Source organism: Macaca thibetana, chromosome 11 (genome assembly GCF_024542745.1).
Source record: "Macaca thibetana thibetana isolate TM-01 chromosome 11, ASM2454274v1, whole genome shotgun sequence".
In the NCBI taxonomy this organism is placed as follows: domain Eukaryota; kingdom Metazoa; phylum Chordata; class Mammalia; order Primates; family Cercopithecidae; genus Macaca; species Macaca thibetana.
Window position 1 is genome coordinate 122,877,770 of NC_065588.1, and position 72,089 is coordinate 122,949,858.

Below are 72,089 nucleotides of genomic sequence, written 5' to 3' on the forward strand. Positions count from 1 at the left end.
TTTGTTGCACAGATTATTTTATTGCCCAGGTATTAAGCCTAGTAGCCATTAGTTATTTTTCCTGATCCCCTCCCTCTCCCAACCCTTCACCCTCTGAAAGACACAAACATTTTAATAAGCAGGTTCTTATTGAGACAAATATGTATGTATGCATGTATGTGCATATGTGTATATATGTATATGTGCATATGTGTGTGTACTCACACACACATGCACACACACACACACCCTTCTTTGCAATTCTGCAAACTTAGTTCTGGATTCATAAAGCCTGTTACTTTCTCTTTATGTTGCTCTTATTCAGTTCATCCTCCTCCCTGAAATTACAGATGTTAGAGATGGAAAGTGATGAATACAGTTCACCATAGTCTTTTATTTTACAGATGGGGAAACTGAGGCCAGGAGTAACCAGTCATATTGCTTCCATGCTGGGAACTCTCCAATGACATCTCACACAATACAGGGTCAACTTCGAGTCCCCCACCATAGACCACAAGGCCTTGCAAGTTCTAACCTTGCCCAATCTCTTTTATGCTCCCTCGGTCCAAGTGCCTCTGTGATGATTAATGGAGTCCTTCTTGGCTTCCTCCAAAGGGGCAGAACTGCTCTGGAAGGTTCCTCATGGCATTGGCAATGATCTTATTCTGTGCTTCTTAAAGAGGTTAAATTGATTTGCTTTTGTTATATAATTAATGGTTAAGAATAAAATTCTGAACATTTTCAAGGAAACTTTTAATCCTAAAGCAGGTTTTGTGTGCCTAAGCTTTGGTATGTTTTCCCACTCAACACTCAGAAATAAGTAGGGAACTTTCTAAAATAAGTAACAGTGTTATTCTTTGTCCCCCCAGGACTTATATTTTATCTATAAATTCATTTGTATTTTAGTTTAGTTTATTTAGGTAGAATTAAAGTAGTAGTTTTAACTTAGTTTTCCCAATGAAATTAGATTTTAGATACATGAGAAAAAGATTAGTAAATCAAAGACCATTTAATTTCCATTGATAGAGGTGGTCATTATTGTCATCTACCCTCTCAGCCAACTTTGTCTTTATTTAATGGGTGTTGAATGAAATCTCTCAAATGTACAGGAAAGTCTTTTGATACTCATATCTTGTCTAATGAAACAATGCATTTGATCTTGGGTTCCCACAATGGCCTGGCTTGCATCTTAAATCCGGATTTACTGTACTCAGTGAAGAAGAATACATTCATTCACCCTCTGGGGCTTTTCTCTGACCATTGTTTCTTGAGTTTATATTTTCCTGCCCACCCAGCAGAAAAGGCTACAGCAACTACCCATCCTCTAAAGCACTGAATGCGTTTTCTCTGCCAGTCCCTGGATCGTGATAGATGGTCACACTCTAGCCCTGCTCACCTGTGTATCCAGATCCTGCAGCTTCTCATTGCAGGATATCCCGTTCTGTCACGCACACAGCTCAGCCCCCTTCTCCTGGGCTTCCCCAGCCCCATCACTGAGAGCCTGGCAAAAACAAACAAACAAAAAAACAACAAACAGAAAACACCAAAAACAAACAAAATCAAAAGTAATAAAACATACAGGCACAATAATATTTGTGATATTTGTGAGAGCATCATTAACGTAGAAAACTAGGGAAAAAAACTATGCAAATGCAGTTGGGACTACCAGTATTTTCTCAAGGAGTCTACAGAGCCCAGGGTCCCAGGAACAATCCCTTACTCAAAAGAGAGGAAGAAAGCTGCAAGACTGATGGGCCATAAGAGTTTTGTTTGAAACCCTGTTTTTCATTTTTGGGGGTACATACCTAGGAGTGGAATTGCTGGGCCATGTGGTAACTCTATGTTTAGCTTATTGAGGAACCAACAGGATTCAATGTGATCAGGAGAGGATTCACTGACAACAAACAAACAGAAAAAAAAACACAAAGGAAGACAGACAGACAATAAACAACCCGTGGACAGTGGGGCTCTGATGCACTGTCTCCCCCAGACACGCAGGGATCAGGCAGAAATGAAGTTCTCTGCTCAAAATGCCCTTTCTGTCTTCAACGCCATGCAGTCTCAATAGCAGAGGCAGCATCCTTACAGGGGCAAAATTTGCTGGTGGGGTTGGTAGGGAGCACAAAATAATACAAGCCTGGATGCAGTATATAAACAGATATGCAATATGTCTGTAGCATAAACATTTCATGGAGGGAGGGAAATGATTAGGAAATAGTCTTAAAAGTCTCCTCAGCGTAAGAGAGGTCAATAATGAAAAACAAAGTTGAAACACTGCCTTGCACAACAGTCACACACAAACACACATATACGCATGCAATCGTAAGACAGAATAACAGCAAAAACATCTAGTTATAATAAAGCAACTCGATAGACAGATCATACATGAAAAGCCTGAAAAAGCAAGTCAGCAGTAATAAAAGAAAATGTGAAAATTAAACATTTGAGAAATAAATCAACAGCATTAGTAACAAAAAGAATCAAAATAAAATTACAAATTACTTTTTTTCACTGATCAAACTGAAAAATATTTTTAAAGGTTGTGTTTTCATTGTTGGCAGAAAATGTTGAAGTATGCACCTAGCAGGATTACTAGGAGGTCAAAAAATTACTGTAGGCTTTATGGAGGGTGATTTGACAATTGCCTTAGAAGTGAACATACCAGTTACCTCAATACTTTCTCTCCTATGTATTTATCTCAAGCAAATAAACTAAAAAATTGGAGGCTTCGCTGAGATAGAAATTTCTATCTCAGAAAAAGTTCAAGCAGAAATAGGTGGCTGACTAGTGAGAATTTCGGTGACACTTTCTCATAAAGATAATGGTAGGATGAAATGCAGCATCACACCCGAAATGTTATGAATTAACTGTATGGTGTAGAAACAGAACTATATTAGAACTATGAAGATGTTCTAAGTCCTAATTATAGTAGCAATGATAATAAAATAAATGGCTCATATTTATTGAGCTCTCAGTGTGTGCTAAGCACTGTTTTAAGCATATTTACATGTTAACTCATTAATACTACAAAATGCCCCCGTAATGTGCGTCTTACAATTCTCATTCACCATGAGCAATAAAAGACACAGAGTTTCCAAGCACCCTGCTGCAAGGCAAACAGTGCATAAGTCACAGAACCAAGGTCTTAACCAGGCCACTGTGTCCACAGTCTTACCTCCTACTTTACATTGCCTTTCATGAACTGGCTTCCCTTGAAGTCAGTACCTGAATGTTGTTTTTCTTTAACTCTGCTCTAGTAACTCACCAGATCTGTATGCCCTTCCCAAGTTACAAAACATTTTCAGCCACAGTTACACTATTTCATTTTCTCAATAAGCCTTTTGAAGGGTGAGATAGCAATATTACCCATTTGTGTGGAAACTAAAGTGCAGAGGGGTTGTTTTGTCTTAGAGAGTTCACAATGAAGCATGAGAGACACTCCTGCTATAACCTTCAATGGCTCACAACTGAATACAGGCTGATAAGCTCAACTTGGACCTACCTGAGCTGCCCTTTGATGACAGATGCATTATATTGCATCTGCAATATTTCTCAGTCAGAAAGACGATACGATTCTACGTGTCCAGCTTGTCTTGTGCACACCCCTTTTCTACTGTTTGAGTTCTCGAATGCAAAATGTTTGCTTCATTATTGTTTCAAGGATCTATCACAACATAATAAACAACTCCAAATTAGGAGCTTAAAGCAATCATTTATTTGCTCACCACTTTTGCAGCAGGAGTGCAGACAAGCTAGGACAAGAGGGGCTTTCTCTGCTCCACGGTGTTTGGATCCTTGGCTGGGATGTCACAAATCGTGGTGGCTCGACTGGGATCACACACCTCAGGCCTCCGTGGTCACTGGCAGCCGGGTTACTTGGGTCATCCCTATCCACATGACTTGTGTGAGCTTCCTCATGGCATGGCAGCCACAGAATGGCTCGAGTTTCTACACGGTGCCTGGCTTTCCCCAGAGAGAAAGCAAAAGCTGTTGGACCTCTTATAGACTGTGACTGGAATCATCATAGTGACCCGTTACCACCGTCTCTTGTTCAAGGTAAGTTACAGCGCTAGCCCAGATACAAGGGGAAGAGAAATTGACTCCCTTTCTTGATGGTTTGAGTGTAATGTGCGTAGAAAGAGGAACAATATTTATGATAACCGTCTCTGGAAACTATCATAACAACTAGATCTCTTATTTAAAAATTAATATAAGCATTTGATTAAAAAATTCAAATCGTGTAGATATATCTACTGCATCCAATGCTAAGAGATCTTTGGGATTTATGCACTGTGCATTTGATTGCTTATAGAGAGAGAAGATGTGGGTTTTTTGGGTTTTTTTTTTTTTTGCCCAAATAGAAACATACTGTACATGCTCTTCCACACTTTACTTTTATATGGGGGCAGGATATAGGTCTGATTAATTTTTGCATATCTGCCATAGTGCCCAGTCTATTTGTGGAAATGTGTTTTTTATTAATGTTTTCCAAAGGTATTAAAACGGGGGGCACAAACTCCAGTGCCCATAGCAGCCTCACAAGTGACATAAATGAGTGTCAGAAACCAGGCTAAGGCAACTGGGAGTGGTGGGGACTGTGGTGTCCTGAAGATCTAATGCTGCCTCTAATGCAAGCAGCTGCTACTCTGCTCCTGGCCTTTGCTGCTATGCAGAAACACAGGCCCAGCATTGCCCATCTTCTAAACTTTTAAGAGTAGCCTGAAATCCAGGACCCTGCTATAAAACCCCCTGAACTTTGACTGTTGAAAACCAATTTTAAAAGCAATGATGCGTAGGCCAAGAAAACATACCTATAGGCTGTATTCAGCCTTGAGCCCACCAGTTTACACCTTCTGCAATGTTCTCATTGAGGAACCCCAATGGGTACCATGACTCTCTCCTTCTAAGCTCTCTTTCCTAGATTTCATCTTCCCACATATGGGCAATGTTAGAGGCACTTCTGCCTCATTTTATAAAATTTGCCCATTTTCTACCAGGCCTTAAAGAGAAGAAGAGATGGAGTTAAGTGAGAAAAATATGGCTATGTGAGGAGTAAGTGAATATTACAAAAGTAAGTATCCTCTGGGCTTGAAGAAAGAACGAAGCAGACAATTATTCAAGTGACTCCTCCGTCTAAACTGGCCTTGGGTAAGAAAATCTGCCCATAGGCTGCTCTGTATTTTTCTTCTCTGGGTGGCCTAGCAGCTTACCTGGCCCAGGTGATGACTTGCAGGGACCACACTTTAGCTGGGCAAAGCACAGCTTTTCCGGGTTGCTATGCACAATTTCAGACTAACCTTCAAAGTCTTCCCAGGATGATTCATCTTGAAACAATTTCAGACGCCATTTATTATTTCTAGGAGCTTCAGAATGCCTTCAGATCCATTGATGGGAACACTGACTCCAGAACACAGTCATCTGAGGTGTCTTTAAACAGAAAATTTCATTGTTACCTCAGTTAGGACACACTTTTTCAGAAAGCACGATCTGTTGCCAAGAATAACAGGATTTCACATTGCAGAGTGAATTCAGAGGATCCACATATAGGAGCCTTCGGATGTCTGATTATTGGGCCATCCTGTCTGGCTGCATAAGATGCATCCATGATATTTATTTGGTGCCCAGAATATTCCAGGATTGTCCTAGTTGCCTATACGTATTTGTTCTAATTTTATTGGTGTGTAAAGGAGCCGTTGCCATCTTTCTACTTGCAGATGAGATTGAAAGTTGTTTCAGCTCAGATCCGAACTAAACACTTTTTATGAACCAAAAGTTCCCACCCATGGGGCTTAAGAGTTGCATTGACTTAATTACTTTTAGCCTAATGAAAACCGTGTCATTTTCTACTGGATTGATCGATTCTGTATTCTTTAAAAATTGTTTTTGGTGCGACACAACTATCTGAACTATGTCTAGCTCTGTTTATACTCTAACTTGGAGGAATTCTGGGAGCCACATCATAGCTAAAGGTGTGAATCTTCACTAATCAAAATGGGCGGAATTTTCTGTAAAGATGTAAACTGGCTTGAATGTGTCCAGTTATTGCTCCTGAATCCTAACTGCAGTGAGTGGAGGGCAGGGCAGTGTACTACGTAAGAGGGTGGGCCTTGAAAACTAGATATCCCTGGGTGCTAGCCCTATGTCGAAACTCTTTCTTGTGCAGATTTGGACAAATATTTATTTCTGCACTTTAGTTTCCTGATCTGTAAAATGAATATGATAATAATTATGTTTGCTTATAGTGTAAACCTCTTCAATGACTAGAAGCAGTGAGAGACTTAGTATAAGTACTCAACACATGCTAAATGTCTCAGAAGTCATCTTAGAACATTAGTGTAATGTAATTTTTATAGTTTGATTTTAAATTCACAAATAGTCATTGTATATATTTATGGCATACAATGTGATGTTTTGATACCTGTATACATGGCAGAATGATCCAATTGGCAACTTAGCATATCATCACCTCAAATATGTATCATTTCTTTGTTATATGAACATTATGTGTTTTTGAACTAAGTGAAACGGAGACTGTTTGGAAAGCCATAGAAAGTAGCCACCTTCTTTTTATCCTCATACCAAAGAAAAGCCAGCCACTTGCTAACCAGCCCACTTATTTCACCTTATAGTAAATTGAATCTGGAACCCTGAATCATTCTATGACATTTTCCAAAATCTAGTGAAAGGCTGGGCACCGTGGGTCACAACTGTAATCTCAGCACTTCGGGACGTCAAGGCACCTGAGGTCAGGAGTTCGAGACCAGCCTGGCCAACATGGTGAAACCCTGTCTCTACTAAAAATACAAAAATGAGCTGGGCATAGTGGTGCGTGCCTGTAATCCCAGCTACTCGGGAGGCTGAGGCAGGAGAATAGTATGGACCCGGGAGGCAGAGGTCGCGGTGAGCTGAGATCCCGCCATTGCACTCCAGCCTGGGTGACTACAGTGAAACACCATCTCAAAATAATAATAATAATAATAATTAAAATCTAGTGAGAAAGGAAACTCAAGGAAGTCCTGGCTTCACGATTTTGCTTTGTTATTCCTAAACACTGCCTCACCCGCTCTAGTGTGGGAGCTGAGTTGTCAAGGGGAAAGCCAATGAAATTGCTCTAAGTTGTCATCTCTCCAGGCATTGTTCTGTAAGAACTGTCACCGCTAACAGAAGAGGCCACCGTCCTGCAGTGGGAATACCAGGGCACTGTCAAGATACCCAACTTTGACTTCACATGCCACCCAGAGAGACAACTGCTCACTTTCAGAGCAGGAGCAGGAGGCCAGCGGAGAGCGTGAGTGTAACATCTGCACAGCGAGAAGTCCAGGAGAAGCAAAAATGAGATCCAGGCTGGAGCGGCTGTGCTGGAGTAACTGTTCCGGCGCGTGTTGGGGAGGGTCCTCCAAAAAGACTTTTACCCCAACTGAATGGGAAATAATAGAAAATAGAAGCAAGAGACTGTCACTTTATAATAGGTTCTGTTATGACCTCCTACAACAATATGTTAGAAATTAGATACAGATAGATATATAGTTAGATAACTAGATAAAGAGACAGATTTGAGGTAGATATACTTATGGATATAGATATCAATATCACAGATAAACATGTTCTTTATTTTTATATTGTCAATGTTTTTGTTGCTGGAAAAAGGGGTCCCTATGATCCAGACCTCAAGAGCGGGTTCCTTGGCCTCACACAGAAAGGGATTCATGGCGAGTCATGATCGGCAAGGAATGTGTGTTGCAAGTTTAAAGATGGAGTTAATTTTAAAATGGTGACACCTGGCTCTCTTAGGCTCCTGCTTTTCTAACGTTTCTATGTATAAACCTAATCTTCCTTGCTAGATCACAACCTCCAATGATCTGTTTTTCATCTGCAGTTGTCCCAAGCGCCAGCTTATTCTGCGAGTGTCTCATGGTCATGGAAAACTGATAAAGCAGAGCATGAGAGACTCAATGGATAAGAAATTATAAAGAATCACTAAGTTTGCATGGGTGCTTTGATTGTGACCTACCGAGGAAGGGAGTGGAGAGGGTGTGTGGGAGGGAGGACAGCAGACATACAGACACGGCTTCATTTGCCTCCCACTGGGAATTGTGCCTGAGACTTATGGAGAGACTGGCTGTTGGCAGAAGCTGAAAGAGTTGATTTAACAAATGGTTCTATGAAGCCTGATGCACTTGCTGAATTGTTTTGGGGTCACTGTTGCATTAGGATAGGGGCTTTTTTCCTTTTTTTTTTTTTTTGGTCAAATGTTGTGTTTCATGTTTCAACCGAGACTTTGGGAAACCATGACTACTTGAAACCCTGAAGGACTGCAGTGTTCAGAGAGGGAGGGAATAAAACCCTCTGGAAACCTCTGGAATTAGTGGCTGGGAACTAGCCCTCAGGTTGTTCTATGGACAGCCGATGTCCTGGACAGAGCCAGAGCCTAAGAACATGGGAGGTTTTTTCGTTGTCATTTTTGTTTCTGTTCTGAGACAGGGTCTCGCTCTGACACCCAGGCTGGAGTGCAATGGCATGATCTCGGCTCATTGCAATCTCTACCTCCTAGGTTTCAGTGATTCTCATGCCTCAGCCTCCTGAGTAGCTGGGATTACAGGCGCCCACCACCACGCCCGGCTAATTTTTATTTTTTATAAAAATGGGGTTTCACCATGTTAGCTAGGCTGGTCTCAAACCCCTGACCTCAAGTGATCCACCTGCCTTGGCCTCCCAAAGTGCTGGGATTACAGAGCCACTGTGCCCAGCCGGCATGGGCTGTTTTTAAATGTCTGTGTTTCCACAATGAACCGGTGAGACTTTGAAGGCCTTATATGACCAGGACTGGACACAAGTCAACCAGAATAATTTGCAGACACGCGAGCTGTTTGTATGCAGTGGATCAATAGCAACCTGTTACAGTTTTCCATCTTTCTTTCAGGAAATGTCCTATCTCCAATACTACTGTGAAATTCTAGAGCATAAGAAGAGAATAAAGTCTTGATGTAAGGTTTGGTTGGCAGGCAGAGCTCCACCCCACCACCTCCTTGGTGACAGAGACCCATTCGTGAGAAGGGTACTATCTCTTCCCTGGTGTTAGTGTTACCTAGTGTAATGCCTACATGACAAAACTGAATTTCTACCCAATCCTAACTCTGTTACTCTTTAAGGATGCCTGCAATAAAATGTTCCCTTGGTAACCAGACCAGCTGAAACTGGTTACAGTCAAGAAAGCCAACCAAATGACTTCCAGAAGACCTCAGGCTTCATTATCATCTCATTTCCATTCTAAAAATACCTAGAGCAACGGGAAATATTGGGCACTTCATCAGGCGACTTCAGGTGTATTTCTAGAGATTGTCCAGGTGAGTCAAAGAGCAAATGCCATGAAGTAGCCTCAGCCCTTCGGGTCATGAGCAACCATTTTTGAAATAATATTACATAGTTGTCAGAGTTTGAGCTGGGCAAGGGATCAGCCTTTTCTCCAACTTCACAATCAGATTAAGAGGAAACAAAGCGTTAGGACAAATTCTGCTATACACGTATTTGATAATTAACACGTATTATCGATCAGGAACACAGCGGTCCATACATTCTGTAAACTGTACGATACCCAGATCCTGTATCCTTGTAAGTGATCCAACCACACATTCTGTGATGGTCTCTCAGGTTGCAATAACAAAATGACACAGCCTGGATGGATTAAACAACAGAAAGGTATTTCTCACAGTTGTGGAGGCTGGAGGTCAAAGACGAAGGTGTGGTGCTGGCTGGCTCAGTTTCTTCTGAGGTCCCTCTCCTTAGCGTGCAGATGCTGCCTTCGCAGTGTCCCTGCTTGGTCTTTTTTCAGTGTGCACATCTCTCATGTCTCTTCCTCTTCTCCTAGGAACACAAATCAAACTGGATTAGGCTCAATTTTTACGATCTCAGTTAATCTTCATTAGTCCTTTAAAGGCCCTATATCCAAGTACAGCCACATTGGAGGTTCAGACTTCAAAACATGAGGCTTGGCCTGGTGGCTCATGTCTCTAATCCCAGCATTTTGGGAGGCCAAGGCAGGTGGATCACCTGAGGTCAGGAGTTCGAGACCAGCCTGGCCAACATAGTGAAACCCCGTTTCTACTAAAAATACAAAAATTAGCTGGGTGTGGCGACACATGCCTGCAATCCTAGCTACTTGGGAGGCTAAGGCCAGAGACTCGCTTGAACCTGGGAGGTGGAGGTTCCAATGAAGGGAGACCGCCTTGCTGCACTCCAGCCTGGGCAACAGAGCAAAACTCCATCTCAAACAACAACAACAAAACAAAGACTTCAACACATGAGTCGTGGGGAACACAATTCAGTCCCTAACACATGCCCTAAAAGAGCCCCATGAGACAGCTATGACAACGTTCTAAAAGAAGAAATCTGTCACAGTTGGCATCTGGCAACCAGAATTTGCCATCTCAGTGACTGGATGGAGTGTGGTTTAGGCATTTGACTTCATGTGTACTCCCTACAAGTACAGAGTATGTGGCTTATGAGACCGTGAGACCTTGTTTTGCAGGTGTGGGGAATGACTGATTCAGTTTATTCCATCTGCCTTTCTCGTCAATGAAAGCCCATTTTGCTTTCATTGTTGCTAGAGAACACACCATCCATGTTGCTAGAGAACACACCACTAAACTTTCCAAGGAAAAAGCACTTCTAGACAAATTACACTAGCTAGTGAGACCTCCAGTGTTGAGCAGACATAGAAAATGACAGCTGACAGGCTTTAGTGAGAACTTCTGGAGTGTGCACTTTCTGATTAGGCATTTGCTAATCAATGCAGGAATGTGAGTGTTTGATTACTGAAACTGCTACCCCTAGGAGGTGAATTAAAACTAATTACCTTCATAAAAGCAGAGAGTATAAGGATGGTTGCCGGGGCTGCAGGGAGAGGAAAATAGGGAGATATTAGTCAAAGGGTGCAAAATCTCACTTATGCAGGATAAGTAAGTTCTGGAGATCTATGTACTGCATTGTGACCATAGGTAATAATGCTGTATTATAGACTAGAAATTTGCTAAGGATTGAAATATTAAATGCTCTCACTAAACACATACACACACACACACACACACAATGGTAATTATGTGAGATGGGATATGTTAAACAGCTCGATTGTTGTAATTACTCCACAATGTATATGTATATCCAAACATCATATTGTACACCTTAATTGTCTACAATTTTATTTATCAGTTGTAACTGGATAAAGATGGAAATTTAAATAAAATATATACTCTTTTATATCACATTGACAGAACTAAAGAAGAAAGGAGATTTCCAACATCATGACGTGAATTGTTTTCTGATGATGTCTAAATCTCCTCGCAATTCTAACATCAGTTCCACTTTCCTTGAGAAAAGTAAACCAGAATCTTTGTTTGGCTGTAATGTTTCTGACAGTCTGAAAAAGAAGGGACTATCTTATTAGTAGCATCCAGAATTTTAGTTTTGCATATTAAGAAAGGCACTGAACACCCTAATCTCTCTTTTTATGTGGATTATGGACCCAGGGAATTTGATACCTATTCTGAGAATTTATGTAAAATCGAGTAATTTCAGTTAGGTCTTTAAATTGAACGATAGTGTCAACACTAGCTCTTTCCCCCTAGTAAAATAAACAAAGGAATATTTAAAGAAGGAGGATGCTTTTGTGGTAGGAGTTTTCAAGAAATTACTTTAGGCAGGCCGGGCGCGGTGGCTCACGCCTGTAATCCCAGCACTTTGGGAGGCCGAGACGGGCGGATCACGAGGTCAGGAGATCGAGACCATCCTGGCTAACACGGTGAAACCCCGTCTCTACTAAAAAAATACAAAAAACTAGCCAGGCGAGGTGGCGGGCGCCTGTAGTCCCAGCTACTCCGGAGGCTGGGGCAGGAGAATGGCCTAAACCCGGGAGGCGGGGCTTGCAGTGAGCTGAGATCCGGCCACTGCACTCCAGCCTGGGCCACACAGCCAGACTCCGTCTCAAAAAAAAAAAAAAAAAAAAAAAAAGAAAGAAATTACTTTAGGCAAATAGAGAGAAAAAGGGGTCCTTGGGAAATTTTCATTTTTAAAGAGAGAAAAAGGGGTCCTTGGGAAATTTTCATTTTTAAAGACGTTTCTTGTCTAGCTGGAAAGCCGCAGCTCTTACAGCCAAACAGGCAACCTTTGATATGCAAATACCATCCATTAGAAACTAGGTCCACCCAAACATGGGGAATCCCTCTGCCTTCTAGCCCTTGCCCCACGTGTTCCTGGCAACGTGGCCACCCCACCCATCCCCAAGTGTGTGGAACATCATGGCGGCCTGCATTTGCATATTAAAAGACTAGGGTGGGAGCATCAGTGTTTTCCAGCGCCACGTAAATGACGTACGTGGTCAAATCAATCTCCTAAGCAAATCAGATTATCACCTCCTCCAGCCTCTACATATACCTGGTGGGTATCCATCCCACTTGGGGTTTCCTCTTTTGGCTTTGGAGACCCCCTGTCTGTCTCTGAACAGAGGAGCTTCTTCCTTTTGTCTTCTCCCTTCCTTCTTGCCTATTAACCTCTCTGCTCCATAAAACTACTCCACGTGAGTCTGTGTTGTTTTTTTCTAATTTGACTTGAGATGAAGAACCTGGTGTTCCTCCACGAATCGGAGCTGTATCATTTTCACCGGCTGGTAACAAGAATAGAGAGCCATCCACAGCCACAAGACGCAGAACCTCTTCTGGCAAAACGGTCCTGCCTCACCCAGAGGTAATTAGTGGCTATCAGGGCAGACAATTGTTATTGATGTTGTTCATGTCCCAACTCATTTGTTGGGCTCACAGAACCAAATTTTCTTTATATTTAGTTATTTTTATTACCTGGGAATTTTAATGAGGTTTTTCCTTCTGACCAATTAGAGCATCAAAAACCCACCGTCTTCCCTGCTGCTGTCATTAGGAACCAGTAGGCACATGACTGGGGCTTCTCCAGTCCTCTTCACTCCATCCCTCTGAACATGGTGGCCACAGTTAAGTGTTGGGATTTTGAATAGGTTGAGCTGATTATTATGAATTTTCAAGAGGTGGAGCTGATTATTAGTGTGAGTTCTGGGTCTCCTAAGAAATTATCAGATAAAGATACTACATTTTTTCCTCAGGTATCAGTAACATATGGATCATAGAAGCCTGAGATGGTGAGTGGAATCTGAAAATGAAATCTAACATTTACCAAAGACACAGAGAAGGAGAAAGAGACTGGATTCATTATTCCGGCCCCTGAGTCTAGTCTGTCAGTTCTACTCTTGGGCTTCGTAGTTCTATTCATCAGTGAATTCTTCTGCTTTGTTGAAAGCAGATTGAGCAGGGCTTCCAGAAACCTGCACCCTAAGGAGCATCAGCTGGTACAGAGAACCTGGCCCAACCCACCGCTGTGTTTGACTGTGAATGAGAGGAGGCACACGGAGAGGGCAGCCCACTAGGCAGGTGTGTCTCACATCACTGAGGAGCCCTTTTCATTCAAAGATGATCAGCTTATAAAACACCAGTGATGGGAGGTCCCAGGCAGGTCCCCCAGGACCTACAGCAGGGGCCAGCCAAGAATGGCCAGCCGTCTCTCTACTGGGTCAGAAAGAAATAACGAAAGGGGCTGAACTTGGCCGTGTGAGCTGTCAGCATGGACGCCAGACCAGACCAAAATCCAGATTCCCACGGCTGCTCCCTATAGCAGTGGAAACCCCAAACACAGAGAAGACAAAGCAACAGAGCAACTTCCTTACCCAGACCACCGGCAGCCCCATCCTTCTCCATCCCTCAGGTTGCTTGGTTACTGGACATTGGCTTTGACTATGCTCTATTCGAGAAAGTTAGAATGAAAATTAGGGTAAATGGTGAAGGAATTCAAGGAAAAGAAAATGCACCCACCATGTTTACATTACAATACCAAGCTGGACCAGACATTTTCTCATTCAAGGATGAACGTGTTACTGGGGGGTCCTTGTTCCCAGAGCGCCCAACATGGTGGCGGCCACTTCCAAGATGGCGGCAAGCCTTGTGTTCTCTGACCTGGGGTTCTTGGCCTCACAGATTCCAAGGAATGGAATCTTGGGCCGTGCAGTGAGTGTTACAGCTCTATGAGAAGCCGTGGGTCATGGAAGAGAACCATGAAACCCACTAACTAGTGTTTAGTTCGATTAGGACGAACCCGGGCACTTGGCCGTGCGGGAACAATGGCGAGCCTTTACCCCGACTGGGAGCGGCAATGGGCACCTCGCTGGATCAGGAACACAGCGGACACCCTGCTGGATCCAGAGGGATGAAAGTCAGCCGCGGGTATGCAATGCCGGCCAGCAGCAGTGGTGGACAGCGAGCAAAAGCTCCGTTCGAGCCATAACAAACACAGACCAGAAAAGTGCAGTTGCAAGATTTAATAGAGTGAAAACAGAGCTCCCATACAAAGGGAGGGGACCCCAAGGGGGTCGCGGTTGCCAGCTGGAATGCCTGGGTTTATGTCCGGATCATTGTCCCTCCTGCTGTGCTCTCAGGCAGTAGACAGTTGGCTATTTCTTTACCTCCTGTTTTTGCCTAATTCGCATTTTAGGGAAGTCTCTTTACTATCTGATTGGTCGGGTGTGAGCTAAGTTGTAAGCCCCGTGTTTAAAGGTGGAAGGGTCACCTTCCCAGCTAGGCTTAGGGATTCTTAGTCGGCCTAGGAAATCCAGCTAGTCCTGTCTCTCAGATGGATGTGGGCCGTCAGAAACTTTCACCAACATGATAGGAAGGAAAATATGCAGCCTTAAGATGCAACGGGAGATGTTTTAACAAGGATTTTTACTAAAGGAAACTTCTTTTTTCCTTTTGTGTAAAATTTCTGTGAACCCAGAAAATCTGAGACAGGTCTCAGTTAATTTACACAGTTTATTTTGCCAAGGTTGAAGACAGGCTGGTGACAGCCTCAGGAGGCCCTGATGACCTGTACCCAAGGTGGTCCGGGCACAGCTTGGTTTTACACATTTTAGGGAGACATGAGCTGTCAATCAACATATGTAAGAAGTACATTAGATCCATCCAGAAAGACAGAGACAACTCAAAGCAAGCTTCCCCCTCCCCCACTGAGAGCTTTCAGGTCACAGGTAGGTGAGAGACAAATGGTTGCATTCTTTTGGGTTTCTGAGAAGTTTTTCCAAAGGAGGCAATCAGATATGCATCTATTTCTGTGAGCAGAGGGGTGACTTTGAATAGAATGGGAGGCAGGTTTGCCTTAAGCAGTTCCCAGCTTGAAAAGGCCCAAGATATTTTCCTTTAGCATTGCTTAGACAGCCCAGACTCTATACCTACAAATAGGCTGGCCCTGTGGGGAGAGGTAAGAGAGTTTTCATTCTTTTCACTGAGGCACCTGAGCAGCTTAGCTGTAAATATCATCTTTGGCCCACATCTATTTTGGAACTGTAGGAATTAAGGAGAAGAACCTGGGAAAAAATTTAAGAAGCTGAAAACAGTAAGTTGAGTGACAGTACTCCATTTCTCCAGCCTCCTGTGTGTATTACTAAAGCAAAAGGTTGAGGTAGATGAAAGCATTCACTCTGGCCCAGAAACTCTCGTTCTTGTGACAGTGAATAAGTCTCATGAGATCTATAGAGAGAGTTTTATAAAGGGGGGTTCCCCTGCACATGCTTTCTCTTGCCTGCTGCCATGTAAGACATGCCTTTCGCCTTCTGCCATGATTGTGAGGCCTCCCCAGCCACGTGGAACTGTGAGTCCATTATCCTCTTTTTCTTTAAAAATTACCCAGTCTTGGGTATGTCTTTATTAGCAGCATGAGAAGAGACTAATACATCCTCTCCACCTCCTCTGCTGGCTGATTTTTCACCAATATCCTGTCTTGAAGGCTTCACAAAGCATAAAATCGATTCTTCCAAAGGCATGGGTTATATATACCATATAGTTAAGAGAAAAGAGAAGGTAGGGAGGAGAGTGTTTTCTCAAAAATTAGCACATCTCAGAAAACACGTGTAAGAAATGGATACAGAGATACCCAGAACATCTGCAGTGAAGCTTGTTTAGAAAGTTAATCAGGAAAGTTCTCCATGGAAAGAATTTCTGGAGTCAGGCAGGCATTTTTTTTTTCCTCCCTATAATTGTGCCTCTTATTCCAGAGACAAATGGAATTTTTCTTTGGGGTTCTAAGGCCGAGGTGAACTCCATGCCTTAGGATCAGGCATTGCCATTAACGTCAGCAGCAAAGACGGATTTCTTATTAATGCTTCCATAAATATTTAAAATTCAGAAATCAGACAACTAAGACGACCCTTAAAAAATCTCCATGCTGTCAAGCTAGCACTTAGACATTTTTCCTCTTTGGTTACCATCGTGAAAAAAAAAAAAAAATCTCAAAATAGCTACACCGGCGGAGTGCGATGGCTCACGCCTGTAATCCCAGCACTCAAAATATCAATAATTAACATTGAAAATGGATTCCAGAAGTCAACTTCTGATTATTAAGGTGGCTTATTTAGCTGGCTTATTTCATCCTGGTGTACCCTTTCTCCCATTTTTTTTTCTTCTTTTTTCTTTTCCTGCTCTCTTCAAGGCCGGCCACAATGCTCAGTCATAATCGGGAACTGTTTTTTGTGTGTGTAAGTTAATCCTTTTCTGTGCAACTGCACTTAAGTCCTTGGCAGCTAATTAGCAATTCAGATGCAGACCACCTCTAACGAGCTCAGCATGGAACAGGTGCTCCATGAATATGAACTGTTATTACATACATATGCATGCTTTAAGAAATAGCCAGCTCTTGACCTGCATGGTGCCTCACGCCTGTAATCCCAGCACTTGGGAGGCCTCAGGCTGTGGGGATCGCCTGAGGTTGGGAGTTTGAGACCAGCCTAGCCAACATGTTGAAATCCAGTCTCTACTAAAAATGCAAAAAAAAAAAAAAAAAAAAAAAAAAAAAAAGAAAAAAATAGCCAGGTGTGGTGGTGCATGCCTGTAGTCCCAGCTACTTAGGAGGCTAGAGCAGGAGAATCACTTGAACCCGGGAGGTGGAGGTTGCAGTGAGCTGAGATCACAGACTGGGTAACAGAAAAATAAATGAATAAATAAAAATAAATGAATAAATAAATAAAAAAGAAATAGCCAGTTTTAGTAAGAAAGTGGAACTTGTTCTTTCCCTGAAATCATTGTTGGTTATTCTCTGATGAAGAAATGTTGAAATTCAAAACATGGTTCACAGAAATCATAGTAAAACAAATACAACTGCAATTCACCCCACTCAAATGGACGTTTGAGGAGTTGAGAATAATGCTGATGAGTTTCACAGGGCAAATTGTGAGCTCACATATTCTAAAATGTCCAGTATGTTAGTTATTTGTTTCTGACGTTGGCTTGAAAGTAATAATGCCTCATTTTCAGTATTTCTCTATATTCCGTTTGCCACATGCACTGCCTTTCTCAAGAGGCTGTGTAGTGTAGTGCAGTGACTTTCCAGATCTGCCATTTACTGTCTGAGGGATCCTGGATAAAGCATACAGATCTTCTAAGCCTGGATTTAAGAACTAGAGCAGCACCGGCCAGGCTCGGTGGCTCACGCCTGTAATCCCAGCACTTTGAGAGGCTGAGATGGGCGGATCACAAGGTTGATAGATTGAGACCATCCTGCCTAACATGATGAAACCCTGTCTCTACTAAAAATACAAAAATTAGCCGGGCGTGGTGGCTTGTGCCTGTAGTCCCAGCTACTCCGGAGGCTGAGGCAGGAGAATTGCTTGAACAGGGAGGTGGAGGTTGCCATGAGCTGAGATTGCACCATTGCACTCCAGCCTGGGTGACAGAGTGAGACTCCGTCTCAAAAATAAATAAATAAAATAAAGAACTAGAACAGCACCTATTCGCAGGGTGAAACACACAAAGCACGGTGCCTATCCAGAGCCCACAGTTATGAGGCCCTGTTACTATTCTTCATGATAGTCGTCTCACCAGCTTATCTTTTAACCATGCTCAGAAACAAGTTGCCAGCTCTTTAGCGTGGCGGCAGTACCCTCCGTGCTAACACCTGCCCATTTATCCATGAGTAGGTGTGACTCTTCTATTTTCCTAGTTACTCCTTTGAATCCCCAAATTTGGTACCATTCAGGTACTGCCTGTGGCCATGCCATTCCATGCCTTGTCTGGAAGCCACTCCTACTGCTGTCTTTGGGATACTGTTACTCATCTTACAAGGCCTCAATCAAGAATCTTAGGATGTCGTTGGTGCCTACCTGCCCAGGGCAGAGACCACTAACCCCTTCTGAGAGCTGCCACAATGCTGCTTTCTAACATGTCTACGCTAGCTCCTCACAGTGTGCTCTGATGGTTGGGTGACAGCTCTGTTCCTCATAGTGAATGGGTGCCATCTGCAAGGGGTATGCACATTCCCTTCTTGTCCTTGGATCCTTAGCAATCAGCAGTATCTGCCTGCCTCTGGTAGAAACTCAGAGGCTTATTGAGTGGACTTACATTGACATCTAATATTCTCCAACTTTCTGTTTGATCCTACTCCAAGGCTTTTTCCTCTTTTTTCTTGGCAGTGTTAGAAATGCTTGTTTCCTGATGTTGCAAAGAAGTAGCATTTGAACATAAATAGAGTTTTCTTAGCAAGACTGTTTTTTTTACTTTCTGCAGAAGGAGTACACTCGCCAGCAATTTTGCCACGAGAGGACACTGAACCAGGAGACAGGGTCATTTATAACCTGACGCGTCCACCCTGCTGCTGTGTCCATTTTCCATTGGCTGGAACGGGACCTCACATTCTGTGTTTGTCCCGATTGGCTAGTAACTTACAACTTTTTAAAAGAGGCAAAGGCAGAGGAGAACAAAGGAGGGCGGAAGTAACTTGTGGAATGCTGAGAAAGGTAAAAACACCTCCAAATAAGGCAGAGGAACAGGCTACGACCTAATGCTTGCTTGGTCCAGTGTAAGTATGCGAGGGGAAATATTTAGGCTAAATTGTGGGAGCTAAGAACGTAAAGTACACTGATTTCTTTATTACGGCTGGCAGATATTTAAGAATGTTAGCACAGATCTTTGAATAAAGTTTGCTTCTAAGAGAAGTTACTATTTATTCCTAGTTAGATGGGGAGGAAAGTCTCTTTGAAGAGGAACCTCTACTTTAGTTTTTACAGCAGCGTGCACCCCATCCTTCCTCTGACCCCATGGAGGAACCTGGCCCAACCTGGACAGTCTTAGCTGCCTATTCCCCCAGGATAGATTCGGGATAGGCATGGAAACCGGTCCAGGCCTGAGACTCTCTCTAGATTTTTAAAGTTTAAAATTGGAGTGAAAGCCTTGCCACCAGAGACAAAGGCTGGAGAGAGAGATGGGTGCTGTTTAACCTTGTGGAGAAGACTTTGCTGTGGGAACAGAGGAGTCTAAACCAAGACCAGACAAGCTGAGATCAGCAGGAAGGAAGAGGAAGGCACTGGCTTCGTTCTAGTCCTTGGGACTCAGGTCCCTGCCTTCCCCACCTCCACCCCCAACACCCAGCCTCCCAGAAACAGCCCCAGACAACTTCTGCTCTTGGTTGGTTCCTGCTGCAATTCTGTCCTTAAGATGAAAAAGAAAAATCCTAAATGATAGGATAAAACTCAGCCAACAACTTTCAGTGTTAACAATCTTCAAGGCATTGTTCTTTATTACTATTTTCTTTATACTTCCTCCAGATCATGTATTTACTAAATCTCTCCTCCCCTGAGCCCCACTGCACATAAAAGCTGAACCTATGATGTGGATCCAGCAGCAGTCTTTTCAATGCAGGGTAATTTTCTGTTCACCAAGTTGACCCCCTTGTCACAATCTGAAGCCTGAAAGTAAAATGTAAAAAGTATTTGAAACTGACTTGTAGGAAGCTGAGGGAGACATTAATATACATCAGACTTCTTAATATCTTCAAAATGTTTTAAGGGGGATTTTCTGTGTAATAAGCCCAAGGGATTATGTTTTTATTGTAAAGAAGAATTAGATGAATGAAAGCATTTACACGAATGCTTTGAACTTTAAACAACATGTGTTCAGTAAGCTGAAGTCGTATCATAGTTGTATTTCTTAAAGAAAGTGATTCACACAGTATTTTGTAAGTATTGGTTAATAGGAGGAATGGAAACACAAGAAAATCACTAGTAATAGGTACACTGAAGATGCACTTTATGGGATATCATTAAAATGCAATTATTCTGTCTCCCTGAGCCCTTAAATTTTCTCCAATGAGTTAATCCTTCCTGTAAATGGATGAAAATTTCAGCTAGCCCAGGACTTTCCACCCCCTCTCTTAGGGTCAGTAGTAGTCCCGTGTTCCCCTAAAAGTTGCAAACAGTCTAAATTAGAATAATCGATTCAAAATATCACGGAAAATTTCAAATACAATTCTACATTAAATTATTTCCTTTCCCAGCTCAAGCTGGAAGACTTAGGTGGGAAATGGTGGGAAAAGTTGCTCTTCTCTCTCCCCTCTCTTCTTTCCAGGGTTTCTAATCTTTCCAGGGTTGGGGAGGGGAAGGGGAAGGAAAGGGAAGAAAGGACACAAACGAGATACGAGAGATTGTGACATACTGTCTCAGTGGCTTGAGGTCTCTGGTCTGCTGGAAGTTTCAGTCTGATTCATTCTCCGGGCTCCCGGAAGGTACCCTGTCGGGCACTCAGATGGCGATGCCCCTGAGCTATGCATAGTGTGCTTCTGCAGATCCCTCCTGAACCTCCACAACTGCTTTTCTTTGTTCATCCACCCCACTCTGACTCTGCCCAGGCCGCATTGCCCTCCAAGGGTGCCCTTTCAATGGCTCCAGTCCGGTTCTCAGCATGGCTAGAGGACCACAGAGTTCTGATTGCCTGGCTTAACTCCCAGCCTTGTCTATTTTTTATGCATAATTATCAATAGCAAACATGCTCATATTCAAACACATCTCTCTTTGGACAATAAATGCCAAATGTCACAGTCAGCTCGGGACTTACCCATTTCTGGTGCACAGGACATGAAGCTTCGTTCCTCCAGTGCCTTCTGAGAGCCCAGGTCCCTTCTAGGATTAGAAGCACCTCCCAGCTCTGATATCCAACAGGAAACAGCCCTTTCTGAGCCTCACACATTCTAAGCAGGACTCAGATCCCAGACCACAGTGCCCATGAGTTTCAAGATTGCCTTTAAACACAAAGATGTCTTTTCACCAAGCTCTGTCCAAAGACATTTTTTCTTGCTCACTTCTCTTGACACTTCTCTGTTCTAGAAAAGGGTGAGATCCTTTAAGCATTAAAGAACCACTTTTCAAAGGCTTTGTTTGAAAATCTGCCTTTTGATTTTGTACCTGATTTTGGAATTCTTGATGCTTTAAAAAACACTTAGATGTTAATACCTTGCCTCACATGGTTTTGTAGCATGAAAGGATAATTAAAGCACCAGCATTAAAACTCAATCCTTAGCAAGGTGTTGTCCATGATCTCCTTAATCTTCACAACAAGATCATCTAGGATTGTCTGCTGAGGTCAGCAGTGGAACCCAATGGAGTCAACCCTGCAGGCAAGAAGGAACACGTGTGGCTTCTCCAGTATGCCGGATTCATGATAAGGACTGGACAGCTTCTTACCTATCTGTGTGTTGTTTTCTCTTTCATTAAATGTTTGGTCTAACTCAGTGACTTTCAACACTTTGAGAGGCATAGTTATTACTTAAAAGGATTATATATACAAATACATGCATACTCTATAATTTACAGTTGATTTAAAGGAATTTCAAGAGGAATTTTGACCTCAAATAATTTTCCTCACATAAACTAAATGTGGAAATGAGATATGTATTTAACATATAATTACATTTTGCCAGATGTATGAAATCTTCTGTGAAAATATTCTAAAATAAATGAAATGCCATCCCTTCATTTGTACTAAAATGTATTTTAGTCTGATGAGAGTGACGATTATACAGACTGATGATTCAAAGGACTATGATTTTTACAATTATAATTTTAAAAGCAAATATCTATCAAGCTATGATAATACATCAATCTTCTAACTTATTTGTCTATATGAGCTCACTTTTTAATAACTAGTTTTTGCTTTATTCTACAGTTTGCGGACAACTCCAAACTCCACACTTGTGTTTTCTCTTCTGCCTTTGTTATTCTTTAAATATCTACATTAACAGAGGCTATTTCTCCCCAAAGATACCATTTTTCCCAATAGCACATGCAGGTGGACCCTCACCTGGCACACACAGGCCCTCCTGGCCCTCCAGCACTGGTACCTGGGCTCTACCATTTGACTGCACCCATGTCTGTCTGTGCTGGGGCTCTGTCCTGGTCGTGTCACCCCTGAGGTGTCCTTAGGGCACAGGGATGCCAAAGAGCCCCGTGTGATCTGTCAACTCTGAGTAAACTCAAGAGGCTCCTTGGGGTTCTGAGCTGAGGGCCAAGGCAGCCCATGTCTGAGCTTCATTACAAAGAAAAGTGGCAATCAATGGGCAATGGCCATTAGTAGTTTTTGGAAGGTGGATCTAGGGGGACAAACCCAGAAAGGGACGAAGCACATGGTCCATCCCTGCCTTAGATGGCTGCTTTTCTATCCGGCTGCACTGTCTCACTGGCCAGGTGGCTGAGGAGGCCATTGGAGGACCACAAAGCTGCAAGTGGCTTTCCTGGGGCCTGCAGGGAATAGCTGGAGGACGCTTGGAAGGGCACCCACATTGGGTCTCACAGGAGTCTGCACCCTGCAGGTCACGCTGGCATTAGCCCCTCATCCTCTGCAGTTCATCTCATCCCGGCGAAGACAGCTGGCTGGCCTCAGAGGGTGAGACACAGCTTGAGGGTAAAAACGTTTTTACAAGACATGGACACAAAAGTGGCCTTTACTTCTGGAGAAGCTTTGAAAACTTCCCATTTACACGAAAAGGTGTACTTTCTGTGTGCCACCAAGAAACCTAAACTGAGTAAGAGGACTGTTTCACTTTAATCAAGTTCCAGAATGAGGGTGCCCAGCTCTGAGAAGCACTGTCGCAGGAGGAGATTCGAGGGTGCATGCAAAGCAATGTTTCTAGAAAATACCAAAGGAAACAGACATAACTCCAATGTGGACTCCTGCTTCCCAAAGCTGCTGCTCCATCCCCAGGGCAGAGGCCACATCGTCCAGCTGGCTGCCGGAACCTCGTCATGCTCCTGGAGTGTGTGCAGCAGGTGTCAGCTGGAGTTCCACGCTCTGCCTGGAGGTTTTGGATGCTTTCTTCAGGATCCTCTCCATTTGTTCTGTGGATTCTTGAAGGCCACCTGGGCTGGGGACCACTTGTCCTGGCCACACTGCTTCTGCTCCTTAATCTTTTTGCTCATTCCATCACTTCCTTGAGTTTCACCTTGTCTTGGTCTTTCTTTTTCTTCTTCTGCTTGGTGATGCTGAGCTCTGCGATGCTTTTAAGCTTCAAGGGTCCTTTTTGGGTCTGCTTGTGGGCCACCATGACATCGGCCTGCAGTTCTCTGGGTAGACTATGTATTAACTCACTTAATCCTCCTAACAACATTATGGGGTAAGTGCTATTATGCTCTCTATTTGTATAGGTGAGAAAACAGTACTACAGAAAGTGAGCACCTTGCCCAAAGTTATGCAGAAAGTGAAAAAAAAAAGAATTCTAACCCAGACAAGTAATTTCTGTAAGCAAATGCAGCTAATAGAGATACCAACCAGGTGTTCAAAGGGTTCTAGTTACTTCTGGAAGTGAGGTGAGGCTGTGTAATAGCTAAGAGGTAAACCTGGTTCTCCAGGGTAGAGACAAGAGGCAACAAGAGAAGGGATTCTGCAAAGAAACCAGCAATAGGTGGGGAACACGCAGATGGAGAGCAGCCATGAGTTTACCTAGGTTGAATTTGGAAAATCTGTGCATAGAAAGATGCAAGGCCCACTGGGCTCGGTGGCCCTCACCTGTAATCCCAGCATTTTGGGAGGCCGAGGCAGGCGGATCACATGAGCCCAGGAGTTTGAGACCAGCCTGGGCAACATGGTGAGAACCCATATCTACAAAAGCTACAAAAATTAGCTGGGCATGGTGGCATGCACCTATGGTTCCAGCTACTTGGGAGGCTGAGGTGGAAGAATTGCTTGAACCCAGGAGGTGGAGGTTGCAGAGGGCCATGATCATGCCACCGTACTCTAGCCTGAGCAATAGAGTGAGACCCTGTCTCAAGAGAAAGGGAGAAAGAGAAAGAGGAAAGAAGAAAGAAAGAAAGAAAGAAAGAAAGAAAGAAAGAAAGAAAGAAAGAAAGAAAGAAAGAAAGAAAGAAAGAAAGAAAGAAAGAGAGAGAAAGAAAGAGAGAGAGAGGGAGGAGGGAGGGAAGGAATGAGAAAGAAGGAAAAAAGAAAGGAAGGAAGGAAAGAAAGAAAAGAAAGAGAAAGAGAGAAAGAAGAAAGAAGAAAGAGAAAGAAGAAACAAAGAAAAGAAAGAAAGAAAGAAAGAAGGAAAGAAAGGTGGAAGGGAGGGAGGGAAGGAAGGAAGGAGAAAGAAGGAAAAAAGAAGGAAGGAAGGAAAGAAAGAAGGAAGGAAGGAAGGAAAGAAGGAAGGAAGGAAGGAAAGAAGGAAAGAAGGAAAGAAAGAAGGAAAGAAAGAAAGAGAAAAGAAAAGAAAGAAGAAAGAAAGAAAGAGAAAGAAGAAAGAAAGAAAGAAAGAAAAGAAAGAAAGAAAGAAAGAAAGAAAGAAAGAAAGAAAGAAAGAAAGAAAGAAAGAAAGAAAGAAAGAAAGAGAATCACGCAGCTCCTTTATTCTCCAGACATTCAGTGAGCACTTAGTGTGTCATATGCCGGAGTTCAGGTTGAGGATCCTGGGCAATGACACAGACAAGACAGAGTCTCCTCCTTCATTGAACTTGTATGAGTGGGGCAGACAACAAACAAATCATCCAGATCATTTCAGATAGCGATGAGTGTTTGGAGAGCACTAAGCAGAATGATCTGAGGTTGCAACGGGCATTGCAATGCCTGCTGGGCTCCTTACCCCTCAGGACCTTTCCACCAGCTGCTCTCGAAGGCTGAAAAACCTTTGCCCTGTTGCTGCAGGGCCAGATTCTTTTCATGCAGGATTCCTTTAGTGAAACTGTCACCTTGTCAAAGAGGTCTGATGCCGACTGAAAGTTCTCTGTTACTGGATGTGCAGAGAGAAACCCATTGTGGCTGTAGGGATGGACGAAGGAGAAGGGCACGAAGTGGACAGCAGAAGCAGGAGCTGTCACACAGGCCCGGCCCATCGTGGTGGAGAGTTTCGATTTCATTCTAAGCAAAACGGGAAGTCATGTTGCTTTTAAGCACAAGAACAACATGATTTAATTTATGCTTTAAATTAACCACTTTGCCTGCCCAGTTTCTCAACTAGATAGTCAGATAGATATATAGATATATAGGTTGGTAGGTAGGCAGGTAGATAGATAGATAGACAGAAAGACAGACAGACAGATGATATGTAGGTAGATAGGTAAATAGATAGAGAGATGAATAGGTAGGAAGGCAGATAGATACATACCTATATATAGACAGGTATATAGGTAGGCAGGTAGAGAGATGTATAGGTAGATAGATGTATAGGTAGGTATGTAGGTAGGTAGGTAGATAGATAGATGTATAGGTAGGCAGATAGACAGATAGATAGATAGATAGATAGATAGATAGATAGATAGATAGATAGATAGATAGATAGGCAGATAGACAGATAGATAGATAGACAGATAGATAGATAGATAGATAGATAGATAGATAGATAGATAGATAGATAGATAGATAGATAGATAGATAGGTGTATGCACAGTTGCATGAACAGATGGACAGAGGGATGGAGGGATAGATAGATAGATAGATAGATAGATAGATAGATAGATAGATAGATAGATAGATAGATAGACAGACAGATAGATAGATAGATAATTTATGGATATAGATACCTATCTGTCTCTCTCTAGCTAGAGATAAAATAGACAAGTGGTGTGATGCATCAGTAGCATTGAAAGACACCTCGAATGTGGCCTTACTTCGAGGTGATGGAATTTCTTTTTAAGCTCAGCTTCTACTTCCCTTCTGAGGAAGTTCATACCAGGGAGCTGCTACAACAGATGCGACTTTAAACTCTAATATCCCAATAATGCAAACACACTGATCAACTCAGCAGGATTTAAGGTGAGATCTCTCCTCAAGAAGAATTATGAGAAACATTTTAAATTCTTTAGCCATCAATTTCACTGCCAGTCAAACCCCCTCCTCGGAGGTGGAAAAAATGCCCAGCAGGTAAGTTTTGAAGTGGTGAAACTGCACTATTTCTGTATTTACGAGCAAACCACATTTGAAAGCATTTTTTTTTTTTTTTTTTTTTTTTTTGGCTCCAAAATCCTTTTTTGGCTCTGTCCACCACGGAGGACATAACAGGATTTTTAAAGTGGAGAACCAAAAAACTTACATAGATGGAGAAATACAGATTTAGATACAGATGTAAAATATATAAAGTAGATATATCTGTAGAATACACAAACACAAATATGAATGAAGGTATAAATATAGAAAAGGTATGAATGTAGATATACAAGACAGATATAGGAGAGATAGGCAGGTAAATTGATAGATGATAGATGATAGAAGATAGATAGATAGATAGATAGATAGATAGATAGATAGATAGATAGATATGAATGCATAGAAGAGACATAAATGTAGATATAGAATGGATGTCATTTTTGTGCTTACGAGCCCAGCCATTCACCTGCCCCTTTATCTGCCCCCAAAAGAGCAATACTGGGGAGTATACAAATATTATAAATAAAGCAGATAAAAGTAGAAGGATGTTAAAGTCTCAGAGACAATCACCAACTGCTAAAAGATTCTCAATGGAAAAAAATATCTTAAAACAAAAAGCTGTGTTTTGCATTAAATTAACTGGTTTAATTAGCCTGAAAGATTTACAAACCTCACCCACCTGTCTTAGAAAGAATACTCCATAGAGATACTTGGTTACTACCTGGCTCCAACTCATTTTCCTGGGTCAGAAATTGATTTCTAATTTTAAGAATTGACTTCTCTATTGCAAGGTCCATGTCACATTAATTTATGCTGCAACTTGTAGAGATTTCTTCTCCGTGGCACATCAGCCATTTGGACTCTTTTTTTCAGAGAGGAGCCTGCAAACCAAGAAAGATATGCGTAAGTGTTCCTGGCATTTTACACCAATTATCTTGCAAACATTTTGCTGTGTGTGTTCTGGGTGTGTTGTTATCTGCTTGGATAGTTTAAAAAGTATTAGTAGAAAGCATATGTATTTCTAACAAGGACCCAAATGTCAAGCCTTGAGGTAAATGTGTACAAAATTGTGTATTTTTAAGGCACTATCATACTTATTAAGTATAGATCTGTGGCTTGCTGGAAAAAAAAGTTCATAGATATCCAGTTCTCTAAATTGTCCTCATAGGAATGTCCACTGGATGAGTACAGAATGTTCTAAAGTATAGAAATTAGACGACAAAACTTGATAGAGAACCTCAGATTAAGAGAATACTCAGAAAATGCAAAGGGGAAGAAAGCGCTATTAGAAGTGATGTGAGGCAGGCTTTAAAGGGAAATTTTTCTGGAAGAAAATCCATGCTCTGGAAGTCAGAGGGTGTAACTGAAGATGAAATAGTCATTTGGAGAAAATCAGGATTAGAGAATGCTATTGTTTGTTTAGACAATATTTATCTATTTATTTTTCCTATTGATTTGATTGAATTAAGGAGATAAATATTGATTTTTTTACATGCATTCTGTCAGTGTAGACACGGACGCTTAAAGAGACAAGGTCTTGCTTAAAGTCTCACAGATAGTAAGAGGCGGAGAAGAAATCTCACCTTGATTTGTTTGATCTCCATGCCTAGGTCTCATCCGCTGAGCAGTACCTCCTCCCGATTCAGCACATCCCTGGTGCCGACTTTTTGCATGTGTTCACTTTGAGGCTGCATTGTGGGCCTGCAAGAAATGTAAAGGTGTAGTGTCTGCTCTTCAGCATCTTACAGTCAGGTTTGGGGTCAAAAGCCCAGAAAGGTACAGACCCTGAAAACAGGTATCAAATAATGCCAAAGTGAGATTCCAAAACAGGGTTTTTATGAGCACACCATAGAATGTCTTAATATTCAGGGCTTTAGGAAATGAATCATATGCATAAACGTCTTAGTCTAAAATAAACTCCTTTTCAGACCCAAGAATAAAGACTTTGCTATTTCTGTCAATAGAAATTAATCCATATCTGTCTGAGAATTCAGAAGCTGGTGAAGCATTGAATTTGCAATAATAGGGAGCTCTTATAAATCACCAACTGTCATTAATCACCACTAATTCTTTGCTATTTATGTCTTTATTTCAAAGGGTGAATGCATTTTAAAGTAGTATAATGTGTTTTATTCTATATCTAGAATATGATTTTTATGCTTCCCTTAAGATATCTTTACTTTTCAGGCCGGGCACGGTGGCTCAAGCCTGTAATCCCAGCACTTTGGGAGGCCGAGACGGGCGGATCACCAGGTCAGGAGATCGAGACCATCCTGGCTAACATGGTGAAACCCCGTCTCTACTAAAAAATACAAAAAACTTAGCCGGGCGAGGTGGCGGGCGCCTGTAGTCCCAGCTACTCCGGAGGCTGAGGCAGGAGAATGGCGGGAACCCGGGAGGCGGAGCTTGCAGTGAGCTGAGATTCGGCCACTGTACTCCAGCCTGGGCGACAGAGCGAGACTCCATCTCAAAAAAAAAAAAAAAAAAAAAAAAAGATATCTTTACTTTTCACATTAACTGTATAAAACTGATAGCTCATCAGATCTAGTAAATTATTTTATGTATAATTTTATACATAAAATGTATAATTATTTTATGTATTTTGTGTATAAAATGGTATCTAGTAGGTGTTTCATCCATGTCTGTTGAAGAAATTTATTCAACAAAGTTTTCTTGTTCACCCTCTACGTACTAGGCACTCTTATACACATTGGAGATACGGCAAAAAATAAATAACAAAGTTCCTGAGAGTTGATAATATGGTGGAAGGGGCTATAAACAATGAATTATCAGGTTGTGATGACTGTGCCGATGTCTATAAAACAAGGCAAGGACAATAGAGAGTGAGGGCAGTGCTTGCACTTGATTTGGTTGACACACGGAACGCCTGTCTCCCAGGTGATGTTTGCACACCTGAAGAACATGAGTGAGAAAGGCGTGGGTCATCTGGGGAAAGTAACTTTCTGCAGAGGGAATAGCAAGTGAAAAAGTCCTAAGGAAGGAGGATGCTTAGTGTGCTTGAGGAGCAGAAAAGAGGCCAGCAAAGGAAGAAAGAGGGAAGGAAGAATGAAGGAGACGCCGATTGCAACCTTGTACATTTGTATAGAATGCTATGGTCGGTTTGCTCCTGAAGCCTCTCTTCAGGAGTGAGGAGGGAGAGTGATGGCACATCTGAAAAACCTTTCCTACATCCCTTGGGATGTCTTTACCCCTTCTGGCTTTTGAATTATATCACTTAGGACACATTGATTGCAAGACATGGCACACCTAACAAACAGGTTAATGATAGTTATGGTTACTGGGTACTTAAGAGTAAATGCAAAGTCAGGTCAATGCAAGTTGCGTCCACAGATCTCTGGCGTCATCAGGAAATCAGACTTTCCTTTTCAGTCGGGGTATTTTGGGATCCTGGCTTTCTACTCATTCTTGTCTCTTCAGGGCCAAAGGTGGCTGCCGAAATTCCAGATATCATGTCCACGCATGAAAACTTCCAATCTATAGTGAGAGCAGCACAAAAATATTTTCGTTGTGCAGTTCTCTCTCTCTCTTTTTCTGGACATGGTCTCGCTCTCCGACCCAGGATGGAGTGTGCAATGATGCAAGCATAGCTCATGACAACCTCAAACTCCAGGGCTCAAGCAATCTTCCTGCCTTAGTTTCCCAAGTAGCTGGGACCACAGGCATGCACCACCATGCCCACTTAACTGTTTTGGTGTTTCTTCTGTAGAGACAGGGGCCTCACTATGTTGCCCAGGATGGTATCAAACTCCTGAGCTCAAGCGATCCTTCTGCCTCTGGCTCCCGAAGTGCGGGGGTTACAGACAGGAGCCACCATGACCAGTCATCTCTCTCTTTTTAAAGAGAGACAACTGTTTCCCAGAAGTAGCTGGCAGACCTTCTTTTATTCTTTTATTACTTTTTGGTAAGTCAGCCAAGAGAAAAATGGCAAATAAAATGGTATTCCACTGATCAGTTTATTGCAGTTATAATTTATTGCGTTAACCCATAATTCAGGCCCTTACATTGTGTCTAGTACTTTTCGAATCACTTTATATGTCATGTTATTTATTTCACACTATGGCACCTTTAGGTAGGAGATATTATTATCCCAATTTTGCAGGTGACAAAACTGAAACACAAGGAGTTTAAATAGCTTACTCATAACAGAAGAAAGTAGATAAAACTCAGGACGTCTGTCTCCAGATGAGGGTGCCACAGAGGGTATCAACTCCCTTTAGGAACAGAGTTCAGTGATCAATGGGATAGAAGCATCTACATTCATTTCATAGAGGCCACATTTCCAAGAAAAAATAACATATAAGGCAATATGTTAGCCCAAATACTCAGTAGAAAAGGAGAAAACCTTATTCTTTATAACATTAACATTACAAGATATTAATTAACTTTGCTAAAATACTTTGGAAAATTATTAGGCAGTACCTACTAAAGCTGAATATATGTACACCTGACAGCCAACATTTCATCCTTACATATTTGCCAACATGAATGAGAACATATGTTCACTAAAAGACACGTTCTAAAGTTGGTTTATTATTTAGTTATAAGTCATTGCAAAATCAAATGCTTTGAAAACTGCAATTTTCTTGCTGAGAAAAAGAAATTAGGCAGTGGAATACTGAAAAACTTTTAAAAATAATGTATGTCCGTTTGTCATTGTATTCAGGTACCAAACTGTATGTAGTGTGCCTTCTAAGGACCAATTTAATCTCCATGGGTTATACTAAAAGTTGAAAGCAAAGCAAACACAAATCAAAATTTTAATTTATAATCTTTACCAGTGGAAACTGTATATTTCACTGTCCATTATGTTGCCCTATTCAGTGGAAGATACTCAGATCGAATTACTTTACTGTTAGAGTAAGATTAATTAGTACAATGAATTTATCCACACTTAGCAGTGTTACTTTTCAGAAATCTTTCACTTTTTGTTGCAGCTGTTTGAGGCTTTAGTAAATTCAAATTCGAGCTGTTAAATCAAGGCTCTCAGACTCCTGCTGCCTGGCCAGTGGAGAAGTCAAGTTTCACATATGGCTTTGGGGTTTCTCTCTGTCATCCTGGTCAACGTGTTCTCTCATTTATCTGAAGTCTGGGACCTCAACACAGACATCTGGGTGAAGGCCTTGACAGCAGGGCTGGTGCAAAATGAATTGTCATATCACACCCAACGTTCTCAACCGTTAGAAACTGTAAGTAAGAAAAACACCTCAAACGCAAGTATTGCATTTTTACATTCTCTTCTCAGATTTCAAGTGAAGTGTCTTTTTATATTCTGTGTAGTTAGTTGATCATTTCTCAGCTGCTTTAACCATTAATATTTAAAATTTCATCTCACCCATGTGAGTAGAAGAAGTTCAAGGCAGAATCACATTTTTACACTTTGATATTCTTATACAGAGATATGTGGGACAGAAAATTGTGCACCCACAAACAGGTCTCTGAATCCTTTCTGATACCCTGACCTCTTTTGTTACCTGAATTGGGGAAACCTATTATGCCTTCTTATCAAATGTTGAATAATTACTCTCAACACAGGGTCAGCAAAACTGTGATTTCTTTCAGTCTGAGGAGCTTGTACATTGGCTTAGGAAAAGTCCATCAGGGAAATGGGGACACATATGCCTAGACCACATTTACGTTAGAAATCCAGTTGGCTTTTTGTAAGCAAACATGAAGTAATCTAAAAATGGACACACCCAAAGTAATAGACTATCTCTCTTGACTCCTGACCCCGTAAAAATAGGTCTTTATGCGTATCTTTGTTTTTAGAAAACATTAAAGATTGAATAATTCAAGGCACTATGCTTGGTGCTGAAGAAGGTCTAAGGAGGTCTACACCACAGAGGCTGCATCCACTCCTCAGCCTTCCTGAGCCACATCATTGTCATCTCTACAGCATCCACCTCTCTTGGCTCTTGTAAGGATTGAGACATGCCACCAGGCTTCCTGTAAGCACTGAACAACTGTGAGGCTTTGATGGTGTCCCATTGCCATACTAAGGGGCAAGTTTTCTGGACTTGCCTAGACCTTATAGTGAATAAGTACTTTTACTTCACTGAACAAAGTTTAGAGATGCTTTTACATCATTGAACAAAGTTTAGAGATTTGGAGATTATTCGTTTTTAATTTCTATGGATCTGCTTATACTTCTGTTTTGCAAATTGAAACATCATGGAAGATTTTTTGGAACTTAGGCTGAGAGTTGTACATGGCTTCAAAGTTGCTGTGGGATTCTATTTCCATGGGGCTGTCTGTCTATAGAATGGTCATGCACTTCCCAGAGCCTGCTTCAGTACCTGCTGTACTATGGCCAGTCTGCCAAATTGTTGACCAACAGATGGCTTTTGATGGCAGATAAACTTCTATTTAGCAAGTGTTCCTTTTGCCCTTAAACTTTTCCACCTGTTGTTTGCACCAGCAACTCCCATGGCAAATGTGAAAAAGCAAAGAATAAGGAATATTACAAGATGGGACTAACATCAAAATGTGCGTTTTCATCAAACATGATCAAGAACCTACTGATAATTGAAGGTATCTAAAACCAAAGGAGTCCCTTAGATAAGATGTTGCAAATCATTCCAAAGGGGTGGTGGGAAGGGGACATGGGATTTGAGGGGAGGTACAAAAGAGAACTTGTCTATAAACTTATTTAATCCTTAATAAAAATGTACACTTTAGATATTATTATTAGTATTCTACAGATAAGGGACCAACCTTCAGGAGTTTATGTATGTTGCCCAAGGTCATGTTGCTAGTTAGGAGGTAATCTCAGGGCAGGGACTCTGCCTTGTCGTTGCTGAAGCCTTAGTTCTGAGAACAGCCTGGACTACAGTTCAGTGTTTCATATTTTTTAACTAATTAATAATAAATATATTAGGTAGGGAAGTGGACCCTTTAAAACAGGTTTTCTCCACTGTATTAGTCTGTTCTCACACTGCTATGAAGAACTCCCTGAGACTGAGTAATTTATAAAGAAAAGAGGTTTAATTGACTTACAGTTCTGCATGGCTAGGGAGACCTCAGGAAACTTACAATTATGGCATAAGGCACCTATTTATAGGGTGTCAGGAGAGAGAATGAGTGCAAGCAGAGGAAATGCCAGACGCTTATAAAACTATCAGATCTCATGAGACTCACTCACTGTCATGAGAACAGCATGGGGAAAGCACTCCAATTATCCAATTATCTCCACCTGGTCCCACCATTGACAAGTGGGGATTATTACAATTCAAGGTGAGATTTAGGTGGGGACACAGAGCCAAATCATATCATCCACCTTGATATGATTGACATTTTGCATCAGATGATTCATCATCCTGGGAGGCCATCCTGTACACTGGAGAATGATTGACAGCATCTCGACCTCTACTCACTAGACTCCAGTAGCATCCTGTCCAGTTATAGCAACTAAAGATGTTTCCACACATTTTCAAATGTCCCTGCTGTGGTAGGAGGAGGCAAAATTAGTACTTGAGAATCACTGCATTAATTCAGGAGATTCTTTAAAATGTTCACTGCGATATTATACAGGCTTCTCAGAGCCAGTATCTCATGGCCTGAGTGTTGACTTTCACAGTGAAACCTGCTTTAAAACACTGCACAAAGCCTAGCGTGTAGAGGGCAGAGTGGCTGGGTGTGGCTCTGTGATGCATTCCAGGGTAACCAAGTGGGCCTCAGCAGGGATGTGTCTAGATTAGAGTTGCTGTTGAATTTTACCATCTTATGAAGTATTTCGTGAGGGAACTCACAGTGTGTCCAGTCCCACAAACATGCCAGAGAAAGGCTGCATTCATTCAGGTTGATTATAATGAATAACAATTTATTTTGGAATACCAAGTAAATGAGTGTATGTGTTGTTGCTGTTTTTTTTTTTTTTTTTAAGACCAACTTTTGAATAAAAATATGTGGTCCCTGAAGAATTATTCCTGATTTCATTTTTACCCAGTGTTGCAAACCGGGTTTCATATGTGACTCTTTTGTAAGGAGTTTCAGTACATCCCTTCTGCAACCCATGCATATCTTATTTACCCCCAAGCTTCTAAGGTCAATATAGGATCCTACTTTTTTCAAGTGCTATTGATTAGTTGCCTGTTTAGACTTTTGCTACATGAATTATAATTTTTAAAATGATAATCAAAATATAATATTGAACACAATTTAGGGCATCATGTCATAAATATTTACTAAGACAATATTTGCATTTCATAATCCATAATGCATATTGATTTTAGTATCACATTTACAGTTTGATTCTGACTAATTAGCACAGATTTATAAAAGAAACTTTATGGGATGCTGAGACATGAATAAAAACAACTTTATTCCTTTGGGAAGGACAGCCCACATGCTAAGAAGATGATACTGCACATTGTTATAGCCCGAAGGACCCTCTTTCCACAGGGGAGTGGTGAAGAGTAGAGGTTGCCCATGTGGATTCCCAGGTCAGATAGATATGGATTCAGATCCAAGATCTGCTGCTTGCTACCCAGGAGACCATGGACTGTAGACTCTTTAGGTCTCAGGGTTTTTGTTTGTTGTCTGTTTTTCATTTCCAAAACCAGAAAATGGTAGGATATTTTCCATAAGATGGCGGTCGTGAGTAAATGTAATTATACGTCTAAAGCTTTGAGCATGAAAGCTTGGCACACATTTAAGTAAGTGCTTGATAAACGTTAATTCTTACAAATATCAGTATCATTTAGATTTAGATTGCTGAGTTAGTTGGAAATCATCATGTGAGGAATCTCTGTTCTCAAAAGAGGTCATTATCATTAGAATGCGAGCTGTTTTCAAAACAGCTAATTGACTATTTTATTCAGAAGCACCATCTGCTACTCATTAGGGTCTAGGTTGTTGTCAGCTCAGGGGTGCCCATGTATGAGTCGATAACCCTATTTCAGTCTTGGTTGTTGAATCCTCAGTGTCTGGGGTTGACTGACTATCAGGTATCTGCATCTCTGAAAGTAATTTTCAGTAGTGAGTTTTTAGTTAGGTTCTCTGGTTACAGTTCTGGATAATTAACACTAAAATGACACTTCTTAGAAGGCTTTGGCTCAGATAATTGAGATAAGTGAATGTTGAACAAGATTCAGGAAGGGAAGAGCTGGGAGACCCCAATGTCTGGATTTCATGTGCCTTTTCTCCAAGCACATCCATTGTGTATCTTGGTCTCAATTCCCTAGATGTCTTCAATATAATCTTCAATTGTCAGGAGAAGAGAACTTGATGAACCTTGCTTGGACCAAATGCCTTCACCGCTAGCTCAGTCAGCTATGGCGATAAGTCAAGGACCTGGTAGTTTTACAGAAAAGGCCCCTGGTCAAATCTTTGTGAATGAAGCAACCATTCTGATGTTCAACAACGGGGTAAGTGCTGGCCAATGATGTCATTTTCGTCCATCCTGTGGCTCCCATACATCAGTGATCTTATTAGATACCTGCGATTTAAACCCACTACATCAGAATTCCATAGGAATGAGTTGTTTTTAAAGTTCTTCAGAGTTAATTTGGATGCTCAGCCATTCTAAAGAACTATCTTCATCCTACAAAGACTAGTGTTTTTTCTTTCCTTATCTTGGAATTTTTTCCAATTGCAACTCTGAAAAACGGTTTCCAATAATGTTAGAATTTGCTTAAAAGATTGTGAAAGACAATAATCTGGACTGTAATACTGGGTCAAAGAGACCATACCAGGAGCCAGCCATGCTAAATCTACAGAATTTGTAAAATGCCAAACTTTAAAATGCTGAATTACAGTGTTAAGACAAGTTCCATAATGTGACAAGGTCTATGTGGTACTTATTATTTTACACACATTTTCCTATGCTTAGTATAACTGTCTGCTAATTAAACACAATTGTTTTAAATTAGCTGATGTGTGTTTTATGTGATATAGCTTTATATCCTAAGCCAGAATAAAAATATTCTGAGAGTGACAGTCTTTCTTCATTATTTCATCTCTTGTCCTGCATAATTTTGTTTTTAAGTTAGATTTTTATATTCAATTGGTTAAATAAGTTAAAGCAAAAAATGAACACTAGGAAAACAAAATGGGGGAGATGGCTTCAGACCAATTTATCTCAACAAGCAAAAACACTACCCGTGTTTTTTAAAGCTTTTAAAAACAGTGACATGCAGCCTTTTCCGTTTCTGTCTAGAATGCACCAATTTATACTAAACTATCTTTACTATTGAGAACAACAAAAGTATCTGACCAAAAACACAAAAGAGTGACATTTTAAAAGACATCAAGGAACTCTCAAGGCTTCCAGAGCTGGAAAGATCAAGAAAGAGAGAATGCAACTTCATTAAGGTGAACCTAGAATTTTATGTTGTTGTTTTTTTCCTAAGACATTTATTAGATTTGTAAGTGGTGCAGGCCAGAGAGGCTGAATAGAAAGTGTGTAAAATGTAGAGTAGGTGAGCAGAGATTTTAGTCATCTCACAGTGATGGGAACAAAATTGAGGTTATGGTAGCCATAGTAGAAATGAATTGAGGGGCCAACATAGGAAAAACAGGAGGACTCCCTGTTTAATAAATAGTGGTGTGATAACTGGCTACTCATATGCCAAAGAACAACACTGGACCCCTACCTCTCACCATGTACAAAAATAACTCAAGATGTATTAAAAATTTAAATTAAAAATAACTCAAGATGCATATGATAACTGGCTACTCATATGCCAAAGAACAACACTGGACCCCTACCTCTCACCATGTACAAAATAACTCAAGATGTATTAAAAATTTAAATGTAAGACCTCAAACTATAAAAGTCCTAGAAGAAAACCTAGGAAATACCATTCTGGACATCAGCACTGACAAAGAATTTATGACTAAGTCCTCAAAAGCAATTGTAATAGAAACAAAAATTGATAAGTGGGACCTTATTAAACTAAAGAGTTTCTGTGCAGCAAAAGAAACTATCAACAGAGTAAACAGACAACCCACAGAATGAGAGAAAATATTCACAAACTATTAATTCAGTGAACGTCTAATATCCAGAATCTGTAAGAAAGTTAAGACAACAAGCAAAAAACAACCCCATTAAAAAAGTAAGCAAAGGACATAAACAGACACTTCTCAAAAGAAGACATACAAGTGGTCACAAAGCATATTACTCAATATCACTGATCATCAGCAAAATGCAAACCTAAACCACAATGAGATACCATCTCATGACAGTCAGAATGGTGGTTATTAAAAAGACAAAGAAAAAAATAGACGCTGGTGAGGTTACAGAGGAAAGGGAATGCTTGTACGCTGTTTGTTGGAATGTAAATTAGTTCAGTCACTGTGGAAGGCCAGTTTGGAGATTTCTTAAAGAGTTAAAAACAAAACTACCATTTGACCCAGCAATCTCATTACTGGGTATATACCCAAGGGAAAATAAATAATTCTACAAAATACTGTGGTATTAGCAGCATGCATATATGTTACTCACAGCAAGGACATGGAATCAACCTAGGTGTACATCAATGGTAGATTGGATTAAAAAAAAGTGGTATACACACCATGGAATGCTACCCAGCCATAAAAAAGAACAAAATCATGTCCTTTGCAGTAACGTGGGTGCAACTTGAGGCCATCATCCTAAGTGAATTAATGCTGTGACAGACAACCAAATATTGCATATTCTCACTTGTAACTGGGAGCTAAATATTAGGTAATCATGGACATAAAGATGGCAAAAATAGAAACTGGGGACTTCCAGAAGTGAAAAGGGGAATAAGAGGAAGGGCTGAAAAACTACCTGTTGGGCACTATGCTCACTAGCTGGGTGACAAGAGCATTCATAAACCAAATCTAAGTGTCACACATTATACCCATGTAACAAATGTGTACATGTACCCCCAAATCTAAAATGAAAGTTAAAATTATTAAAAACAATGCAGCTCCACAAGAAGAAAAAAATATGTAATCCCCAAACTGTCCAATCAAACAATGGCAAAAGTCCTGAAGAGACACTTTACCAAAGAAGATACAGTGTTTCGGTGGCAAATAGTATATGAAAAGATGTTCAATATCATTCACCATTAAGGAAATGCAAATGAAAATAATGATGCAAGGCGATTATACAACTATTAGGATGGTCTTGTGTTGCTGGTGGGAAGACAAAATGGTACTGCCAATTTTGAGGAAAATTTGGCAGATGCTCAACAAAGTGTAAAGTCTTATCATTATAATCTAGCTACCATGTTCCTAAGTATTTATCCAACTGACTTAAAAACGTATTTTTGGCCAGACTCAGTGGCTCATGACTCAGCATTTTGGGAGCCTGAGACAGGTGGATCGACTGAGGTCAGGAGTTCAAAACCAACCTGGGCAACATGGCAAAACCCCATCTCTACAAAAAAATACAAAAATTAACTGGGCATGGTGGTGCATGCCTGTAGTCCCAGCTACTTGGGAGGCTGAAGTGGGAGAATTTCTTGTGCCTTAGAGGCTGAGTTTGCAGTGAGCTGAGATCATGCCACTGCACTCCAGCCTGAGCAACAGAGCAACACCCTGTCTCAAAAAAAATGTATGTTCACACCAAATTCACATATGAATATTTTAATATATTTATTAATATTCAACAGACACTGGAAGTAATGGAGATATTGTTTTATAAATCATTAAACAAACCTGGTACATCCATACAGTGGTATATTGTACACCAATGTAAATGACTGAGCTGTTCAGAAACATGAAAATGTGAATGAATGTTAAATGTATATTGATAACTGAAAAAGGCCAATCTGAAATGGCAACATGTTGTGTGAGTCATGAAAAACAAGGAAATTTTGAGGAACTGTCATAGCATAGAGAAGTCCAAGAAGATATGGCTACTAGATGGAATAAGGTATTCTGCATGAGATCCTGAAATAAAAAAAGGACCTTAAAGAAAAACTAAGAAACCAAAATTAACCTGAAATAAGTATGGATTTTAATTAATGATTGTATTAGTCCATTCTCATGCTGGTAATAAAGACATACCTGAGACTGGGTAATTTATAAAGGTAAGAGGTTAATTTGACTCACAGTTCAGCATGGCTGCAGAGGCCTCAGGAAACTTACAGTCATGGTGGAAGGGAAGTAAACATGTTCTTCTTCACATGGCAGCAGGAAAGAGAAGTGCAGTGTGAAGCCCCTTATAAAATCATTACATCTCAAAAGAAATAACTCACTATCATGAGAACAGGATGGAGAAAGCTGCCCCCATGATTCAGTTATCTCCAACTGGTCCCTCCCATGACATGTGGGCATTATAAGACCTACAATTCAAGATGAAATGTAGGTGGGGACACAGTTAAACCATATCAATTATAATGTATTAGTGTTGATTCATTAGTTGTGACAAATGTTTCATATTAATGTAAGATGTTAACACAAAATGAAACTCAGTGTGGGCCATGTGGGCACTCTCCCTATTATCTTTATAATTTTATATATCTAAAGCTATTTTGTTTTATTTCTTTTTTAAAAAGCCTATGAAATTTGTATCTAGACTCTTTGAGTAAGAGAGAATAGGGTAGAAAAAATATTTGAAAAAAATCATGGATAAGAAATATCTAAACTTGATAATGGAAATGTAGGCATAGATTAAAGAATTTCTACTAACCCAGTGCAAGAGGAAAACAAGGAAAATAAAACACCTAAATACACCAGTGCAAATCAATGAAAAGCAAAAACAAAGGGGAAAACACATATTCTACTCAAAGGGGCAATAGTAAGAATTTTAGCTAATTTCTTAGCATACAAAATTGGCCAGGCAGAGTGGATGGCTCACACCTATAATGCCAGCACTTTGGGAGGCTGGGACGGGGGAGGATCTCTTGAGACCATGAGTTCTAGGTCAACCTGGGCAACATTGTAAGATCCTGTCTATATAAAGGAATAAAAAAAAATTAGCTGGATGTGGGAGCACAAGCCTGTAGTCCCAGCTACTCAGAAGGCTAAGGTGTGAAGATCACTTGAGTCTGGGAGGTAGAGGCTGTAGTAAGCAGTGATTGCAACATAGCTCTCCAGCCTGAGAGACACAGCAAGGCCCTGTCAAAAACAACACACACAAACACACAGACACACACACACACACGCACACACACACCACGAAACCTAAGTCTGAAGACAACCAAATTGCATAGAGAGTAGAATGGTACACATTGGAGACTTGAAAGGGTCAGGGAGTAGGGAGAAGGGGGTGGATGATGAGAAGTTATTTAATGGGTACAATGTGCATTATTCAGATGATGGACACACTAAAAGCCCAGACTTCACCACTAGGCAAAACAACCATTTAATTAAAAATAGCATTTGTGCCCTTAAATTTATAGAAATTAAGAAAAAGAGATAGCTGAAAGAAAATGTCTGTCATCTTTTAATTTTCCATCTAGAAATAACATACTAAAAAAGTTTAAAATGAAGCCAAAATGAAAATTTATATAAAAGAAAGACTGAAAGAATTCAGTGCCACCAAATGTACTCTAAAAACCATACAATTTGTTAGTGTGTTAGGTTGTTTTTGCATTGCTATAAAGATATATCTAAGGTTGGGGTTCTTTATAAAGAAAAGAGGTTTACTCCAGACCCTGGGTATCAGCAGCGTCTGGAGTAAACCTCTTTTCTTTATAAAGAACCCCAACCTTAGATATATCTTTATAGCAATGCAAAAACAACCTAACACACTAACAAATTGTATGGTTTTTAGTGTACATTTGGTGGCACTGAATTCTTTCAGTCTTTCTATGGAACGTACCTCAAAATAATAAGAGCTATTTATGACAAACCCACAGCCAATATCATACTGAATGGGCAAAAACTGGAAAAATTCCCTTTGAAAACTGGCACAAGACAGGGATGCCCTCTCTCACCACTCCCATTCAACATAGTGTTGGAAGTTCTGGCTAGGGCAATCAGGCAAGAGAAAGAAATCAAGGGTATTCAGTTAGGAAAAGAAGAAGTCAAATTGTCCCTGTTTGCAGATGACATGATTGTATATTTAGAAAACCCCATTGTCTCAGCCCAAAATCTCCTTAAGCTGATAAGCAACTTCAGCAAAGTCTCAGGATACAAAATTAATGTGCAAAAATCACAAGCATTCTTATACACCAGTAACAGACAAACAGAGAGCCAAATCAGGAATGAACTTCCATTCACAATTGCTTCAAAGAGAATCAAATACCTAGGAATCCAACTTACAAGGGATGTAAAGGACCTCTTCAAGGAGAACTACAAACCACTGCTCAGTGAAATAAAAGAGGACACAAACAAATGGAAGAACATACCATGCTCATGGATAGGAAGAATCAATATCGTGAAAATGGCCATACTGCCCAAGGTAATTTATAGATTCAATGCCATCCCCATCAAGCTACCAATGAGTTTCTTCACAGAATTGGAAAAAACTGCCTTAAAGTTCATATGGAACCAAAAAAGAGCCCGCATCTCCAAGACAATCCTAAGTCAAAAGAACAAAGCTGGAGGCATCACGCTACCTGACTTCAAACTATACTACAAGGCTACAGTAACCAAAACAGCATGGTACTGGTACCAAAACAGAGATATAGACCAATGAAACAGAACAGAGTCCTCAGAAATAATACCACACATCTACAGCCATCTGATCTTTGACAGACCTGAGAGAAACAAGAAATGGGGAAAGGATTCCCTATTTAATAAATGGTGCTGGGAAAATTGGCTAGCCATAAGTAGAAAGCTGAAACTGGATCCTTTCCTTACTCCTTATACGAAAATTAATTCAAGATGGATTAGAGACTTAAATGTTAGACCTAATACCATAAAAATCCTAGAGGAAAACCTAGGTAGTACCATTCAGGACATAGGCATGGGCAAAGACTTCATGTCTAAAACACCAAAAGCAACAGCAGCAAAAGCCAAAATTGACAAATGGGATCTAATTAAACTAAAGAGCTTCTGCACAGCAAAAGAAACTACCATCAGAGTGAACAGGCAACCTACAGAATGGGAAAAAATTTTTGCAATCTACTCATCTGACAAAGGGCTAATATGCAGAACCTACAAAGAACTCAAACAAATTTACAAGAAAAAAACAAACAACCCCATCAAAAAGTGGGCAAAGGATATGAACAGACATTTCTCAAAAGAAGACATTCATACAGCCAACAGACACATGAAAAAATGCTCATCATCACTGGCCATCAGAGAAATGCAAATCAAAACCACAATGAGATACCATCTCACACCAGTTAGAATGGCGATCATTAAAAAGTCAGGAAACAACAGGTGCTGGAGAGGATGTGGAGAAATAGGAACGCTTTTACACTGTTGGTGGGATTGTAAACTAGTTCAACCATTATGGAAAACAGTATGGCGATTCCTCAAGGATCTAGAACTAGATGTACCATATGACCCAGCCATCCCATTACTGGGTATATACCCAAAGGATTATAAATTATGCTGCTATAAAGACACATGCACACATATGTTTATTGCAGCACTATTCACAATAGCAAAGACTTGGAATCAACCCAAATGTCCATCAGTGACAGATTGGATTAAGAAAATGTGGCACATATACACCATGGAATACTATGCAGCCATAAAAAAGGATGAGTTTGTGTCCTTTGTAGGGACATGGATGCAGCTGGAAACCATCATTCTTAGCAAACTATCACAAGAACAGAAAACCAAACACCGCATGTTCTCACTCATAGGTGGGAACTGAACAATGAGATCACTTGGACTCAGGAAGGGGAACATCACACACCGGGGCCTATCATGGGGTGGGGGGAGGGGGAGGGATTGCATTGGGAGTTATACCTGATGTAAATGACGAGTTGATGGGTGCAGCACACCAACATGGCACAAGTATACATATGTAACAAACCTGCACGTTATGCACATGTACCCTACAACTTAAAGTATAATAATAATAAATAAATTAAAAAAAAAAAAAAGAAAAGAGGTTTAATTGGCTTATGGTTCTGCAGACTTTACAGGAAGTGTGGTGCTGGCATCTGCTTCTGGTGAGGCCTCAGGAAGCAACAGGGAGCCAGCACATCACATGGCAAGAGCAGGACAAAGATAAAAGGGAGCAGGCGCCAAGCACTCCTAAACAACCACTTCACTTATCGCCAAGGAGATGGTGCTAGGCCACTCAGGAGGGATTCATTCACATGATCCCAGCCCCACCCACCAGGCCCACCTCCAACACTGGGGATTACATTTCAACACGAGATTTAGAGGGACAAGTACCCAAACCACATCAGTTAGTTTTAGGGGTAGGAAAATCATTTCAGACAGATAAATAGAAATGAAGAAAGGAATAATGAACATAGATTTTAAAAAAAATCTGTGATAAGTCTAAACTGCATAAATCAACCATAATAACAATAATACCTTGTGAGTTTCAAAATGTACATAGAATTTAAAAACGTGAATCCAACAAATCAAAAAACAGAGCAAATGGATTGAAGTGTCTTAAATTGTTAACATTTTTAAGGTTATGATGAAAGCATTAATTTATATTTAATTATTATGAATTATGAATCAAAGATGCATGCCACAGTCTCCAAGGGAACTGAATAATAACATGCTAATGGAGGATGCTCAATCACAATAATCTGTTAATGCAAGGATTCAAGAGGAGGGAAAAACGAATGCAGCAAACAGAAATAACCCTGAACGCAAACATATCACTAAAATCATCACATGTACATTAACCAGCATCCAGTAAAAATTCAAGCTTTGTCAAGCAAGATAAAATGTACAACTCAGCCACATAATGCTTACACTATAGGAATCTTAAATATGAAGACATTTCTTCATATTTAAAATATGGAAGTATAAAAGTAAAAGTCCAGGCAAGCATTATTCAGACCAGAAACAAAAGTAGGCTGGCATTCTTGTAACAGATTTTACAGCAAAAAGTGCTTCAGTATACCATGATATTACGAGAAAGCAAGTCTAAATAGCATATAAAAGTGGAAAGCAAAAATTTGACAGAACCAAAGGAAGAAATATAAGAAGCAGACAATCATAGTGGGAGATTTTAACAAACCTCTCTTAACTGATAGAGCTCTGGCATAAAATGTTTAGGAATCTAGGAGTTTTGCGCCTCAGAAATACAGGCTCGATCCAAATGGCATATTTAGAACGCAGCAGCCAACAATCACAGAACATGGAATAAGTACCCAAATTGACCACAAGCTTTACCACCCAGCCAATTGTAAGCCATTCAAAGAATTGAAATCATAGAGTATCTTCTCTTCTCACTGTGGAATGAAACTAGGATGATGATGATGGCAACTGCACCACCCCTAAATGGACAGACCTAAAGAAATCATCTTCTAAATAGAGTATGCCAAAGAAATCACGCTGTAAATTATGAAATACTTTCATCTGAGTAATTATGAAAATACTATATATCAGACAGCTAGGCCAGGCACGGTGGCTTACACCTATAATCCCAGCACTTTGGGAGGCTTAGGCGGGTGGATCACTTGAGGTCAAGAGTTCAAGACCAACCTGGTCAACATGGTGAAATGTTGCCCCTGCTAAAAATACAAAAATTAGCCGGGAATAGTGGTGCACACCTGTAATCCCAGCCACTAGGGAGGCTGAGGCTGGAAAACCACTTGAAGCCAGGAGGCTGAGGTTGCAGTGAGCCAAGATCGTGCCACTGCACTCCAGCTCGGGTGAGACACTCTGTCTCCAAACAAACAAACAAAAAAAGGCAGCTAAAGGCATATTAAGCCATATTTGAAAGGAAAATTATAATAATAAATGCACATATTAGAACAGAACCGCCCTGGACTTGGGGATTCAGAGTGACCTCCTTTTCCACAGCGGCAAACTATCCGGACCCAGCTTCTTTCCTGGCCACGGAAGAGCTTCTGGCCTCCCAGACACACAGCAGGGGCCTCAAGGCTCTGCCCAGAGACCTGGCAGCCAGGCATGGCTCAGCCTGCTTGGGGCGTGGGGCGGGGTGAAGGAGGGAGAAGGACAAGATGTGGGGTAAGGAACAGAAAGGGGTTGTGGCTCTCTCCTGCCCCCTCCCCGGGTTCTGAAGTGCAGTGGGGCTCAAGCCACAATCCCTTAGTCCAGCAGAAATCTGTTCCAGTGGCCTAGTGTCTCCACACACAGGGCAGACTCCACTCCAGACCCTTAGGCTCTCCCTCCTCCCGCACCTGCTGGTTCCTTTCTCACTGCTGAGATCTCTGTACAAAATAGTGAGAAAGGTCAAACCTTGGCATCTATACCCTGGAGCTCTGACACTTGAAGTGGGAATTGCAATTCTCCCAGCAAGGATCTTACCAAGGACACTTTCCTCTTATTTGTTTACCTATTTATTTTTGAAACAGGGTCTCCCTCTGTTGCCCAGGCTGGAGTACAGTGGCACAATCATAGCTCACTGCAGCCCTGATCTCCTGTGCTCAAGCTATCCTCCTGCCTCAGTCTTCTGAGTAGCTAGGACCACAGGCCCATGTTACCACATCCAACTATAAATATATATTTTGGTAGAGATGGAGTCTTGCTATGTTGCCCAGTCTGGTTTCGAACTCCTGGCCACAAGCAATCCTCCTATCTTGACCTCCCAAAGTGCTGGGATTACAGATATGAGCCACCTCAACCAATCCCCTTCCTCTGAAATTGGCCTCGCCGTCCCTCCCTGGAAGCCACAGCCTTTTGGTCACGCATTCGTCCCACAGATATTTGCCAGGTATCAACTCAGGTAAGGCCTTGGGCTGAGAAATTGGGAAAATGTCAGCCTGCCCCTCCAACCCCCTTCTCTGCATGACGACCTTCAGAAGAGGGCCTCAGAAGTGTGGCAGTTTGCAATCCACAGTAAGATGGAGAAGAGGAGTAGGGGAGAAGAAAAGGATTCCAGAGGAGTAGGGGGCTATGTGACCCAGGAGGGCACCCTGGAGAGACAAAAGCCTGCACAGAGGAGGTGGCAACAGACAACCTCAGGCTCCGGTCAGAACTCTCCCACCTATGCACATAACATGGGTGCCTTTCATTGCACGATTACACTCACTAAAGTTGACTACAAACAAGCCCTGGAGAAAACACATAGAGGATTTTTTCTTGGCTAATAGTAGATTAAACAAGCTCCAAGCCACGCAAATATATTTTCTACGCATTTTGTCCAGTTTTCAGAACATGCATGAGATGTTTCTTTTAAACATCATTTTGTTCGTTGAAAATTCTTAAACTTCCCCAGAGACCTAGAGCTGGAAACCCTCCCACAAACGCATTCATTGATTTGGAACCTTAGTGGCCGCTCCTTTTTTTCCTTGGAAATGCTTATTTACCTCATCCCCCGCACAGCAGGGCTCAAGATAAACGAGATCATCTTTTCTCAAGTCTCTTGCAACAAGAAGGAGGAGAAGGAAAATCAATATGTGTGATCATCATTCTTCTCCATCCGCCGTAAATAGGTTGAGGAGGGTCATTATTCATCTCCGCTGGCAGAGATTGGATTATAAGCGCTGGGGAAGCCGAAAGCAAATTTCAAGACCAAAATGTGTTCCTTCCTCCATGGCTGAACTGCCTGCTGAGGGATTTTTAATTGCACATGCCCATTTCAAGATGTACAGCCTGATTCCAGGCTTGGATCTTGGGTCTGTAGTTTCTAGACTGTCATTCTTATCTTTTAATCAGTTATTAAAATGACTGTATATCAACTTTCCTATATAGAATTCGTGATTATTATTAAATAGAGTATCATTATTGTTATTATTATTATTATTAGAGGAAAGCATGGAATTATATATGGAAAGGCATATTTTCTGGTACAGCTTTGCCACCAGCCAAAAAGTGCAAAGAGCCCCTGCGGGCATGTATGAAATTGTCCAGTTCCCAATGCCCTCAACCCAGTGCCCAGGAATGAATTAATCCCACAGCACCCTTGTGAAGAAAGACAAAGCAAGCAAAGTTTAACTGGGCCTGGACATGAGGTTAAAGAATTAATACTATGTGACGGGTGGGTTGGCAGAAGCACAGAATACACGTGGACTCTATTTACACCAGCACTGTGATGGAATTACCTTCAGTTGCAGCCCAAGTGCCTGGGGCATCCTTGGTGACACAGGCAGGTGAACGCAGCATAGACCATGTGGCATCCACTGTGCACCCAAGTCTATGTTATTGTGTTGGTTTCCGAGAAAAAATAAAAAGATACGTGCTACCACTGGAAAAGTTTGCAGCCTTGGCTGGGAAGACAAGGCACAGTCATATAGAAAGTGTAGGTCTGTGGGCTATTCTTTTTATAAAGGTGATGCGTTGTACCATATTCTGCTTATATTTACTCACTCCCCAACATGCACACACTCCCATGCTCACACTCTTCCTTCCAACTGAGCTACTTAAACTAGACATAATGTATGGTGTCTTCGTCATGATCTATATTTAAATGATAGTGACATATTACCAAGATTCAGGGTCTGCATTCCTCTTGCTGTGGTGAGAGAGAATCTTGATTAGGTACAAGGCGGTATTTTCTGTCTTCACATTCTTACTGTCAAAGCAGAGGGCACAAGTGACCGACAGCACTTTGAAGGTAAAAGCAGACTGCACATCTTCACTATTTCACAGAACTCGGTCCTTCTGTCAACAAGATATTAAACTTTCTCTGGCTTACTTTTAAAACTGCTACGTTTTAAGTGCCTTATTTGGAAATCAACAAATAAAAGTTTCCCTAGCTTTTTTCTCCTATTATTTCCCTCCCCAAATTGCTTTTTAAAGACAGTTATGCCAGAATTGCCTTATGATGTTGGGTTTTCCAGAGAGGAATTCAGTAAGAGATGAATTGCCCTTGAGCTCCGTCTGTAGGTCCTTCCTCCCTCCCTCTCTCCTTTCTCCCTCCCTCCGTCCCTCCCTCCATCCCTCCCTCCCTTCCTTCCTTCCTTCCTTCCTTCCTTCCTTCCTTCCTTCCTTCCTTCCTTCCTTCCTTCCCCTCCTTCCCTCCTTCCCTCCTTCCCTCCCTCCCTCCCTCCTTCCCTTCCCTCCCTCCCTCCCTCCCTCCCCTCCCTCCTTCCTTCCTTCCTTCCTTCCTTCCTTCCTTCCTTCCTTCCTCCTTCCTTCCCTCCCTCCCTCCCTCCCTCCCTTCCTTCCTTCCTTCCTTCCTTCCTTCCTTCCTTCCTTCCTTCCTTCCCTCCCTCCTTCCTTCCTTCTTTCCTTCCTTCCTTCCTTCCTTCCTTCCTCCTTTCCCCTCCTTCCTTCCTTCCTTCCTTCCTTCCTTCCTTCCTTCCTTCCCCTCCTTCCCTCCTTCCCTCCTTCCCTCCCTCCCTCCCTCCTTCCTTCCTTCCCTCCTCCCTCCCTCCCTCCTTCCTTCCTTCCTTCCTTCCTTCCTTCCTTCCTTCCTTCCTTCCCCCTCCCTTCCCTCCCTCCCTCCCTCCCTCCCTCCTTCCTTCCTTCCTTCCTTCCTTCCTTCCTTCCTTCCTTCCTTCCCTCCCTCCTTCCTTCCTTCCTTCCTTCCTTCCTTCCTTCCTTCCTTCCTTCCTCCTTCCCTCCTTCCCTCCTTCCCTCCTTCCCTCCTTCCCTCCTTCCCTCCTTCCTTCCTTCCTTCCTTCCTTCCTTCCTTCCTTCCTTCCTTCCTTCCTTCCTTCCTTCCTTCCTCATGATGCCTACTGGGAGCGGGGCCCCTTCCTAGTGCCTGGGAACCAGCGTTGAAAGGGACGGCTTAGGATCCTGGCCTCATGCAGCTTACGGCCTAATGCAGGGATTCGGTCAATAAAACAACGAAACAGGTGTTTTCAGACTGCGATAATGCCGGGGTGGAAGGGCAAAAAGAAGCCGATATGACGGAGACAGACTAGAATGGGGGTGCTTGGGCTATCTTCTTGTGGTGAACAGAGAAGGCTTCTCCTAGCAGGTGACATAAGGAATCCTTCTTCTAAAGGAAGAGGATAAAAAAAGAGCCCAACCATATGCAGAGGGTTCGGGCAGAAGCCGCAGCAAGTTCAAAGGTCCTAAGGTGGGATGGGCATGGACTGATTAAAAAACGAAGGACAGGCTTCAATAGTGTCAATAGCTTGACCGTAGTGATTACTTACTACCTGGCCAATTATCAAAAGAGATATTTATTGATAATATTGAGAAAAACCAAAGCATAAGCTCAGATAATAGGGATATATCGGTTTGCTTATATTTCTTCTGTAAAGCCTTATCTTTATTTTCATAGGAGTATAGAAATAATATCCTAAACTACTGATGGTTTAATAAGAACTTTGCTGAAACAGCTTAGACCCTTGTTTCAAACCATTTTCTTTTTTTTTTTTTAATTTATTTATTATTATTATTATACTTTAAGTTGTAGGGTACATGTGCATGACGTGCAGGTTTGTTACATATGTATACTTGTGCCATGTTGCTGTGCTGCACCCATCAACTCGTCATTTACATCAGGTATAAATCCCAATGCAATCCCTCCCCCCTCCTCCCTCCCCCCTCCCCATGATAGGCCCCGGTGTGTGATGTTCCCTTTCCTGAGTCCAAGTGATCTCATTGTTCAGTTCCCACCTATGAGTGAGAACATGCGGTGTTTGGTTTTCTGTTCTTGTGATAGTTTGCTAAGAATGATGGTTTCCAGCTGCATCCATGTCCCTACAAAGGACACAAACTCATCCTTTTTTATGGCTGCATAGTATTCCATGGTGTATATGTGCCACATTTTCTTAATCCAATCTGTCACTGATGGACATTTGGGTTGATTCCAAGTCTTTGCTATTGTGAATAGTGCTGCAAACCATTTTCATTCCAAAAACAACCTACACACAAACTATTTGCTTTGTTAGTCAGAACAGAACAGAACTGGAATTAGTCACTCATGATAGGTGTGAGTCACTTATAAACCTGTTTTTCTTTTTCCTATTTGTATCCGAGATAATCAGATGAAAATCAACCCCAGCATTATCCAAGCAATTCTGTAAATTAAGAAGATATTAATACTTGTTCTTTCCCTAGTGATAGTGGTTCTCACCTTTGTTACTCTTCATGCATATTTTCATTCTTTCAAAAGCTGATTTCATTTCTTCCAGTCAAATGCCTTTATTTTTTCACCAAGCTGCTAATATGTTTGCCTTTTAAACCAAGCTTAGCCTGGTTTTTACCTGGACAATTGAATTGTATAACATGTGTCTTGCAATAAAACAAGCTTTGCCAGAAAAGGCAGCTTCAGAAACTCAGGCAAAGATATACCTAGTACTAGGATTTGCTGAGTACGGTGAGAACAAAGGGGAATGAAAGGCTGGCATGCTAATTTATAAGAAAAATTAAATCCACACATGACATGTTAATGGCTCCAAAACAGGCTTCCTGCCAGGCATGGTGGCTCAAGCCTGTAATCCCACAACTTTGGGAGGCGGAGGTGGGCGGATCACTTGAAGTCAGGAGTTTGAGACCAGCCTGGCCAACATGGTGAAACCCTGTCTCTATTAAAAATACAAAAAAAAAAAAAAAGAAAAAATTAGCTGGGCATGGTGGTGCACATCTGTAGTCCCAGCTACTCATAGGCTGAGGCATGAGAATCACTTGACCTGAAAAGCGGAGGTTGCAGTGAGCCGAGAGAGTGCCACTGCACTCCAGCCTGGGCGATAGAGGCTGACTCCGTCTCAAAAACAAAATAAAGTAAAATAAAACAAAACAGGCTTCCATAATTGGAGAATTTGAATACTTACTGCATAGTTGATGATAATAAAGAATTGTTATTACTATATCTGTAAAATAATATTTCGGTTTTTAAAAAATACTTTTTTAAGAGAGATACCCATTAAGTATCTGTGGGTCATATGGACAACCACAGACAAATTAGACAGGATTTTCAAAGTTTGAAAAAATATTCAGGTGAAATTTTGTTTCCAAGAATTTATTTTCCCTTCAGATAAGAACAGTGACCTGACAGTGATTATATTTGGCACCCAATTTATCAGTGTCACAACTATACAGGAAGTGTGTGTAGTCTTTACACCTTTTAATGCCTCTTCCTCGGGAGTGTGCCAGCATTTCGTTTACAGCGTTGCTTTTGAATGTGCAGCCAGGAGCCCCTTCATAGCTAGTTCAAACCCCCATGCATAAGAGAGATTTTTGAAGGCATTTTTGGCTCAAGTGAGACATTCTTAATGAAAAATTTTCTGCATGTACTAATTAAATCTATGTAATTACAAGGTATTGTGTCATGTTAAAACTTTCAGTAGCACCGAATATGTAATTTACATGCACTTATGAGAGAGCAGCTCATTATGGGTCCAATTTTCATCCCCGTCATTAGCCAGGCTCATTTGTTTCTCTGATAAAAGAGAACTCTGTCTTTGAGTCAGAGGCAGCCTTATCAAAAGAAAGATGCTTGAGGGAGTAGACCAAGGAAGAGAACTGGGCTTGGAATAGTCCTAATGACAAGGTCCTCGCATACAGTTAAACCACAAGGGGGTTTTCACACCACATACAAAGAGAGGCAGGAAGCGTAAGACCATAAGGGTAGAATCGGCATTGGATTCATTGTTTGGATGACAGCCATCCTTATAATAAATAAATTAAAGTTTCCCCGACCAAAACCAAAACAACAAAATGTGAAAATGTAAGAAATAGGCAATCACGTTTCATATCCTTTACAGAAATACGGTGTGAAGAGAGTTCTGTCCAAGGAATAACTTAAAGTTATATGCACTTGGAATCACCAGGTTTTTTGCTCTGTTGTGCCAAATTCAATTCATATATCTCTCATATGGCTCATTTTTACCAACAAAATTACCTCTGGTCTCTATTTTGTCTTAAGCAGCATCTCCCAAAGAGCAGGGGGAGATTTCTTTGCCTCTCCATTTTTTCCTGCTGGACCATGAAATAGCTTCCAGCCCTCAGGAATGTTAGGACACCCCACACCACACACATGCACAAATACTCATATATCCTTGAGAAAGGGCAAAGGGTGAGTCCAACTAGGGAGATGGCAGGATGCTGATATCCTTTTGGTCACCTCTCGCTATTGAGTGCGGTTAACATGTGAAATGCCTTTGGGAGGCTGAGGCGGGCACATCACCTCAGGAGTTCAAGACCAGCCTGACCAACATGGTAAAACCCTGTCTCTACTAAAAATACAAAAATTAGGGCCAGGCGCAGTGGCTTATGCCTGTAATCCCAGCACTTTGGGAGGCCGAGGTGGGCAGATCACCTGAAGTCAGGAGTTCGAGACCAGCCTAACATGGTGAAACCACATCTGTATTAAAAATACAAAAATTAGCTGGGCATAGTGGCAGGCACCTGTAATCCCAGCTACTTGGGAGGCTGAGGCAGGAGAATCACTTGAAGCCAGGAGGCGGAGGTTGCAATGAGTCAAGATTGCGCCATTGCACTCCAGCCTGGGCGACAGAGTGAGAAAATGTCTCCAAAAAAAAAAAGAAAAGAAAAGAAAAAAAATTAAAATTAGCTGAGGGTGGTGGCAGGTGCCTGTAATCCCAGCTACTCGGAAGGCCGAGGTGGGGAGAATCACTTGAACCTGGGAGGCAGAGGTTGCAATGAGCTGAGATAGCAACATTGTATTCCAGACTGGACCACAGAATGAGACTCTGTCTCAAAAAAAAAAAAAAAAAAAAAAAAAAAAAAACACACACACACACACACACACACACACACACGAACTGCTTTGTCAGAGGAAAACTCACTGTTGAGTCTCCTGAGCTCTCTGTACTTGGCTGGGAGCAGGCAGCCTTTGTCCTCCTCATGCATGAGTCCATGGGTCTAGGCTTACAGTATGAAGTCTAGTCATCCCTTGGTATACGCAGAAGGATTGGTTCCAGGACCCCCATGTAAACCAAAATCCGTGCATATCTTTCCCAATGTCAGACCAGGTGAAGACCACAGCCAGCTGGAACTCACACTCACCAAAGGCTTGTGATCACCTGCTGTTCAAATGGAAAGATAGGACCAGTGGTTCCAAAACGTCCAATGTTTTAATAAAATGCAGAAAGATGGATATTACGTTACGTCACCAGAATTCTACATGGCAGAAAAATGATGAGAGGAAACTGTTTAACATGATGCATGTCCGCAGCACACGCTTCCCGATTGCATTTGCCTGGATGAATGTGGGTTTGTAACATGGGGTCTGGAGAGAAAGGAGGGCTGCATTTTTTTTCTCTCCTTTTACATTAAAAGGCTTTTCTCTTTTAACTTAATCAGAATATTTCAAAATCAGTGAAATCATATTGAGTTAAAGTTTCTGCTCTTGTCCACAAAGATGCAAGTGAAATTTTGAGAATGATTAAAATAAAGCACATTTCAGAACAAGTTTGAGACTGTGTGCTGTGTAGGGATTGGGAGCAAAGATTTGCTGTGGTAAAATCCTCAGTTATCCAGTGGCTTCCACTGGAACTTCCAGTTACATAACTAGCTTGCTTACATCTTATTTATTTGTCTGTAAAAATATAATGTACTATCCAATTCTATTTATAAATCATTCTTTAAAAGACAAAATTCCAGAGAGGGAGAATGGATTCATGGTTGCCGGGGCTGGGAGTAGCGGTGTCAGGAGGGATGTGTGTTTATAAAGGGGCAGCACAAGGGATCCCTGTGATGATGGAGCTGATCCGTGTCGGGACTGTGGCAGTGGAGAGGCAAACCACACATGTAATAATGTTACATAGAACTAAACGCACACACATAGACATAGAGCTCTAAACATGGGAACTCCGAATAAGATCAGATCAATTCTGTGTCAGTTTCCTGGTGATGATTGTGTACTGTAGTTTTGCAAGCTGTTACCACTGGGACAACCTGAGTTAAGAGTGGGTGAGATCCTTCCATACTATTACTTAGCACTGAATGTGAATCTACAATTATGTCATAGTACAAATTTCGCGTTAAAAAAGATGGTGATACTCATACCTACCCAGGAGAGCCCTTATAAGGATGGATGGACAGTGCTAATGTTGTGAGAATCAGAAGACCAGAGAGACCAATGGGTGGGACAGGAGGATTTTTATTTAGATGCACTGGCTCAGCAGATTTGTATCCAAAAAGCTGAGCCCTGGACAAAGACAGGGCTTTGACTTTTATACACACATCTGTGGCCCCAAACGCAGTGGCGCGAAAGCAGGTAGAACGGACAGTTTATCAAACAGTGACAGGTTTTACAACTCAGGCATGTCTTGTGACCTTTGCCATACTGCACAGCTGGAAACAGAAACTTACAAAATCCTTGCAAATTTGCAGAAATAGTTACAAAAGTAGTAGTGAGAGCAGATCAGAGGATAATGGTATAGGGAAAGAATTTCAAAGGGGGAAACTCATAAGAAGAACTTGCTTTTCTTATCCTTGTTTGGTGTGTGTGTGGGGGGCTGTGTTGGGAGATTCTCTGGAGCTCATTCCTTTGGGCTCTGGCTTTTCAGATAGTGTTATCAAGGCCACGCTAGGGCCCTGCCTATTGCTGGCCTTGGAGTGAGTCAGCCAAGTATAGGAAAACTCATTTTTCTGTTTACTTATTTTTCTTATATTTCCTGCTTCACTAATTACATTTGTTTTACCTGCTGAGACAAGCCTGGTGTATACTGCAGAAGAACTGCTTCTCCTGCTGTTTGATTGCAGCTGTCCAAACCTTCAGCAGAGCTTAAGAAATACTTTTATTTAAGAAACTGCCTTTTCTGACCAGGCGCGGTGGTTCACGCCTGTAATTCCAGCCCTTTGGGAGGCCAAGGTGGGTGGATCACCTGAGGTCAGGAGTTTGAGACCAGCCTGGCCAACTGGGAGAAGCCTCGTCTTTACTAAAAAAATACAAAAATTAGTAGGGCGTGGTGGCACATGCCCTGCAGTTCCAGCTACTTAGGAGGCTGAGGCAGGAGAATCACTTGCACCTGTGAAGCGGAGGTTGTGGTGAGCTGAAATTGCGCCACTGCACTCCAATCTGGGCGACACACTGAGACTCTCTCTAAAAAAAAAAAAAAAAAAAAAAAAATCAAACAAACAACACCAACACAAAGAACTGCCTTTTTGTTTTTTTGAGACAGAGTTTCACTCTGTCATCCAGGCTGGAATGCAGTGGTGTGATCACTGCTTAATGCAGCCTCAACCTCCCAGACTCAAGTGATCCTCCCACCTCAGCTTCACAAGTAGCTGGGACTATAGGCATATGCCACTATGCCCAATCAATTTTTCTTCTTTTTTTGAGAGAGACGGTCTCACTATGTTTCCCAGGCTGGTCTAAAAATCCTGGGTTCAAATCATCCCCCTGCCTCAGCCTCTAAAATTGGGATTACAGGTATTAGCCACCATGTCCAGCTAAAAACCTGCCTTTTGAGCAAAGCTCCTGGTGGTAGTTAAAAAGATGAATTGATTACCTAGAAATTGAAGCTTTAGAGAAAACTGGAACACAAGTCCAAGTGGCCCTGGCTGAGGGCTCCTGGAAGGCATGTTGCTTGGGTACTCCCTGGAAAGAACATTTGTGTTAGATAATTTGTGGATATCAAGTTATTTGTAAGTTAAAACTTCATAGCATTTAATCAGTTGGTTAGAGATGATTAACATCTTGCTCACATGAGGAATTATATGGCAACAGACATACTTAGTGTTTTCCTGATCCTATGATTTCTCTCTGGCCATCTTGCTGAGAAATGATGTTGGCCAGCCTGCAACAATACTGGGCTGGCAGGAATTAAAGCAGGGTTGACTTTCTTTTTTTCTAAAAGAAAAGGGAAAATGCCCATACCATTGTCCATTGTGTGTAAACACACACACACACACACAGATTAGGTTGGTGAAAAAGTAAAAAAGTAATTGTGGTTTTTGCAATTAAAAGTAATTGCAATTATTTTAATTGCAAAACCTGCATATATATATATATATTCCCAGTCATATAAAACATAGAGATAAATCTCATTTAAAAGATTTTACGTGGGAAGAAAGAATTGAAATTTGAGGCTTCAACACAAACTGGGTGGTCTTTGGTATCCCTGAGGAACAAAGAGAAGGTTGGAGGTTTTATAAAAGGAAAAGTGTTATGTATTGTATTGAAGGAAAGTTCATTGACACTGTAAAATTTTGGAAAGTTGGCAGTCTCTGACTGGTGGGTGATGGTCTAGGGTAAAACTAGTCTTAAGAGTCTCAGCAGTTTGTTTCAGTAGCTATTAGATAAAACTGGTTTCAAGTTACAACAGGCAGTTTCGGCCACTGGACTTGTGGAAAATTTAACTGCTGGAGCTGATGCTATGAACCCAGAGTGCTTTTCACCCTGTCTACTAGAATGATTGACTTGAGTATGACAATGAGGCAATTTGTATAATCAACTTTCTATATATGTATACTCATTTTTATTTTAAAATGTACCTGATTCATTTTGAAACATTAATTTTCCTAAAACCCATTATTTTTGTGATTATGGACTACCAGATTTTTTTTTTTTTCAGACAGAGTCTCTCTCTGTCTCCCAGGCTGGAGTACAGTGGCACGATCTTGGCTCACTGCAACCCCCACCTCCTGGGTTCAAGCAATTCTCTGCCTTAGTCTCCCGAGTAGCTGGGATTACAGGCACCTGCTCCCATGCCCAGCTACTTTTTATGTATTTTTAGTAGAGACTAGGTTTCACCATCTTGGCCAGGATGGTCTTGAACTCCTGACCTCGTGATCTACCTGCCTCGGCCTCCCAAAGCGCTGAGATTACAAGCGTGAGCCACTGCGCCTGGCTGGACTACCAGTTCTTAAATGGAAAAAGATTCTCTTCTAGATTTTTTCCCCTGATTTTCCAGGGAAATGTCATGAATTATTGTGCTGCCGACCATGAACTGAATGTTAATGAAACCATATGTATTAAATATCTTTAAACAGAAATACACATAAAACAAGGTTGTGTATCGATTTGTTGACAAAAACATAACACAACATTCACAGGAATTTAGCTCCATATTTACCTTAGAAGCCGTATTCAGTATTTGCTAATTGCTCAGTGTTGCACGTGATTTCGTAGAATATAACTCCCGTGAATCGTGAGAATCAACTGTACTTCACAACCCATTCACATTGCCTGAGTTCCGTTTTCCAGTTCTCCTGATAGTAATTTATGTGCATGCCTTTGCATACACCGTTCCTTCTGTCTAGGTTTCTTGTCCCCTGTCTTCTTTGAGGAAGGGATTATCTTCATTACTTTGTAGGGGATTCTACTGATGTATGATCCAGCATCTCTCCCTACCCCCATCTTCTGCTGTTGGCCTCTTGATTGCTCTGGGGGAACATTCCTACTCCTATATGATAAAATGAGCAGGCACTGGCTGTCCATCGTGACTCTCAACCTTCCCAGAGTCAAGGTAGAGTGGGAGGGCATAGGTGAGAGAGTCTGAACCAACCTGAGCCAATCTGGAACATGAATCTTGAGTTTCCAGAAAAACAGGGTGGAGCAGGGGTGGGTATTGACCAAGTTTTTCCTGTGTGTCACATCCCTGGCACTGTTGTTTTGGTTTTTGTTTTTTCCAAGGCTTATTTTTTCTATTTAATTCTGATACCAATGACAAACCTCATGTCCTTCATTAAGTATGTCCCCACATTTTGGTGACCCAAATCGGTTTTTGTTGTTTTCTACAAAAGACTCAGCACAGCTTTCTCCTTCAGGTCACTTTCCTATCACCCCCCGCCTGCTTTACACTGCCTGCTCTCCTACCCTCTTTAACCCCGATTCTGCCCGGATGCCTGCTCCTCATAGGAGCACATGGCACTTTGCTGCTCACTCTTGTTTACCAGTCTGTTTCCTAACAGACCCATGCTGTTGGAAGAAGCAGTGGACCCCTGCCAATCTCAATTGGTTTCTCAGTCAGCGAGTTAGGAGGAGCTGAGAGGACGAACGTGAGTCTACCTTAGACTAATTCACCTCATGTTCTTAATTTTGTCCCAACCAGGGCATCGAGGCACAAACAGATAAAGGATCAGAAAGAAACACGCAGACACACCGAAAATTGGAGAATGAGTTTAGAGCCATTAATGATTTTTTATCTCTCTGTGCAGTGCATAAAAATGTCACACAGAAGTATGGCTAGCGTGGCATCCTTGTCAAGATAAAACAGGCAGCCTCTTGGCACAGTGAGGTCTGGGAAAGAAGCACATTCAAATGCCACCACTAGGAAAGATGGGCTTTTCCTCTCCTGCACACAGTGTTTGTGTTTTCATAAATGTCACAGGAAATGCTACATTTACTCTCCATTCGAGTCTACATTTTTTTAATAAGCACTATTTTTTAAAAAACAGTTTTAGGTTTACAGAAAAATTGTGCATAAAGTAGAAAATTCTCATGGATCCTCCCCCACCCCCAACTCCACATACAGTTCCTTCTCTTACCAACATTTTGCATTAGAGTGGCACATTTATTACAATTGATGAGCCAATAGTGATACGTTATTACCAACTAAATTGTCTAGTTTATGTTAGGGATCACTGTTTGTACCGTGCTTTTATACTACCCAGATATATATATGTGTGTGTGTGTGTGTGTGTATATATATATATGCATAGATATGATAACCCCAGATATCCAACTAATATATTCATACTCTCTTTTGCATTACGTTTATTATTTTATTTTATTTTATTTTACTTTATTTTATTTTAGAGTCAGGGTCTTACTCTGTCACCTAACATGGAGTGCAGTGGAGATTGTGCCACTGCACTGCAGCCTGGGCGACAGAGCAAGACTGTCTCAAAAAACAAAAACAACAAAAACAGAAAATATCTAGAAGAAATCTAAACCAACAGAGGGTATGAGCGTATCTATCAGCGGAGGCTGTGTGCTTGAATTCCTTAAAGAAAAGCTGAGATGGACTATCCAAGTGCTTAGAGTCTTGGATTTGCATTTAGTCTAGAAGGGTAGAATTCGACAGATGCAGACTGTCCCGTATCCACCATTATATTATCCTAGAAAAATCCTTTCACTGCCCTAAAAATGCCCCGTGCTCCAGCCATCCATTGCCCCACCCCCTGCCCTTGGCAATCTCGGATCCTTTTATTGTCTCTATAGCTTGTTTTCCAGAACGCCATATAGTGGAAATGTTATGGTATGTGGCCTTTTCAACTTGGCTTCTTTCCCTTAGCAGTCTGTGTTAAGGTCTCTCTATGTCTTTCCGTAGCTTGGCAGCTCATTAAAATATTATTATCCTATTCTATGTGTAGTTTTTAAATGAAAGCCTGTTTTTTTTGCACCACTTTGTTGGGCATAACTCTATCATGACTCTTGTTTAGGTGACAGTGATGACTAGCATCAAATAAATGAGTTGAAGCAAACGTTTTTAGATGAGGTAGAGCAGACTATGACGGGACAATACAAAATGGAACAGAACAGAAAAGAGAAGAAAATATTTAAGTTCATTGCACTGAACAAAAAAGCATAAATTTGTAAAACTGTTTCCATTATCTGTGTGTGTGTCTGCGTGCATAGACACTGGGAGTTATATTTTTACTGTGTATTTTTTTACACACCCCATACAACTATGGGTTGTGATTTTAAAAAAATACAATCTATTCCTCTAGCCCATACCTGGAAATACCTAGTTCACATTGAAATCAGAGGAAAGTTATTTATTATTGGTGTTGATTCAGAAAGGGCACAGATTTTTAGTGATCATCATGAAAATGATAATTAAAAAACAACAGTATTACATTTTATACAATAAACATTTATAGTGAAATAAATTTTACTATAAATTTGTTTAGAAATTATTTTAAAAATTATGTTTTCTGGGCCATGTTTGGAGTATTTTACATATTTTAATTTAGCATAGTAATAACTCTACAAGGTAGGTATGTATATTTTTTAATTTTGCCGATGAGGCACCTGAAGCACAGAGTGGAAAATATCTTTCCCCAAATCCAGCAGCTAGCATGCTGGCCAGGGTTCAAATGCAGGGAGAGCATCTGTCCTCTTTAAAACAATCGAGTCCCTGTGCATGAGTGAAGTTTCATCATTTCTAAAGAAAAAATGTGAAGTAACTTTTAGGAAGAGGAATGATTTTTACTAACTTTACTAGAATAAGATCATCTGATTCCAAAGTTCTGTAGTTTTCAAGATAATAGACTTTATCTCATAGAGGAGAGAGAGAAACCAGTTTTCATACTGAATAAAGCTCTGTCGACTGGCAATAATGTAAAGGCAATCTCTGAGATGCAGATTAAGTGGGAAAAAAGTGCTGTGAGTGATTGACAATGACAGGCACAGGCCTCAAATTAGAATGTGGACATACCTATATCATGTATTGCATCTGTTTCTTCATTCCATCACCCACGCCTTCAACAAATTTGCATTGAAGGCCCACTTTGTGGCTGGTGGTTTTCTGTGCATGGGCTATACAATTGGTCAAAAGGCATGAAGCTGCTGTATTCATGGAGCTTATAGTCAAATGAGGAAAGAAAGACAGTGAAATAAATAATGCCGATACGAATGTATTGATGGATGGTCTGGAGGGAAATGAAGCAGGGTGAAAACAGAGATGACACTACACTGGGGACTGTCATTTTCTCTAGGGTATTATCAAAGACCTCTGTCATGAAGAGAAAAAATACCTAGAAGAGGCCGGGCCTGGTGGCTCACACCTGTAATCCCAGCACTTTGGGAGGCCGAGGCAGGTGGATCACCTGAGGTCAGGAGTTCAAAACCAGCCTGGCCAACATGGTGAAACACCATCTCTACTAAAAATGCAAAAATTAGCCAGTCTTGGTAGCACATGCCTGTCATTCCAGTTACCCTGGGGACTAGACAGGAGAATAGCTGGAACCCGGGAGGTGGAGGCTGCAGGGAGCCAAGATCGTGCCACTGCACTCCAGCCTAGGTGACAGAGCAAGACTGTCGCAAAAACCAAAACCAAAAACACAACAGAAAATATGTAGTAGAAATCTAAACCAACAGAGGATGTGAGCGTATCTATCGGCAGAGGCCATGTGCTTGAATTCCTTAAGGAAAAGCTGACATGGACTATCCAAATGTTTAGAGTCTTGTATTTGCATTTAGCCTGGAAGGGTAGACTACGAGCAAACTCACTCAGGGCAGTGGACGAGCAGTGGAGAGGGAGAGCGTCTGTTTTCCTACTTTGTACATTTCAGTGTTCATTAATCGTTTTACAATACTTACATCATTATTGTACAATACAGACATTACTTATACATCATGTATCTACTGCCTCAATTCATAAAAAGAATTGTGTAACACCTCGTAGTTACTCCTAGGTCTGGAGAGGCTGTGGGCTGGACCCTCATCTGCTGGATTAGTTTCTCTGTGGCCACCAGACAAGACTCCTGTATGATTCTTTCTCTAAGAAAGAAAGGAAGCAATCAATTCTCTAAGAGGCCATGCAGTGCCTCCATCACTTGTTCTTGCTGTGATGGGCTGGACTGGTTGCCGTAGTAACCAGGTGATGTCCACCTGCAAATGGCTAATGGCACAGAGACAAGGTCAAGAAGAAACACAGGACAAACAGCAGGTGAGCCCAGTGCAGACCGCACTGGGCAAGCAGGGCTATGTTGACATCAGGTATTTTTCTAATTATATTGAAAGAAGGTGAAGCAAGAGGCTTCTCAAGAGCAGCAGACATTTCTGACCTTCTGACTGCAAAGTGGATTCTGGGAGTGAAGGCCTGGAAGACACTACTCTCTTCTTACTCATTCAAACTGGGCACAAAAGTGAAAGAACTGCCTTCAGTACACCACAACCAACCACATTCTCGATAAACAGCGATATTTCAAAGCACAGTAGCTCTAGCTACTGTGAGAAAATGTGGGCAGAGCTGGAGAGTTTAATCATCTGGTAATGACATTTATGTCATCTCTCTTTTGGGAACTTTAAATCTGTAAGTTTAGAATTTTCCCCTTTCTATTTTGTTTCCTTCTACTTGACTTAATGTTCTTGGGAAAGCACTTAAAAAAATAAAACTTACGCTGATCTGCTGCCGGTGAAAAGGAGAACTGTGGTCATTTTTAGGAAGAATTTATTCTGCTTTCAAAATTCCAAAATAAGGTAATTGAAAAATTATCTATCTGAGAAGGCAGCATGAAAAAGTTACATTTTCTGCGAAGAAGATATGTTTGTCTTGCTTTTTTCTGCATTTTAGCAACCATGATAAGGTATCATTTTAGAAATCATTGAAACTCAAACTAATGGAAAGTTACAGATTAATGCATATATTGGAAAGCCTTTAATCATTGGAAAATTATCTCAGAATATATGAAGACATTTTACATTTCAATCACAGTTTGTATTATTTTAAGAAATGTATCCGCTATGTAAAGAAGTTATACAAGATTGGAATTACAATAAATTGAGTCTTTTGAAAGACACTTAACGAAATGTATCAACACACTTCACACTTCAAGTTTATCTGCTGAATCTACAGTTTCGCTTTGGAGCATATATCCCAAGAAAATATTATTGAAGATGTAGGTACTGGTTATATTTTCCTTTTTAGGAAGCATCCTCTTCTTCTGATACTGAGACCCCAAATCTCTTTTAGGGGCCCTTCCTCACTCTCAGTCTATGTGTTTAGTGGGGTTGACCCAAGTCCCAGTTCACCTGGGTTCCAGGCCTACGACAATCAACACATTTCCCTTTTTTTTTTTTTTTTTTGAGACAGTGTTTTGTTCTTGTTGCCCAGGCTGGAGTGCAATGGCGCGATCTCGGCTCACTGCAACCTCTGCCTCCCGGATTCAAGCGATTCTCCTGCCTCAGCCTTCCGAGTAGCTGGGATTACAGGCACGCACCACCACACCCGGCTAATTTTGTATTTTTAGTAGAGACGGGGTTTCTCCATGTTGGTCAGGCTGTTCTCGAACTCCCAACCTCAGGTGATCCACCCGCCTTGGCCTCCCACAGTGCCGGGATCACAGGCGTGAGCCACTGCAGCTGTCGACAATCAGCACCTTTCATTTCTTCAGTCCCCCTGGTTGGTTCGGGCATGAGAATATAACTGAATTTTACTCTGCGTCACTAAAGTATAAAACCATTTGGAGAGTATCATGAAAACATAAGATTTTTCTTGTTTGTTTTGTTTAGTTTCACTGTACACTTTACAGGAGCGATATCAAAGCTAAACAGCTGAGTTCCAACCATTGCAAACAGCCCTGCTAAAGTTTAAGATACCTCAAGGGACAGTCGAGAAATGAGAACATGTGACCAGTGTATAAGACACACCCCAAGCCCTCCAGAATGTCAGCTCTGCAGCAACAGCGACTGCGTCTACTTTGGTCACTGCTGTATTTCTATATTCAGAAATGTATCATGTGCACAGTGACTGTTCAATCAATATTGTTGGAATTAAACTATGATGCAAGAGAGGCCAGGCACGGTGGCTCACATCTGTAATCCCAGCACTTTGGGAGGCCAAGGCAGGCAGATAGCTTGATACCAGGTGTTCCAGATCAGCCTGGGCAACATGGTGAAACCCTGTCTCTACAAAAAATACAACCCCCCCCCCAAAAACATTACCCAGGCATGGTGGCACATGCCTGTGGTCTCAGCTACTCAGGAGACTGAGGTGGCAGGATAGCTTGAGCCCAGGAGGTCGAGGCTACAGTGAGCCAGGATCACGCCACTGCACTCCACATTAGGCGACAGAGTAAGACCCTGATTCAAAAAATAAATAAATAAAATAAAATAAAATAATAAACATAATGTAAGAGAGAGTCCGAATATATTAATTGGGTATCTGGATTCACCCATGCCTGGTGCCAGATATCCCAAGATTTTTAAGTTATGTAAGTGAATATACTTTTTCTTTAAAAAAATCAATTTGTGTTTTATATGAATTAAATATCTCTAATATTAATGAAGGGTTCAAAAATATATTTTCGGTGATGTTTCACAGAATTTTCTTTTTTCTTTTTAAATTTTAATTTTTATTTTAGGTTTGGGGGTGCATGTGCAGGCTCGTTACATGGGAATATGCTAAGGTTTGTGGTATGAATGATCCTGTCGCCCAGGTAGTGAGCACCATACCCAATAGGTAGTTTTTCAACCTTCAACCCCTTCCTCTCTCCCCTTTCTAATAGTCCACAGGGTCTATTGTTCCCATCTTTATGTCAATGTGTACTCAATGTTTAGCACCTCCCTTTATAAGAGAGAGCATGCAATATTTGGTTGTCTGTTTCTGTGTTAATTTGCTTAGGATAATGGCCTCCAGCTGCCTCCTTGTTGCCGCAATGGACTTGATTTTGTTTTTTCATGACTGTGTAGTATTCTATGGGGTATTTGAATCACATGTGTTAAATCCAATCCACTGCTGATAGGCATCGAAGGAACATAACTCAGAATAATACGAGAAATCGATGACAAATCACAGCCAACATCATACCGGAAAACCAAAAGCTGAAAGCATTCCCCTTGAGAACTGGAACAAGACAAGGATGCCCACTCTCAGCACTCCAATTCAGCATGGTACTGCAAGTTCTATACTAAGAAATAAACAAAGCCAACCAGATAGGGAAAAAGAAGTCAGATTATCTCTCTTCACTGATGATATAAAACCTAGCAATTCTAAAGACTCAAAAAGCTCATAGAACCGATAAACAACTTCAGTAAAGGACACAAAATCAAGGTCCAAAAATCCGTAGCATTTCTATACATCAACAACATTCAAGCTGAGAGCCAAATCAGAATGTCATCTCATGCATATTTTGGGTTTTTCTAGCTGGTAAGCAAATGTGCCACACATACAAAGAAAGCCAAATCTGAATGCTTGGAGAAACGATGCACTTAATGAGAAAGACAAAAAATATTTTCTGGTTTTCTTTTCATAGATGTCCGAGCATCCCTGAAGAGGTATAGAGGGGTAGCCTGAAATCTCCCTGCAGTCCCGTGCGTTTGTGGTATGGCTATGTTTGGGGATGTTTGTAGACCCTGTGCATGCAACCACCATGTGCCATCTGGCAGGATCTCAAATTTTACCCCTCCTTTTACATTCTAGAAATCCCTGAAGTGGAGAGCAATGTTTTCTGAGACTGAATCTCAGTTCAGACCCAGTTCAAGAATCTTGTTGTAATAGTTTTTTGAAAAACAGAATCAGGCCGGGCGTGGTGGCTCACGCCTGTAATCCCAGCACTTTGGGAGGCTGAGGCAGATGGACCACGAGGTCAGCAGATCGAGACCATACTGGCTAAGACAGTGAAACCCCATCTCTACTAAAAATACAAAAAAAATTAGCCGGGCGTGGTGGCGGGCGTCTGTAGTCCCAGCTACTCAGGAGGGTGAGGCAGGAGAATGGCGTGAACCCGGGAGGCGGAGCTTGCAGTGAGCTGAGATCACGCCCCTGCACTCCAGCCTGGGCAACAGAGCAAGACTTCGTCTCAAAAAAAAAAAAGACATTCAATAGTATAACCAACACAAAATAATCAACAGATGGCATACAATCGGATATTATGTGGTAGCTAAAATACAGTTTATCTATCCCATCATTGATTTATTCAGCTAATTTTATTAAGTTCATGCTGTTGCTTTGATATGAGTCTGGCAATGGGAAGCCCAGCTGAGCCAGGCATGGAGAGGCTGTAATCTTCAAGAGCTCACACCTTGAGGGGAGATGAGCCTGGGGCAAGTAATCAGATTAAACAGTCACAGACACTAAGAAGGAGAATGCAGAAACAAGCAAGGAACATGGCCGAGAATAAGCAACAGGGAGAAACTAATCAACAGACGACCGTGGGAGAAGGTCTTTCTATAGAAAAACTTAATCTGAAATCAGGGCAGGGAGAAGGAGCCAGTCAGGGAATACAGCTTGGGAAAGAGTGATCCAGACTAAGGAAAAGGAAAACGCAAAAACCCAGCTGCATGTGTGTGTGTGCTCGGCACCAGGAGGAGGAGGCCCATGTGGCCTAAAACCCTAACCTGTGTACCCAGCAGATGAGTGATGTTAGTTGCTTTATTCATACAATGAAAATACACTAGCTGTATCGTTTTAGGAGACATACATAAATAAGCACCCAGTTCAAGTCATACATCCAACACATTCTGAATAGACTTAAATGTGAAACTCCTGTTTGCAAACAGTGACAGAGAGCAGGAAAAGCCAGTGTCTGGTGCAACTGGCACACACCAAGGGCTCTGTCTTTTCAAAAGCAGCTCTCCCAGGAAAGCACTCTCGCTTTAGAGAAACACATCCGTCATCATCTCTGTTAAAATGTAGACTCGTGTGCAGATATTTAATGAAATGGCCCTTGCCTGCCATGTAAAAAGCAAAGGAGGTTATTTGATTTTGTTTCTTGCTGCTCTTACGCCATGTTACAGAAGCAAATCCTTGGTAAATAAAGTGGCATTCGTCCCAAGGGTGTTTATTGTTCTCTGAGAAATCTAATTGCTATAGATTTTTCCTTCACTGTTCTCCAAGATTTTCTAAGTTAAAGGCTAAAGTGGATGCTAATTAGAGGCTCTTGACAATATTACTAAAAATATTATGTAGGACCTAATATAAAGTTGTGTGTATTTCTCTGCCTCAAAGACTAAACTGATGTTAATTTAGTATAGATTAGGGAAAACCAGGGCAGAGACTATCACTCTGTTCCTTTAAAGGCTCTTTTTATGGCTGGATTCAGGTGAATGGGAGGAAAAATCTTCCTCTTTAGTTGTGCTGCATGAGATGTATTAAGCTTTCTGTCCCAGAAATAACTTTTGAGAGGCTACAAGAGGGATTCAAGTTTCTAACTAAGCCAAAAAGTACAGAAGGATGTGAAGTTCAGAGAGGATGGAATAAAAGGAGAGTAGATGAGAGACATTCCAATTTGGGGTTTGATGGGTTAGTTTGCTCTAGAGCAAATCTACCATTGGGAAAAACTAAGAAAGTTGGAAACATTTTTTGAAAAACCTGATGACATGGAGGAGCTACTGAGACAACCACGATATGAGGAGCAGGATGCCAGAGGGATCAGAAACTTACCAGGGTGAAGCTGACATTTTCACTTTTTTCCTTCAAGGATTTACTGGTTATAAGCAGCATGGAATACGAGGTTGAGAAGTCAAACAGAAATCCTCACAGAAAATGTAAAGTAGACAGGGTTTTAGGTAGTCCCAGCAGGCTGAAAAAATGAAAGTGGAATGCAGGGTTACTAAGGTAATTAGAATATGAAGGATCAATATTCAGGAAAGAAGGGAAATGCAGAGATACAAGTACAGTTGTATCAATCTCAATGTTGTCTGCAATGCCTGGCTTGCAGAGAGTGAGAAATTCTACTGGAAGCTTCCTCACAGGGGCTGAGCAATTAAATCAAGTTATCAGTGTACTCACAAGGGGAAGACAAAAATTGGACTTAAGGCTCTTCTACAACCTTAGTAAACTGAGTTTGTCTCTTTATTTCATCCAAGTAACAAGATCATAAGAAATGAGGAGGTAAGGTTCAGTTCAGTAAGCTAAAGACTTAGACAAGACAGTACTGACATGCTTTTAAAAGAACCTTGCCTTTTATATTGTTACCAATACTTATTATGTATCTATATGTTTATATAGTTGCAAATAGTGTATTTTAATACTTTTAACAAACCTTTGTTTTTGCTTTTTACTAAGCTTCTCATTTTATATTAAGTTTGTAACATATATGTATATTACTAGCATGATGACCATTTGCAGACACATCAAATGTGAGGCAAGAGTAAAATGCAAACATACATGTATATGGTATGGAAGTGTGCATTAGGGGAAAGTTTGGGTTTTCATTACAGATAAAAGAACTGTGGTACCAGAGACACTGGATTTATACCTTGATCCACACTTACTGTTATGCATTTATTAGCTCTTTGATTCAGGCCATATTAACTGCTTATAGCCTTTGTTTCTCCATCCGTAAAACTGGAATGTAATAATAACCACTGCATAAGGCCATTATTAGGGTTAAATTAAGTATTTTATGTCTACTACTAATGGCTTAGCTTGGCTTGTGGTAAGCATGCAAGAGATGCTTGCTGTTTTTGTTACCTATAATATGGAAAATAAAATAACATAATGTGTGCAAAGTACACAATACAAAGCCAGGTATGTTGAAGTTGCTTGGGTGGGATAACAATAACGAAAATGAAGTAATTTTGGTGATGGCCTAATTTCATCTACTAAAAGTGAAAAAAAAAAAAAAAGAAAGAAAGACATATTCTTCCCATATGTGGACTTTTCTGGCCTTAAAGTACTTCTCCTGATATCCTGAGAACTGTGTGTATTTTCTGTTTTTAAGACATTTAAATGTGTCCACCTCGTTGCATTACAAAAGGTTCCCAGGACTGGCTAGTGTGCAGGCTGGAAGATATAATTTCTGGCTCTTTCAAACACATGCCATTCTTCAAAACACACAACATGATTTTCTGAATGCCAAGTGGATGAATATATGTGGCCTGGAAACATTTGCCTTACAGCATTTTCGTAACTGAATATTATGTCTCAGTATCTTGCTTAAAGTCAAGATACCAGAATTTACATCCTTGTTAGCCGTGGATATATTTTTCAACAGCTTTTTAACTCCCAAAATAGTGATGACTTGCACAGCTCCTTTTCCCACAATTCTTTTGACATATTACTCATAACATACACATCACGAAGTGAAAATGAATTGTTATCGAGTATTATTTCAATTTGTAAAGCACGCTAAGAAAGAGTAAGTGTTAACTGCCTCTTCCTGTCAGTTAACTCAGACAAAAAGGCTTAGTGGAATTCTCAGAGAATGGTGTCCTGAAACTAGGTAAGAGACTCCTGTTACAATAAACTGCTCTCAGAATTCCTATTTAGGGACTTATAATATGTGCAATTAAATTATCATTGGTGCAATTATTTTTTCCAGGGGCCATCATCAAAAACACCAACATGAGCCATAGACAAGATGCAAATGTAGCAGGTCAGTTGGGAACTGTGGTGAACTGAGTGAGGGTGACCCAACTTCGGTGGATAGAACCATCACTCACCCTAACCAAGTCTTTGTATGCAGGAATGTGGCCTGGTGTTTATGAATTTTCCAAATTTTTAGGGAAATCAGATAAATTTTATTATTTATTTATTTATTTATTTATTTATTTATTTATTTATTTATGACAGAGTCTTGCTTTGTCACCTATGTTGGAGCAAAGTGCCACGATCTTGACTCACTGCAACCTCCACCTCCTGGGTTCAAGCAATTCGCCTGTCTCAGACTCCCAAGTAGCTGGGATTACAGGTGTGCACCATCAAACCTGGCCAATTTTTGTATTTTTAGTAGAGATGGGGTTTCACCATGTTGGCCAGGCTGTTCTCGAACTCCTGGCTTCAGGTGATCTGCCCACCTCAGCCTTAAGTGTTGACAATTAATTTAGTTTAAAAATCACTGTGGTTGTCTATTTGCTGCTCAAAACTCAATTGGCTATATATGCACGTGTTTATTTATCACATCTCAGTTCCATCCTGTTGGTCTATATGTCTATCTTTGTGTCAATATCACACTGCTTTGATTACTTCAGCTTTGCAGTAAGTTTGTAAATGGATGATGTGAGTTTGGTCACCCATGACCTTTGTGCTGACATTTGCAAATATATTCCTTTTCCATATATTGTATATATTATTGGCCTAACTATATATTATAACATTAGATATATGGATGGTAGATAGATTAATAGATAAGTAGATAGATTAAATAGATGGAGGACAGATAAGAGATAAGTGAAAAGCTAGATGAATAGATGTTTAGATAGATCAATAGATAAAAGAGGTTAGATAGATGAATAGCTAGATCACATGATGGATGAATAGATATACACACACAGTGTTTTATACAATTTATTTTGTATACAATTACACTTTAAATTAGTTAAGAGACAAAAGGAGAATAAATATCCTTTCATACTGTCTTTTATAATTACATAATCATCTTAACCAGTGCTGTTAGTTTGTTCATGGGAAGTTGGATTACGTTCTGTGGCCAGCAATAAATTATCTGAGTTTTCAGTTGTTTTGTAGTACCTTTACTTTGTTTGACTTTTGAAAAATAGTTCTGTTGGATAGGAGATTTTTTCATTGACAGTGTTTGTTTGTTTGTTTGTTTTCACACTTAAAATATGTCATTTTCTTCTAGCTTCCATTGCTTTTTGTGAGACATCATTCACTAATCTTCTTGGGGTTACCTGTATGCAACAACTGGTTGTCATTTTACCTTCAAGATGGTCTTATTGTCTTAAGCTTTTAGTGTTTTTGCCATGATGTTGCTGGCTATAGATATCTTTGTATTTATTCCACTTCCAGTTTGTTGAGCTCCTTTGATGTGTAGGTTAATGTTTTTCAGCAAATTGGGGAGATTTCCCACCATTATTTCTTCAAGTATATATTTGTTTGTTTTTCTTTATCACTCCTCTGTTTCTAGTACACCCATTGTGCATATGCTGGTGTCCAATAGCAGCTCGCATGTCTTTTAGGTTCTAGTTACTTCTATTCATTCTTTTTTTCTTTTGTTATTCAGATTGTATAACCTTTGTTGATCTATTATCAAGTTCACAGATTCTTTCTTCTTCCAGTTTGCATTTACTGTTGAGCCTCTCTAGTGAATTTTTCATTTAAACATCGTTCTTTTCAAATCCAGAATTTTCATTTGGTTCTTTTTTATAACTTCTAACTTCTTTTTGAAATCATGTGGCATTGTTATCATTGTTTATTTGTTTGTGTGTGTTTCCTTTTGGTTTTATTTTCACTTTACCTTTTTTTTTTTAAGTTCTTGGATACATGTGCAGAATGCGCAGGTTTGTTACATAAGTATACACGCCACAGTGGTTAGCTGCATCTATCAACCCGTCATCTAGGTTTTAAGTCCTGCGTGCATTAGGACAAATACCTAATGGTTTGAACATATTTAAATCTGTCTGTTAAATCTGACATCTGGATCCTTTCACGGGAAGTTTTTATTGCCTCCCTTTCCCCCATGTATGAGTCACACTTTCTTGTTTCAGGTGTCACATCATTTGTCTTAGTTGTGAAAAGCTGGACATTTTAAAGAATATATGTAGTCAATCTTGAAACAGATTTTCCTCTCCCCTCTCTGGGACTTATTTCACTTATTGTTTGCCTATTTAGGTATGGCCTAACCTATTTTGTAAAGTCTACTTTCCACAGGGAAGGCTCTTGTGCTCATTCCTCAGAGGGCACAGCCTTGGACATGGACAGGGTAAGCATTGGATTATTATTGTTTAAACAAGGTTCTCTTTGAATGTTTCTTTCCTTGATCTCTCTGTTAATCTGTCTGCCTCATTTGGCTCACATCCAATTATTAGGCTCCACTAATTGCTGGCTGATTATGCTGTTGTTTTCAAGAATGTCCTGGATTACGCATTGCCCCACAGTCTGATGCAATTACATTTGGGCAAAGTGTAGTTTTTGAGGCCATTGTTTGAGGTTTTCTTTGACCCCATATTACTCATAGCAGTCACATTATCTGGTTCTCGTAAGTAAACTAATTGGTTTATGTTTTAGCATGTTCTTCTTAATCATGAGGAATTACCAGTTTATTATTTGTATACCACCACCATTTCCATTGTTTTCAAGCCCTTAGATCTGAACTTCCCCACACTCTTTTTCAAATACACTCTGTTCTTTTGGGGACTTGGGCTCTCTGTTCTTATACACTTCCATTCTCCCTTGGCACAATCTCTGAGCTACCACTACAGGTACTGGGTACAACCTGTGGTTTTATAGACTTGTCTCTCCCAGCATTGCCAGAATCCTTCAGGTCATCTGGGGCATGCCCTTCAAGTCAGCATGAAATGCCTGGGATAAAGCTTTTATCTTAAGAGGGAAGGCCAGGCTGAGGAAAGGATCCTCTGACCTCTCAATTGTACTCACTAGCAATTAAGCCTCAACTCAGAATTAGAGGAGACATGAAATGTTGGTGACTTGTACCTCCCAATAAGATAATATTCCTCAGTTGGGAGCTGAGGAAAGGGAGAGCTCTATCTTTTTTCTTCCATATCTC

The 72,089-nt window shown here is 41.0% G+C and overlaps 1 protein-coding gene across 1 annotated transcript; it reads left to right on the forward strand.

The window, feature by feature from the left end:
- Window positions 1–3,914: 3,914 nt before the first annotated feature.
- On the forward strand, window positions 3,915–31,204 carry LOC126931674 (uncharacterized). The gene is given in 7 exon segments (XM_050750025.1): window positions 3,915–4,035; window positions 9,261–9,324; window positions 12,633–12,714; window positions 22,547–22,663; window positions 22,665–22,745; window positions 27,821–27,928; window positions 31,166–31,204. Coding segments are annotated over 7 exon segments (612 nt in total).
- Window positions 31,205–72,089: the final 40,885 nt, after the last annotated feature.